This window comes from Brassica napus, chromosome C9 (assembly GCF_020379485.1).
Source record: "Brassica napus cultivar Da-Ae chromosome C9, Da-Ae, whole genome shotgun sequence".
Taxonomy (NCBI): domain Eukaryota; kingdom Viridiplantae; phylum Streptophyta; class Magnoliopsida; order Brassicales; family Brassicaceae; genus Brassica; species Brassica napus.
Genome location: NC_063452.1, coordinates 38210116 through 38282204, shown reverse-complemented (window position 1 = coordinate 38282204; position 72089 = coordinate 38210116). Strand labels below are relative to the sequence as shown.

General features: G+C 36.8%; 2 protein-coding genes and 2 long non-coding RNA genes across 9 annotated transcripts in view; 2 read left to right on the top strand and 2 right to left on the bottom strand.

Moving 5' to 3' along the window:
* The first annotated feature begins 17274 nt into the window (after positions 1–17274).
* On the top strand, positions 17275–22061 carry LOC106406789 (acid phosphatase 1-like). 5 transcript variants are annotated; one of them, XM_048767140.1, is made up of 7 exons: positions 17275–18024; positions 18106–18315; positions 18463–20292; positions 20372–20411; positions 20494–20786; positions 20955–21406; positions 21570–22061. In XM_048767140.1, exons 1-3 carry the CDS (start codon positions 17615–17617, stop codon positions 18638–18640), a joined length of 798 nt encoding a protein of 265 aa, XP_048623097.1. In that variant the 5' UTR covers positions 17275–17614; the 3' UTR covers positions 18641–20292; positions 20372–20411; positions 20494–20786; positions 20955–21406; positions 21570–22061. The 5 variants fall into 5 exon arrangements, with proteins under 5 accessions (XP_048623097.1, XP_048623095.1, XP_048623098.1 ...); XM_048767138.1 differs by lacking the exon at positions 20372–20411 and having other exon boundaries at positions 18463–20371; positions 20955–21054; positions 21161–21406; XM_048767141.1 differs by lacking the exon at positions 20372–20411 and having other exon boundaries at positions 18463–20371; positions 21713–22061.
* Positions 22062–47044: 24983 nt separating this feature from the next.
* On the top strand, positions 47045–52112 carry LOC106406417 (polycomb group protein EMBRYONIC FLOWER 2). Of its 2 annotated transcripts, none has more exons than XM_048767957.1 (22): positions 47045–47276; positions 47367–47457; positions 47631–47778; positions 47945–48000; positions 48083–48197; positions 48300–48459; positions 48556–48606; positions 48809–48939; positions 49153–49215; positions 49298–49419; positions 49615–49679; positions 49781–49833; positions 49948–50001; positions 50083–50142; positions 50486–50532; positions 50613–50713; positions 50797–51019; positions 51123–51171; positions 51250–51333; positions 51413–51492; positions 51635–51724; positions 51824–52112. In XM_048767957.1, exons 2-22 carry the CDS (start codon positions 47420–47422, stop codon positions 51921–51923), a joined length of 1890 nt encoding a protein of 629 aa, XP_048623914.1. In that variant the 5' UTR covers positions 47045–47276; positions 47367–47419; the 3' UTR covers positions 51924–52112. The 2 variants fall into 2 exon arrangements, with proteins under 2 accessions (XP_048623914.1, XP_048623913.1); XM_048767956.1 differs by having other exon boundaries at positions 48800–48939.
* Positions 52113–53407: 1295 nt separating this feature from the next.
* LOC106402930 lies at positions 53408–56094 on the bottom strand. The gene is made up of 5 exons (XR_001280868.3): positions 56000–56094; positions 54474–55904; positions 54176–54295; positions 53899–54051; positions 53408–53694 (listed from the first exon to the last, which is right to left on the bottom strand). It is a non-coding gene; the product is annotated as an uncharacterized LOC106402930 (long non-coding RNA).
* Positions 56095–71564: 15470 nt separating this feature from the next.
* LOC106402968 overlaps positions 71565–72089 on the bottom strand; it is a 1337-nt gene continuing 812 nt past the window's right edge. The window contains exons 3-4 of the long non-coding RNA XR_007328927.1: positions 71974–72089; positions 71565–71889 (exon numbers count right to left, since the gene is read on the bottom strand). The exon at positions 71974–72089 is cut by the window's right edge and continues 139 nt beyond it. This is a non-coding gene — a long non-coding RNA (uncharacterized LOC106402968). The remainder of the gene's footprint in view (positions 71890–71973) is intronic.

Below are 72089 nucleotides of genomic sequence, written 5' to 3'. Positions count from 1 at the left end.
TATAACACTAGAAAACATTATATTAACCTAAAATATATGAAGTGCGTATTCTTTCCTTAAATAAAAGCTACGGAATTACTTAATATGATTTACATATATATGACAATTAATGATTATGAATAATAAAGATTTGATAACAATTTTTGCATCCTTCTTCAGTTTTGTTTAAATTTATATTATTGAAAAAAATTAAACAATCACAATAACCATATAATAAAAATATTAGATTTTTTCTTATATGTTATATTTTGAATTTTTTAAAATGACTTTAAATTACAAAAATGAGAAAACCTTATATTTATATTTTTTTTTAAAACGACTTTAAAATACAAAAATGAGGACACCTTATATGTTATATTTTTCTTATATGTTAGAATTTTCTTATATGTTATATTTTGAATTTTTTTAAAACGACTTTAAATTACAAAAATGTAACTTTTCCTTAAGTAAACGACTAAAAACATTAAAATGACATGTATCAATTCGATGGTTGATTTGAAAGTTTTCAAAACCATATGGAAGATAAAAGTCAAAATAATTTAACTGTGGAAACAATACTGTTCACTTTTTTCAAGAATGTGTTCGATTGAAAAAATAAGGCTTTTATGTCATAATTTGTTTAATGTTCACTAGAGAACATTATATTAACCTAAAATATAAGAAGTGTGTATTCTTTCCTTAAATAAAAGTTACAGAATTACCTAATATGATTTACATATATATGACAATTAATGATTATGAATAATAAAGATTTGATAAAAAAATTTGCATCCTTCTTCATTTTTGTTTAATTTTTAATTTTTTAAAAAAATAAACAATCACATTAACCATATAATATAAAAATATATGTTTTCTTATATGTTATATTTTGAATTTTTTAAAATGATTTTCAATTACAAAAATGAAGAAACCTTATATGTTATATATTTTTTTTTAAACGACTTTAAAATACAAAAATGAGGACACCTTATATGTTATATTTTTCTTATATGTTAGATTTTTCTTATATGTTATATTTTGAATTTTTTAAAACGACTTTAAATTATAAAAATGTAAGTTTTCCTTAAGGATATGACTAAAAACATTAAAATGACATGTATCAGTTCGATGATTGATTTGAAAGCTTTCAAAACCATATGTAAGATAAAAGTCAAAATAATTTAACTGTGAAAACAATACTGTTCACTTTTTCAAGAAAGTGTTTGAAAGGAAAAATAAGATTTTTATGTCATAATTTGTTTAATGTCCACTAGAGAACATTATATTAACCTAAAATATAAGGAGTGTGCATTCTTTCCCTAAATAAAAGCTACAAAATAACCTAATATTATTTACATATATATAGCAATTAATGATTATGAACAATAAAGATTTGATAACAATTTTTGCATCCTTCTTCATTTTTGTTTAATTTTATATTTTTTTAAAAAAATAAACAATCACATTAACCATATAATATAAAAATATATGTTTTCTTATATGTTATATTTTGAATTTTTTAAAATGATTTTCAATTACAAAAATGAAGAAACCTTATATGTTATATATATTTTTTTAAACGACTTTAAATTACAAAAATGAGGACACCTTATATGTTATATTTTTCTTATATGTTAGATTTTTTCTTATGTGTTATATTTTGAATTTTTTAAAACGACTTTAAATTACAAAAATGTAAGTTTTCCTTAAGTATACGACTAAAAACATTAAAATGACACGTATCAATTCGATGGTTGATTTGAAAGCTTTCAAAACCATATGGAATATAAAAATCAAAATAATTCAACTGTGAAAACAATACTGTTCACTTTTTTCAAGAATGTGTTCGATGGAAAAAATAAGGTTTTTATGTCATAATTTGTTTAATGTCCAATCTGATCAACCCATGATGTATTAATTATAGTTTTGTTCCATTATTTTTAGTAAAAAATTGATCCGATCCATCGGAAAGAAATTATATAATAACAACAAAAAATATTTTATATATATAAATAAAATGGTCAAATATATAAAAGAAACTATCGATAATATATACAAATAAACTCACCTGCGCAAGGCGCAGGTCCTATCCTAGTTGTTAAGTATGTTGGTTGGTTTACGTTCGTTGGGTAAGTCAGTTTACTTTAATAACGTGTTGATTCAATATAGGATTTTCATTTGTATAAATAAAGGGAATTTCAGAAAATTCAGAATTTAATTAAATTCTGTTGTGAAACTTAGGATTTAGAACTGTAAGTTTCTGTATTTTATTAATCATAAAGTGTTTCCTTTATATAAGGGATTACAAGATAAATAAAAGGAAAGATTACAAATCATAAACATAAAGGAAAATGGAAATCCTAATCATACAAAGAAAAGAAAATTGAGTTTCTTTTTCTCCTAAACCATGTAGCCGCCTCCCTCTCTCTTTCTAGGGTTGGGCCGTCTCTCTCTAAACCATATAGGCCGGTTATGGACCCGGCCGGTTATGGACATCCATCAGTTGATTTATAACACTCCCCCTTGGATGCCATAACCATACATGGATTGTAATACGCTTAATGTTGCCTCATTAAAACCTTATCAGGAAAACCCAGTGGGACAAAACCATGATGAAAGAAAAAGAGTACAACACGTACTACTCCCCCTGATGTGAACCTCAGTGGAGGTCTTTCAGCCTACGCATCCCAATCTGATGCGTGAGTTTCCTGAACGTGCAAGTCGGGAGTGACTTAGTGAATAGGTCAGCTAAATTGTCGATGGGCCTTACTTGGACGACCAGGACTTCGCCGGCTTTCTGAAGCTTGTGCGTGAAAAAGAACTTAGGTAATATGTGCTTCGTCCTGTCTCCTTTGATGTAGCCGTCCTTGAGCTGAGCAATGCATGCAGCATTGTCCTCATACATCACGGTTGGCTCTTTGTCCTCAGACATCCCGCAATCAGCTCGGACATGTTGGGTCATCGACCTCAACCAAACACACTCGCGGTTGGCCTCATGAATGACCAAGATTTTCGAGTGATTAGATGATGTAGCCGCGATGGTTTGTTTCATGGAACGCCATGAAATGGTCGTACCTCCATGTGTAAAGACATATCATGTCTGTGATCGAGCATGATGTGGATCTGATAGATATCCTGCATCAACAAAGCCAACTAAACCATATTTGTTATGGTTAGTATAATATAGACCCAAGTCTTTCGTTCCTTGCAGGTAACGAAGAACATGTTTAATCCCGTTCCAGTGCCTTTGGATAGGGCAAGAGCTAAACCTAGATAGTAGGTTCACGGCAAAGGCTATATCAGGCCGTGTGTGAGTTGCCAAGTACATTAAAGCTCCTATGGCACTGAGATATGACATTTCTGGACCTAGGACATCTTCATCGTCCATTTTGGGACAAAATGGATCAGTGTCCAGACCGAGAGATCTCACGACCATGGGACTGGTCAGAGGATGGCAATCAGCCATATTAAACCTCTTGAGTAGATTTTCTGTATATGTCATTTGATGCACAAGGATACCATCATTTCTGTACTCAAGTTGTAATCCCAAACATAATTTTGTTTTCCCGAGATCTTTCATCTCGAATTCTTTCTTAAGGTATTCAACCGTTTGGGAAATCTCTCCAGAGGTTCCTATGATATTTTATATCATTAACATATGCTTGTATACTTTAGTTCTCGAGAACCTATTGCATTTGACAACTCAATACCCTCTGGGACTTTTATATATATCTCATTATCCAATGGACCATACAAGTAGGCGGTTTCTACATTCTTTAACCGCAAGTCTATTTTTCTTCTTTTATGGCCAGACTTGTTAAGAATCTAAATGTTTGTTGTATCCATCACATGGGAGTATGTCTCCTCATAAATGATTCCTGGTCTTTGTGGAATCCTTGTGCATATAGCAGTGCCTTATGTCTTGCTTTCTAGCCATGTATCATTTCTTTCACAAAGACTCATTTTGTCCAACTGGTTTCATATCTAGAGGTGTCTGAACTATGGGACGAAAACCTCTCTTTTCTTAATGAACTTAACTCCACGTCCCCTTTCCATTTGATCTAATCTGATTCGTTGAGTGCACTCATGTATGGACGTGGGTTCATGATCCTCATTCATTTCATAATCTCAAGTGCTACACTGAATGCAAATATATCATCAATGTCGACATTCTTTCTCTTGTTCTATTTATGTCCCGGACATGACATAACTTATTGAAGTTTCATTATGACCTTCAGTACCCTGAAGCTTGGCGTCCCAAGCCTCATTGTTAGGCACCTTAGGTACAACCATTTTTTATGGTTTCCTCATCCACGGCCGTGGCTTTTAAGTTTGTCCATCTCAGGATCGACCATGTCTAGGATTCCCTCGTCCACGGATTTATTAGCACCTTTCTTTAATATCCGAGGGATCTTATCTTTGGAACTTATTGGTCTACCACGTTTTCAAACATGCCTTAGACTCAGTAGCAACTTGATTGTGTCCTTCTTGAACATCAATTCTTATTGGTGCATTTGCAGCTGGTATATATGACTTAGTCATTCTATTCAGGTCAGTAACAGAATCTGGCAACTGGTTAAGCTAGCTTTTGTATAATCTTTTGGACTTCTAAATCTCATTCTTGAGTCCGAGGATCTTGCCAAGATATGGATGTTTGATTCCATGATATTTCTTTTACCATTTTACTGCTATCTCCCCCTAATGTTGGAAGTTCGGATTCATTGAAATGTCAATTCGCGTATCTGGCCTTTAAACAAATCACCCGTAGTTGGCTCAAGATACTTTAAAATCGTGGGAATCAAATCCAACATATATCCCCATCCTCCTTTGAGGTGTCATATTTGTTCTCTGTGGTGGAGCAATTGGAACATAAACGGCATAGCCGAATGTCTTTAGATGGGAAATGTCTGGCTCGTGACCCGTAAGCAATTGTAGTGGGGAATATCGGCCGCGTGTCCCCACGCTGAGACCGGAAGTCTCGACCTCATGAGTAATGGTCGAGCTATGAGCTGTATGCGTTTCATAAATGATTCGGCCAAGCCGTTCTGTGTATGTACATGTGCCACGGAGTGTTCCACACTTACCCCCATGGACATATAGTAATCATTAAAGGCTTGGGAAGTGAATTCACCAGTATTACCAAGACGTATAGTCTGGAAATGAGCTCGTAATCAAATTATCTGAGCAAGTAACCTGGCAAATGCCAAGTTTATCATTTCCTTAGTGACTTTAACTGGTGATGGCCTAGAAATGAGTTTCCTTTGGGAACAAGCAACACAAGATATGTGCTTAGGGATGATTTGTTTCTCTTTAAGAGAATGGCCGTTTGAGTTTATAGTGAAATTGTCAATTGCTTCTTTGTTAAAAGTGGCATTGACTTCGATCATACTGACTTTAGCATGGTAAAGGCCAGTAGATAGTGCGGGAATGGATTCTAAAACTTTCTTATTGCCATGGACGATATCAAAGATTTAAAGGGATTTTTTGTTTCCTTCGCCCGTGGTTTCAATATGAAAGCCATTCATTCGAATGTCTTTAAAGCTCAATAGACTTCTCTTAGATTTGGGTGAATACAAGGCATCTGATATCTCAAGATGTGTACCCATAGGCAACAGGATGTTAGCCTGGCCATGACCCTCTATGAGACTAGCTATACCCGCAATGGTGGAGATGTTAGCGTTTTTCAGAGTTAGGTTTATGAAGTATCTTTTGTCTTTTAAGATCGTGTGGCTTAGAGACTTCATTTATAAAAACCATTCATTTATTATTAAGTTTCAAAGAAATGACAACATTGGAAATGAAAACACCAAATCAAAGAACACCAAAATTTAGATTACAAATGTCGAAATCAAACTTCAGTCTTTAAGACAATCTGAAGTTTCATAATCCATAAGATCATATTTTTCATGATCGAAGTCATGTTCAGCATCTTGATAAGTCATATGGGCTTCAGGATTCTTCCCTTTCAAACTCTCTTGATAGAGATCAACTAGATGCTTGGGAGTCCTACAAGTCTTAGCACAATGATTTCCCATTCCACACCTATGACACACTGATTTGCTTGAGTTGGTCGAGTGTTGAGGTTTGAATGAAGATCCACGGCCGCGACCATGACCTCTTCCAAATGAGCCACGGTCACGCCCATGGTCTCTACCATGTTGATTCCCTCGCCCGCGACCAAAGGAGTTTCGGCCACGTCCACGTCCGTTCCACTTTCCTCGACCACGGCCATTATGGCCATTTCCTTGGACGTGATGGGATTCTTTATTGTCCTTTGTCGTGTGTGCTTCAGGTAGTGGAACCGATCCAAGAGGTCTCATCTGACTGTTTCTCATTAGTAATTCATTGTTCTGCTCAGCGAGCAAGAGACAAGAAATAAGATCAGCATAGGTTTTGAAACCTTTCTCACGGTACTGTTGTTGAAACAATACATTGCTTGTGTGGAAAGTGGAAAAGGTTTTCTCAAGCATATCCTGATCCGTAATACTTTCACCACACAGTTTCATTTTAGAAACGATCTTAAACAGTGCAGAGTTATACTCGTCCACAGACTTATAGTCTTGGATCCTGAGATTCGTCCAATCAAACCGAGCTTTTGGTAAGATCACTGTTCTCTGGTGATCATATCTCGATTTCAATTCAGTCCAAAGATCTAGTAGATTCTCAATGGTTAGATATTGATCCTTGAGACTCTCAGCTAGATGATGACGAATGATCAAAATGGCTCTGTAGCGATCCTTTTCATTGGCATTATTGTTCTCGGTGATACATTCACCGAGACCCTTGGATTTTAGGATGATCTTAGAATCAAGCGCCCACTGAAGGTAATTATCTCCAGAGAGATTTAGGGCAGCAAAATCCTGGTTATTGATTTTCGACATCTGAAATCATAGATTAATATATTTTAGATCTTTTAGGAATAGGGTTTAAAGAATAGGGGTTTAAGTTTAAACAATCAATCCATCAAGCCTAACGGCCAAGATCTATGCCTCACAGCCAATCAGCAAGCCGCACGGCCAAGTATGCAATCGGTTTAACTCTTACGCAATTAGTTTAATATGTAATTGCAATCCTAACATGGTTTCTATCAGTTCATACGAGATGCAAACAAAACAAGAAACCTCTCGGCCAAGAAACAGAACAAGCCACACGACTATTTGGTTTGATTCAATACCATTCCTAGAATAAGTTCTAAGTGCAATTGCAATCAATCAATATGATCAGATTATTATGGTATGAATGCAATAAGGCCACACGGCCACGAGTATGATCAAGTCTAGAACAGTTTAACCTAATATGTAGTTTTAGATTTTGATTTAAAATAATCTTAAACTAGGTCATTAGGGTTTTAGTTTAAACAAGCCAAACAATTAGATTCGAGTTTAAACATTCCTAACAATAGTTCTAGGTGATCAAATCAACCAATCAATGTTCAATTTCAAACAATCAAAATCGATTTTCAGAATTAGGGTTTTTAGGTTTTCGATTTGATTAACAAGCAATTTCAAATTCAGGACGATCAATTCAATTTCAATCAATCAATAAGTTTTAATCAATCAATATTTTTTGAATTAGGGTTTAGTGATTTTCAAAAATTTGATCTTTGATCAAAGGGATTTGATTTGAGATTCAAAACCTTTAAGGTTCTGATTTTAATTGATCAATGGATCAATCTCGTTTTTAGGGTTTGGGGATCGAACTTATAGAGCTTCGATTTACTCATCGAACTTTTAGAGCTTCGATTTACTCATCTAGGGTTTTGATCTATTGTCCTATGGCTTTATCTTAGAGATTATATTTTAGGGTTTCATTCTTTACAATCAACCAGATTCGATTCATGTTCTTAGAATTCGAATTACCTTAGGTTAGTAGATTGTAGAAACCGGACCACCAAGAGAGAACCTCGAACTGGACAGCGAGCTGGAACGGACGCGAGCTGGCTGCTTCCTTTCGGGTCGCTAACGGTGCTGAGGTTGCGAGAGGCTGATCGGGGAACGCGAGCTGTTGCAGTCGGGATCGCGAGCGTCTCTGATGTGAACGGGAAGCTGAGGCCGTCTAGGATCAGGAATGCCTTGGGGCTGGAGCTGATCAGGTGGACACGAGCTGGAACGCCTTGCAGGAACAAGAGACGCGATCAGGGATAAGGTTAGATGCGATCGCCGGTAAGGTTTAGGTTTAGGGTTTTATTGATTAGGTTTTAGGCTCAGAGTGTTAGAGTTTCGTGCTGATAACGTGTTGTGAAACTTAGGATTTAGAACTGTAAGTTTCTGTATTTTATTAATCATAAAGTGTTCCCTTTATATAGGGGATTACAAGATAGATAAAAGGAAAGATTACAAATCATAAACATAAAGGAAAAGGGAAATCCTAATCATACAAGGAAAAGGAAATTGAGTTTCCTTTTCTCCTAAACCATGTAGCCGCCTCCCTCTCTCTCTCTAGGGTTGGGCCGTCTCTCTCTCTAAACATATGGGCCGGTTATGGACCGGACCGGTTATGAACATCCATCAATTGATTTATAACAAAATCATAGGTTTTAAATATTTCATTGGCAAAGATTTGTAAATACTATTAAAACAGAAGGGCACCTAAAATATGGATCTTCTGTTTTAATAGTATTGATTGGCAAAGATTTGTAAATACTGTTAAAACAGAAGGGTACCTAAAATATGGGTCTTCTGTTTTAATAGTATTGATGTCTATAACTGTGACTGACTATATTTCGGAAACTGTGTCCATTTCTTTTTAAGTGGGGACATAGTTTAAGAAATAGCTATATTCTTAATTTTTCCACTATATTGCATGTGAATGGTAACACATTATTGCGGACCGCTTCGTAACACATTATTGCGGACCGCTTCGTCCCGCTACAGAACGCCTTCAACATTCATAGCCTATGATTACACTAAATCAATCCTATAAAAAAAATCCAAGGATGATTTTATTAAGAACCAAAGGAGTTGAATGTTAAATTATTGGAAAATTATGTTGTCCACGATTATATATCTCTATAGAACGTTTGGCCATAAGTCTAACTAACTGCAAGGATATCTTCTGCTGAAATTATACAAAGGATGAATAATACATGGTTCAATCTAGATACTAGGTAGCATGTAATTTATTAGAAAATGATGAAAAGATTGAGGTCTTGGAGTCCAATATAACAAAACTTCAAGTCTTTGTTTGAAAAATATAAACACTCTAGAAAATATGCCATCTTATTTGGGAACTGATAACATGCCATGTATCGGTAAGGAAGAACTTGATACGTCGCCATATGCGATGCAGTAATTATTGCTCAAGATATGGATAACCCGAAGAAACTGTTACTCATCCTTCCCACCAGCGCATAGTCTTTATCAACAACTCCATCTAGCCATGATATTTTATGCTAATATGGACTACTTTTTCCGGAGAAAGTACAACATCGAAAAATACAAGATCTTTATCCCTAGTTAATATGGTATATCTGGAAAGTTCAAAATGATTAATTATTTAGAAGGATAGAGATGGATGTTCTGGAACTAGTCTGATATGCAAAAAGCGACTACCAAGCTTGGTTCAATGCAAATGAGACGATACCTTCATCGCTATAAAAAAAATCCTACCGAGGAACCACAAATCTTAAATTTGGGTAATATCTGCGTGGTGGATGGTTCACGGACTTCTACAGCTCAGTTAAGTGGATGTGGATGGATCTGGGTGGACAGCTTGCGGAAGATTCAACGTATGGGGATGAGAAACTTAAGACGGAAAGAAGCTACTTTGCATACAGAATTGAAAATACTACCATGGGCTATGGAAAGCATGTTCCAACGTTCTACATGTCAGAGTTTTGAGACGGATTGCAAGGATTTAATTGCAATGATAAATGACTCTCATGCATCGTCGAGCTTCACAACAGAACTAGAGGTGATATAGATTTTTCAGCTGTGTTTTCTAAACTTTAAGATCTCTCACATCCCAAGAGCGTAGAATGAAATTTTTGATTCTTTTTTTTTGGTGTAATAATTATTGATTATTTATCTAGGACTAGGGGTGGGCAAAAAACCCAAACCAAACCGTGTTCTTTACATAACTCAATTGGTTCATGTTTTATTCAACCCGAATAGTTTGGTTTGGTTTTAAAACGAACCAAACCGATAACCCAATATATTTTTATCTATTAATAAATAATATATATGTGTATATTAACATATTGTGAAATTATTTAGTTAGATTTTTGTTTTCTTTTTTCCCTTAACTTCTATATTTTTTTTAAGTTCCCAAATATAAAGCAAATAATACTATTATATAGACACTCTAATTCTAATCCTAATATGTAATACCTAAAGATTGTAATAAAAACAAAACCTAAAAACTATAAGCATCTAAATTTGTCGCCATCTCTCTCGTTCATCGTAGATTCTCCAATTTCAACTGTCTAAATGTATGATTGTCTAACATAAATTCTCCTAGGATCAATAAAGACTAAAGTAAATGCAAATAATCTATTAGTTAAACAATTTTGGAATGCTTACAAGTTTTCGTTACCAACATATTTCATAACCAAATTGAACTACACCAAAAATCAAACCATAATAAAGTGAACCGAACTAAATCTAAACCAAACCAAACTAAACCGAACCAGACTAAACTCAAACAAAACCAAAGCTAGTTCGAATTTGATTGGGTTGAGTTTTAAAACCCAAATTCACCAAACCAAACCAAACCCAAACTCAAACCCAAACCAAACCCAAAACTAAACCGATATGCCCACCCATAGCTAGAACTTCAAGGTTTTTCATAGTAAATTCTGTTTTATTGGTTGTTTTATCTCGGTTTAGTTATCCAGAATAGAATATAATAGATGTTCGTAGTCGAAAGAGAAAAAAAAGGAATAACTGAAAGAGAAAAAAAGAATAAGAGAAAATAACAAATACTTAAATAACATGATAATATTTATCAGTGGACAACATTATAATTATAAGACGACAATCAAATAACTGTTATGAAAGTCAGAAAAAGCAGCTACCGTTTTCGTTGAAAATATAAAAAGATGTGGGGTCCGCTTCACTATTTGCACAGTGAATTCTCTTCTATATAAACGATTGTTTCGATCATTGTAAACACACCATTCCTTCTCCTTCTAATAACACATCCTCTCTTGTTATCAGTATTATCTTCTCCTACGGGTATGAAATTTTGCCCTTATTTAAATTCTCGAGATACAATAAAATTCCAGTTCCTTTTATAACACGTTATCAGCACGATCACTCTGCGATTCGGTAAAATTTATTTGTATCATTTATACCCTGTTATAATGGTCGGTATACCGCCTCTACTATTATTTATCATGTTATAATGGCCGGAATACCGCCTATATTATTTACTAGTAATTTAATTTATTTATTGGTCGGCCGAGCCGCCTTATATTCTGTTTATTATTTATTGGTTGGCTGAGCCGCCTTATATTTTGTTTATTATTTATTGGTCGGCCGAGCCGCCTTATATTCTGTTTATTATTAATTGTTCGGCCGAGCCGCCGTATAATTTATTTATTACTCTGCATTGATCGGCTGAGCCGTCGCATGATTTGTTGTCATAACATAAATATTTCATTGCCATAATTTTTACTTTTATGAAATTTTATAGATTTGATTGACCGTTTAATACGAAATTTTCAGACTGATTTTTAGTGCACTCGATTTAACCCCAACGGTCACAAAGAAATTTTTTCAAAATTTCCCCTTTCTCCAACGGTCATGAACAGTAATTTTCATCTATAAATACAACTCATTTTCACTCCATTTCTCATCCAAAACATTTCATCTTCTCTCAAAATATTCAAATCGCTCTCCTCCGATTTTTCATTTCAAGAAAGATGATTCGCGCACTTTTGTTTTTATGTGCCATTTTTATTTGTGTTTCTATTTATGGTTTATTCGTTGGAGAATTTACTCCGAGTGAATTTAAGATGAATATCGGTTTAATTTTCTTTACATCGCTTCTCCTTGTAATTGCTTGCATGATTAATGTAAACGGTTCCTTTTAATATTAATAATATTCTAATAATTTTTATTTATGTGCTTTAGAAATTCAAATGGCAAAAATCGAGAAACTTCAGTTTCCGGCATTGGAAGTAACTGGGACAAACTACACGGCATGGGTTACAAACATGGAGCTTCATCTAGATTCCGAGGAAATACTCGGAACAATAAAAGACGGCAATATATCAACCTCTCATGAAAAGGCTAAGGCCGTGATATTTCTGAGAAGGCATCTAGATGAAAATCTTACGCATGATTATGCGAGAACCAAAGATCCCTTAGATCTTTGGAAAGCTCTGAAGGAGAGGTTTGATAACCAAAAGAAAATTACTCTCCCCCATGCACTCGATGAGTGGAAAAATCTACGATTTCAAGATTTTGAAAAAGTGGAAACGTACAATTCCGCTATATTGAGAATAGCGGCGCAATTAGATTATTGCGGTAAGCCTGTCTCGGAAGCAGAAATGCTCGAGAAAACTTACCAAACGTTCCACAAAAATCATTATGTTCTACAAGAACAATATAGAAATTGTGGGTATACGAGGTTCTCTGAACTCGCTGTGGCGCTTATAATAGCGGAGAGAAATAATGAACTCCTCATTAAAAACCACAATGCCCGACCCACGGGAACCAAAGCATTTCCTGAGGTAAATGCAACGGATATAAAAAATCCGGAAAAAGGAAATTATTCCTATCGTGGGCGTGGTCGTGGCCGTGGTCACAATCGTGGTTTTGGTCGTGGTCGTGGTTATCGATTTAACCGCAACCATGAAAGGAGTAACAACCCAAGAGGAAGGGGATCCAACACATGGAATCGATCTGATCGGGTAAAAGGAAAAGAAACCCAAAAAAACCCTACTCATAAAAATGAGAACGTCTGTTACAGATGTGGATCGAAGGGACACTGGTCTCAAGTATGTCGAACTCCTCGGCATCTATGCCAATTGTACCAAGAATCTATTAAAGGCAAGGCAAAGGAAGTAAATCTCAATGAACACCTTGTGGGTACAACATCGACATACCTCGAATCCTCTGACTTTATGGGAGATTTCGACGAGGCCACTCATCAAAATAATTGAAGTGCTTGTACTGATCAAGCTTAATAATGCCTAGTGATGCCATAAAATATTATGTATTTCACTTTCAAAATAATGTTGTATTTCAAAATATCTAATGTATAATTATTGTGTACTTGTTATTGATGCATAATATGTTTACTTATGAAAGTTTATTTTCTTTATTGATATTAACTGTGTGTTACAGAAATGGATAAGAAAGCAAATGGAACAACAACTAAACAAATTGGTAGAGAAGTTTGCATACCAGATAGTGGCACAACGCACACTATACTGAAGGATAAGAGATATTTCTCTACTTTAAAGTCAGTAAAAATGACTATAAACACAATATCAGGTCCTACAGACCTGATCGAAGGAATTGGCAAGGCGAACTTTATGTTGCCTAATGGAACAAAGTTTTCCATAGATAATGCCTTATATTCTCCAAATTCTAAGAGAAATTTGTTGAGTTTCAAAGATATATACCGTCAAGGGTATAACACTCAGTCTGCAACTGAGAATGGAAAGAAGTATTTGTATATAACTTCTGAAAAATCAGGCAAAGGCCTTGTACTGGAAAAATTTCCAGAACTTCCTTCTGGATTGCATCACACTTATATTGATGCTATAGAATCACATCTTGTGATAAAAAGAAATCCAGAAGATGTTACATTATGGCATGATCGCCTTGGTCATCCAGGCACTACAATGATGCGAAAAATCATTGAAAGCTCACATGGTCATTCAATAAAAACCCAAGATATATACCAAAGTAATAAAATGACATGTGATGCGTGTGCTCTTGGGAAATTAATCATAAGACCATCACCAACCAAAGTTGACAAAGAATCACCAAAGTTTTTGGAAAGAATCCAAGGTGATATTTGTGGACCAATACATCCACCGTGTGGACCATTCTACTACTTTATGGTATTAATCGATGCATCGAGTAGATGGTCACATGTTTGTTTGTTATCATCTCGAAATATGGCATTTGCGAGATTTCTAACTCAGATAATCAAATTAAGAGCACAGTTCTCAGATTATCCAATTAAAAGAGTTAGATTAGATAACGCTGGTGAATTCACATCCCAAGCTTTTAATGATTATTGTATGGTATCAGGGATTGAAGTAGAGCATTCTGTTGCTCATGTTCATACACAAAATGGTTTGGCAGAATCATTAATTAAACGGCTGCAACTAATTGCAAGGCCATTGATCATGAGATCAAAACTCCCAACCTCTGTATGGGGACATGCTATTTTGCATGCAGAAGCACTAATTCGGATAAGACCAAGTGCATACCATAGATATTCCCCATTACAGTTAGCATTTGGAAAAGAACCAAATATCTCTCATCTAAAAATCTTTGGTTGTGCGGTTTATATTCCAATAGCACCACCACAACGTACAAAGATGGGACCGCAAAGACGGTTGGGAATATATATTGGCTATGATTCTCCATCAATAATAAGATACCTAGAACCACAAACTGGTGATGTGTTTACGGCACGATTTGCCGATTGTCATTTCAATGAGAAAGAATTCCCAACTCTAGGGGGAGACAATAAACAAGTAGGAAAAGAGATCAAATGGAGTGTACCATCGTTATTACACCTTGATCCTCCTACGAAACAGTCAGAACTAGAAGTTCGACGTATCATGCATTTACAAAATATAGCAAATCAGCTACCTGATGCATTTGCTGATACCAAAATGGTAACTAAATCACATATACCCGCTGCAAATACTCCTGCTCGTATTGAAATACCACAAAATGGTGGAACGGCAGTTGATACACGTGAATCAGGAACACGTTTAAAGCGCGGTAGACCTATTGGTTCAAAGGATAAACTTCCTAGAAAACGTAAGGAATGTGAAAAGCATGATACTCCCAAAATAACAGAAAATATTTTGGACGAAGAAAATTGTGAATCTAATGACAATATAAAGCATCTTGAATCTGAAGGAAATCATGAGATTTCTATCAATTACATCCATAATGGAAAGATATGGAAACGAAATGAGATGGATGATATTGATGACGTTTTCTCATACCTTTTAGCAAAGGAAATAAATGAAGAAAACGAAGATCCAGAACCAAAGTCTGTATATGAATGTCAAAAGAGACATGACTGGATAAAATGGAAAGATGCAATTCAAGTCGAATTAGATTCGCTTAACAAACGAAATGTATTCGGACCTATTGTGCTCACACCCAAAGATGTAAAACCAGTTGGGTACAAATGGGTGTTTGTCCGAAAAAGAAATGAGAAAAACGAGATTACAAGATACAAAGCTCGTCTCGTAGCCCAAGGTTTCTCTCAAAGGCCAGGAATTGATTATGAGGAAACTTATTCTCCTGTCATGGACGCAATCACATTTAGATTCCTGATGAGCCTAGCGGCCAATGAAAATTTAGAAATGCGTCTCATGGATGTCGTTACGGCATATTTATATGGATCATTAGATACTGATATCTATATGAGAATCCCAGATGGATTTAAAATGCCAGAAACGTTAAGTTCCAAACCTAAAGAGTTATGTGCAATAAAATTGCAAAGATCATTATATGGGTTAAAACAATCTGGACGAATGTGGTATAATCGTCTCAGCGAACACTTAACAAAAGAAGGATACACGAATGATCCTATATGCCCTTGTGTTTTCATAAAGAAAACAACATCCGGATTTGTGATAATCGCGGTGTACGTTGATGATCTTAATATTATTGGAACTCAAAACGAAATCCAAAAGGCATCAAACTATCTGAAAGGAGAATTTGAGATGAAAGATCTCGGCCAGACAAAATATTGTCTAGGATTACAAATTGAGCATTCTCAAAAGGGTATATTTGTACACCAGTCTACATATACCAAACGAGTATTGAAACGCTTTAACATGGATAAAGCAACTCCTCTTAGCACCCCGATGGTCGTTAGATCACTTAATGTTGAAAATGATCCGTTTCGACCATCTGAGGAAAATGAAGAAATACTTGGTCCTGAAACTCCATACTTAAGTGCAATTGGAGCTCTTATGTATCTTGCAAATTGTACTCGACCTGACATATCTTTTGCCGTTAATCTTTTAGCGAGATTCAGTTCGTCTCCTACGCGAAGACATTGGAATGGAATTAAACATGTCTTTCGTTACCTTCAAGGAACAACTGATTTAGGCTTGTTTTATCCTAAAAGTTCAAAAGGTCAAATGATTGGTTTTGCAGATGCAGGTTATTTGTCAGATCCACACAAAGCTCGATCCCAGACAGGATATGTTTTTACAATTGGAGGCACCGCCATATCTTGGCGTTCTCAGAAGCAGACACTTGTTGCTACTTCTTCAAATCACGCTGAGATCATTGCACTCCATGAAGCAAGTAGAGAATGTGTATGGCTAAGATCAATAAGCCGACACATCTGTTCAAGCAGTGGGATTGACGAAAATACGGAGCCAACTATTCTATATGAAGATAACGCGGCATGTGTTGCTCAAACGAAGGAAGGATATATCAAAAGCGATAGAACCAAACATATACCTCCGAAGTTCTTCTCATACACTCAAGAGCTCGAGAAGAATAAAGAGATTGAAGTAAGATATGTTCGATCATGCGACAATGCAGCCGACCTCTTCACAAAATCACTCCCTACCTCGGTATTCAGAAAACACATCCATAACATTGAGATGCGCCATCAGAAGGATCTATGATTGTTCATTCGAGGGGGAGCTTACGTAGTTGTACTCTTTTTACCTTACTATGGTTTTTCCCATTGGGTTTTTCTGGAAAGGTTTTTAACGAGGCAACAAAGACGTTAAGCGAGAGTGGATAGTGACACCGGTCCCCAAGGGGGAGTGTTATGAAAGTCAGAAAAAGCAGCTACCGTTTTCGTTGAAAATATAAAAAGATGTGGGGTCCGCTTCACTATTTGCACAGTGAATTTCTCTTCTATATAAACGATCGTTTCGATCATTGTAAACACACCATTCCTTCTCCTTCTAATAACACATCCTCTCTTGTTATCAGTATTATCTTCTCCTACGGGTATAAAATTTTGCCCTTATTTAAATTCCTGCGATACAATAAAATTTCAGTTACTTTTATAACAATAACAAAATTTTGTTGTCGAATAAAAACCACATAGGGTAAAGTAGGGTCCCCACAACTGGTCTTTGATGACGTTTTATTTGTCTTCTAAATTGGCTTTTCACACACGTCACCGGCCACTCCCGTCGTCGTTGCCATTTTCCTTCCTCTGGTTTATAATAGATTCGATTATTTTGTCATATTGAAATAAAATCGAAGGTTTCTTTCTTCTTCCCAACGGTATTCATTCAATTTATCGATTCTTTACATTCCCTTTTCTTTGGATTTCGATTTTGCTCTGATTCCTTTGGCAGATTACTTTATATTCCCTCTTCCATAAAAACCCTTCTTTTGATTCAGATTAGTCAATTCCTCCGAAATTTTCATTTGATTTTCTAAAAGATCCAATTTGATTTTCCGAAAACCCTAAAATTTGTGTGTTTTTGATCGATTCCGATCCTCCGATGAAGAAGATATGCGTGATTTTCCTTGTAGTTTCCTTCTTCTTCTCCTCCGCGTGTTCCGACGAAACTTCTGACCCGTACCTGTTGCCGAAGCCGTCGATTCTCCAGTACCCGTCGGAACACGAGAAAGTCGACGGCGAGGAGGTCAATTTATATTGCACGAGCTGGAGATTCGCGGCGGAGACCAACAATCTCGCGCCGTGGAGCACGATTCCGGCGGAGTGCGCCGATTGCGTGAAGGACTACGTGATGGGTAGAGGTTACGCCATCGATCTGGAGAGAGTCTCTGAAGAGGCTTCGATCTTCGCGAGCAGCGTCGAGTTCTCCGGCGACGGCAAAGATATTTGGGTTTTCGACATCGACGAGACTCTCTTGTCCAATCTTCCCTATTACATTGACCATGGCTTCGGGTACACGTTTTCCCTATTTCTTCCTTCCAATTTTTTGTTATCTCGTTTGGTTTCTCAATCTTGTTAGGTTTCGAATTGCAGGCTTGAGCTATTTGATCACTCGGAGTTTGATAAGTGGGTAGAGAGAGGAGTGGCACCAGCCATAGCACCAGGCTTGAAGCTTTACCAAAGAGTGATTGATTTGGGTTATAAGATTTTCTTGCTTACAGGCAGGAAAGAGACCCACAGGCTTGTCACTGTTGAAAACCTCATCAATGCTGGTTTCCAGAACTGGGACAAGCTTATTCTCAGGTATGTCGGAAACAGGGAGTTTTGATCTATGGCGATTGTTTGAGGAGACTTATCATCATCATCAGTGAGAACATCCTTTTGTTGTTTATTGCCCCATTGCAATCTTTTTGTGTGTACTCTTAGATAATTCTTTCTTTCGCCTTGTAGATCTCCAGATGAACAGCACAAAATGGCGACGCTGTACAAATCTGGGAAGAGGGATGAGATGGTGAAAGAGGGATATAGGATTAGAGGCAATTCAGGTGATCAGTGGAGTGATTTGTTGGGTTCCTCCATTTCTCAACGATCTTTCAAACTCCCAAATCCAATGTATTATATCCCCTGAAGAGTGAAGACAAGAGAGCACCGTGTAGATACCAGAGAGAATGAAAATGTTGTTATTTTGATTGCCTCCCGCTTGTAATTTGTCAGCTATTAAATGTACTAATGACAGAATGCTATGTTTCAGAAACGCTTCTTTCGATAATAATAATGTGGTATAGAGTTGACATAAATCTTACTAACATCCATTTTGTTGTCGACATTGTCTGTAAGACTATGGATTGCTAAGAAACCATCAGTTTTCAAAGTTTTTTTTATCCCTTGTATATGATTTCTTTGGTAGGATAAAAATTGAAAATTTAACAGAAAAGATGGAAGAACTAGAGAATTCTAAACCTCCAAATTTTTCAAAGAAATCTTGATACCTTTTTTTCTTTTCGATATTGTGAAATCTTGATACTTATAGCATTATAACCCAGACATGACTGCATGTTCTTTGAAAAAATATTAGTCGAAAACCCTATTTTTCATGTGGAAGAAGTGACAACTAAACTTGTTCTTTGCAAGTATTATCAAAGCGTTGATATTTTGCTTCACATTTATCAGATATGCAACAACTCAATGGTTTTACAAAATCCTTGATTTCCTCATCTTAGTTACTGTATTCTTCAGGTTCAGAGTGAACTGTGAAGACCTCTCAAAATCAACTTCCAGGGTATAACTCTTGTTTTTCAATAAATGCTGGTTTTTTTTGAGCCATATACTATATACAAAATACATCATTTAGCACAAAGTTTGAGAACAAAAGACCAAATATACTAATTTAAAATAAAACTAGGCTAAGATCTTCGTCTTACCGGAATGAATATTGTATATACAAATATTTTTACACACTGTTATTTATTTATGTTCTTTAATAGATTATGAAATAACAAACATATATTGAATAATTAAAAATTCAGTAACTATTACATATATAATTAAAGTGCCGCAATCACATAAATCAAAATGATCACTGTTATTTATTTACAATCATTTATGGTAAATAAATTCAAAAAAAACCATTTAATCTATTTTATATAATATATAATAAAATTTAAATGGTATTAACATCTCTTTATATATAAAGAAGAGTTTTTTCTCTCCTGGTGCTGCCACCTACGATTCCAGCTAGGAAAGTCGAATCCTGTGAGCATGACACGTGTCCCGCCTCCAAAACGCATCACTTCATTTATTCCAAAAATATGACAGGTTGCGTTATGTGTTTGGGCTTTGTGTTTTCTCATGAAAGGGTTTTTTCTCATGAAAGGGTTTTTTCTCTTCTGGTAATACCACCTAGGATTCCAGCTAGGAAAGTCGAATCATGTGAGCATGACACATCTCCCGCCTCCAAAACGCATCACTTCATTTATTCCAAAAATATGACAGGTTGCGTTATGTGTTTGGGCTTTGTGTTTTCTCATGAAACTCAGCCCAATGTCAAATGACGTAAGCCTCTCCAGCCGTGTTTCTTCAGAATTTAGGGTTCATCACGTTTTTTGTTCTACGCCGTTTGAAAGCTTGAGATGCTGGACTCGACGTGAGGAATCTATTCGATAGGTTTCGATCGCGTCATTTGATCTTCCAGGATGGTGTATAAGACGAATCGTCATGAGGCATCTCTGGTCGAGTTTCATTGGTGTCGTTTCATTTGAGGTTCTTCTCCTCTGAAACTAGGTTTGGGATCCATTGAAGTCTCCATAAACAACCATCTTTACTTCTTCGACTACAACATAAGCTTATTATCTCTCTTCAGGTGATCCTTCTTCCATCAACACATACTCCTCGATTCTAAGGTTATTTCGTTCTTAAATGATTTTGGAATCTCTCTCTCTCTTTGTTTACCTGTTGAATCGATTTAATGATGGTGATTTACAGGAGACATGGCCAAAGCCATAACTGTGAACTCCTTCAGATCTTACTCTGTCCGACAGATCTTCCGAGCATCTCACGGTTTCGGCGATTCTTGCTTGGCTTAACAATAGCGGCAGTGAAGATGGCGGTTCTTGCTTGGCTCAAAGGCGGGGATTGGAGCATGGTGAATCGAGAGTGGTTCGGGCAGGACGAGGTTTGGCTTAAAGCTCCGATGAGGCGATGCTGATAATAGTGACATCCAGTGATTTTGGTTACTTACTCTGAACATTACCAGGATCCTTCTGATGTATCTACAGGTAAAAAACATTGTTTGTAGCATTTATAGGTTTTATTACAGAGGGAAATACAAAAAATTACTTGAATGAAACAAATGCTTGAGCGGTTAAAGATGACATCTCACCCTCGGAAGCATACGTCTGGAATAAGAATTTTGCATCAGCGGTCTTGGTGGTTATATAATGCAGGTTTGTTCAGTGGGCTCAGCGAGCAATCGATACATCACATGTTGAAGCAGCGAGTAATGAGAATGGTATTGGTTTTGTTAAGCTTATGGATGTTACAGTGGTAAGTTTTTCTCTTCGTGTGTTTCTGCTTAGAAAATTAGTGTTAAAAGACTTTTTGAGCTGTTAATGACTAATAGCTATTCGATGATTTACAACATGATTCATAGCGCTGTATAATATAAGCTAGCAGAGATGTCAATTGCTCATTACTCTTGAGTCAGCATTTTGTCTCGAATGGAAAAGGTGGACTCTTGGAGTTCATTGAGAAACGGATCAAGGTGAATGGTCACAAGGTGATTGTTCTTGCTGAAGAAGCAGAGCGAGAATTGATGTGCAAAAGCATGGAATCTAACAGACGCCTCTGATAACAAGCTTCTTAAAGATTTCGCTTTTGGCTACCACAAAGCATCAAGGTAAAAATTAGATTAATACTTTCTCTTATGCCATTTTAGATATACTATATTATGGTTCAATTGTTTGGTTCAAAAGGCAGTAAACACACGAAGCCCTGATTACATATTTTTAGGTCAGTCTATGCTGAATCTATTTGGTTTCCTTCTTATTTCATTTTGTAAGAAAACCAAGTTAAGAAAGAAACGAAGAAAGTTAGGCTGATAATTTGAATCATTCTTGCGATGCCACCAAGTACGAGACAGAGCTGCGTTACGACGCGAATGTTACGGGCATGATAAGTTATACCCACATCGGTGAATTGTCAGGAATATCGGCGTACAAGAGCTGTTTCTGTGCTTTCCGGTTAAAGGAATCAAAGTTGACGTGGCTCTGGTCTTATATACTTCGACATTGTGTTGTTCGCGAGCAATACTCACTCTTCTCTTTGTTCAATACATTGAAAGATTGTGTTGCTGTTCGTGGTGAAAAATCAGGGATTAAGTATTATTAAGATTGCTAGATGAAGTTTGAGTATTGATCTCTCTTTCATATGAATTTCTTTCTAAGTAACTCAGATGTGTTTTAGTATGAAGTTTATGGAAAGTGTGTCCATATGATGATAACTCAGATGTGAAACCAAAGATAATATTATGTATATTTATCTCTTTCAGATCATTTTTCATGCCACATTACTGTATGAATATTAGCTTATTTGTTTGACCAGCCGTACAAAGATACACACGATCTCTGATATAACGTATGTACGTATTATCAATATCACCATACAAAAGGTTTGAAAATGCATTTATATAAATACAAAAAACACATACATCTCGAACCGGAGCTTAATTACAGAAAATGCATATATATATAATTACAGAAAATAAGGTTTATGACAATGGCGTGTATAGTTAGCCACGAGTTCTGCATCAACGATGGCAAGCAAATCAGAGACCAACAATATGGTAATAAGCTATTGCACGTATTTATGTCATACTGGTTAGCGATTTAGAGGTCTTTCGATAGAGAGATTGAACATTGGTTATGTTATTGCAAGAAAAGACAAATTTAAAAACACTAATAAAATATTTCATATGACTTTAATCTGAAAGAGACAAATACAGAATCACAAAAACAACTCAGTCTCTAAAACTACAACATAAATGGCTCACTACATTGATTAAGAATATCTAAAAATTGCTCAACAGATTTAACTGACTGGTCTAATTCAGACACACAAAAACAATCTGTAAGAGAAGAAGTTACTATTGTACCTTTGATGACACCCAAAAACAACAATCCAATGAGATAAAGAAGGAATATTAAAAATTGCAAAAAAGAAGACCAAATTCTTTTGGATGCTCCATTTTAATGTTAATTGATGCGCTATTCAGACACAAACCCATTTCAAGAACCAGTTAACGCTTTCCAAAGATTTAAAAAATGTTACATTAGTATTTATTTAGAGTCTTGGAAGCAGAAAAAAATGACACAACTAAACTCAAATGAAGTAAACCCGAAACAAAATTTAAATTATGAAATAAATACTACAACAAAACGAAAATAACCACTTAACCCCAAAGTATTACGATGAAGAAGAACCAACGAAGAAGGATGCTTTGGACTTATCTACTCTAATATTTTGTTTTGGTGGATGGATGATTTAACACATTTGTGAATATCTAAACTTACACATAGAGGTCAAACAAAATAAGATCAAAGGAGACGCCATGAAAATGTTAAAATTTACAGTTAAAAGTTAATAATTATCAGTATCAATTTTGGTAACGGTTACTTTTAATCCAACAGGATTCTATGAAGTTTTTATTTTCAGAAATTACATAATTATCTAGAAATAATGACAATAAGTAACAGTAGTGTAACAATTTTTAAATCTAAAATAATAGAATTAAAGAATGTTAATCTTACAAATTATATATCATGGAACATAAACAAATGTCAGATCCATTTATAAGTATTTTCAAAAAAAAATTCACATCAAAATTATTTTAAAATTAAGTAAATAGTAATATGATATAGTGTAGTATTTTGTTTTTAAAATAAATATTTAGTTGGATTCTTTTTATCTGACCAAAATATGATTTGTTTTGTTTAAAAATTATTCTTTTGTGATTTTGTAGTGATCTATTACGAAACAATAAATGATACGTATTTTATAAAAAGTAAAAGACAAAATCTGTCACGCAATTTACTTTACTGCAACGATTTTGATTTAATTTACTTAAGTTATGTATAAAGCGATTTCACATAAATAATGTCCTATATAAAATATATAACTGCACTTTTGAAATTAAAAAAAAAAATCATGTCAAAGACTTAACGAATTCACTCGCCGCGCAAAGCGCGGCCCTGCCCTAGTAGATATATAATATATTTTTAATATGACATATCTATTAAATGATGTTTCCTACTCATAATGTTTTATGATCATTTGTATATTTGTATAACAAATATTTTAAAACATTGATAACAAAATTTTCAATATGAGACTTTTAATACTTTTAGTAATTTATAATTATTTTTCAAAATTCAATGTAAATTTTGAAATTAAAATAGTAATTTTTCTAAATTAGTATTTATTTAATCTAAACGGTATAATATATATATAGTATAAATCTCATATATATTAATCCCGGAGCATTGGTTAAATGACAATCTTGAGGAACATGCTTACGTGTCAAGCTGAAAGTGCTTCTCAACCCCTTTTTAATTGGACCGACCTTACTAAGATTATTAAAAAAGTGACATTAAATGAACACTTAATACTTTAGTATAAATCATTAAATTCGAATAAGAAAATAAATAACTATTAAACGCTTTCTTTTAATGTTTGGTCATTTAATATATTAAAAAACATGATTATATTTATGTAAAGGGAAACTGGAAAAGGAAGATGAAGCCCGAGGGATCCCTGCAAATTTTACATATTTGTATATATAATGTTACAAAATCTATTCTCCTTTTTTTTCTTTGCTTTGCCGGCATTCTGATTCTCTCCATTGAAAATCTGAAAGAGAAGGTTTTGTTTTTAGTTAAGCTCATTTGAATTTGTTTTGGGCTTAATAGATTTTAAAAAATCAATAAAATGGGCTGATTAACATTGAATGTAAAATTATATTACGTTTTTATAACGTAAAATCAATTATGATAAGATAAAATAATTAAACTCGATTTTTAAACAACTTCCACCATCAAATTACTAAAATAAAAACAACGAGAAACATTATTTAATATTTCGTGTTCTGTCTATGCTTTATTAAATTTGAACCATGTTCTCATGCATAGAGAAAAGAAAAAAGAAAAAAATGCAAATACATAATTGATTTTAAATTGCAAACATGTCACTATTTTAGGTATTTACCTCCGCGCAAGGTACAGTTTATCACCTAGTATTTTTTAAATGAGACTTCATATTCATATGGTTTTTAATCATTTTCATCTTGTTATAAAAAAATTAAATCATTGATCACAAAATTATCAATGTTGAATTTTCAACAGTTATATTAATTTATTATTTTTTTTTAAATTCAAGAGATAACAAATTTGGAAAAACTAAATTTTTATCATGTGGTTAATGTGATAGTTTAATTATTTTAATAATATAAAATTAAGCACAAATGATAGAAGATAAATAAATTGTTATCAAATTTTTATTATTCAAAATCATTAATTTTCATATATATTTTAATCACAAGTAGTTATGTAGCTTTTGTTTAAGGAAAGAAAGAAGAATATTTTTTTTATGCATTAATAATTAATTATATGATTAGTTTAATGAAAACCATCTTATATAATAAAGTAGTGTTTTCTCTCTCCTGGACGTGCCACATCATTAAATAAGTTACGGAGAGAGCGACACATGTCCTCATTAAACAACTCACAAGTGTTTCTGTTGGGCTGTTATCTCATATCTGGGCTTCAAAAATTGTTGATTCCTGATGGACTGTGCCACTATACAAGACCCAGCCTTTTCCGTAAAACACTCCAATAAAATCCTAATCGTTGATTCTGTTCATCTTCTTGATTGCCAAAAACCGGAACATTTTGTAATTACGCTCAAGCAAAGGGTCATCTTCAACGCAGTCATCAGGCGTTGTCGATCTATCCTTCAATGCTTCCTTATTTACTGCCTTCACCAGAAACTTCAAGTATAAAAAGGTACGCTTGACCCGTGAAATGCATCACTTCTTTCTTCTCCTTCATAAGCTTTCTAAGAAACCTATCTTCGACATGGGCTATTCCTCTGTCTTCCTCGCCGATTCGAAAGCTGGCCTTTGCACCTCCACCGTCGTGGTCCGTTTGCTTAGGTTCTAGGAAGCTAGAAATGTTAATTAAAGCGTCCTAACCCGGACACTTGATCCAGTGAGGTTCCTAGAGTTCGGCCCAGACTTAAGAAGGCCGACCAGTTAGTTTTAAGTCCTTAGTTTTTAAACATTGATCAGTTCGATCAATTTTGTGATTCATTAATTAGAGTCTATATGCGGAAGTATTAGAGTCAATATGTTGTAGGATAAACTGATTTCTTTATTTATGTGACAAAGGATTCGTTTACAATGACAGTTTGCATATATGCTATTATAATGTATAACGATCCTAAACAAGTCTATCAAACCACCCATCCGTCCTTGGCTTCGAATCTTAACGGCTAAGCCAGTTCCTTCCCACGATCACCATCTTGTCCTGAAACCAACAAACTTAAGTATTCCATCGATAACTTAGCGAGCGGTTTCTAAACTTGCATCATATGTCCGGTTCTTTCTAAGTCTAACCCATATGATCCCCTTAATCAAACTTAGACGTATTCAGTCATTTGGCCAGAACGTTCAAGTTCAGTCCGCGGTCTTAATCAATCCGTCTTACAACTGAACCATCCGGATCGGCCATAATCTGATCAAGCCATCTGGCTATGATCTTTGATATATCGGATCAATCACTGGATCACACGATCGGACCGGCTCTAATCCATGATCCATTATCAGGTCCTAAGACCAAGACACTCGATCGTTCATACAGAGGAAAGAAGAAACGATCAAGTAGATTTTGAAGGATGAAACCGGTTTAGGCCGATCGTCCATAGCCCCGTTCGGATCCACCCGATGTGAAAGAAAGAGACGGAAAGCTATGTCCTGTACAGTTTCTCCTCCCGGCCATGGCGATGGCTTATCGAGTCCATACCTTAGACGTGCACTCCGAAGTTACAGTCGCAGTCTGCTTCGCTTTCTCCCCTAGATCCACCATTTTCGGATCAATCTTCAATGTCCTAAGGTCGAATTGCCTTCGCGGCCTGGTTCCGATCAAGGCTTCCTTTGAAAACGCCCAAGTTCTATCTTTCGGTTTTTTCCTTTGCTTTCTGATCGAGTTTTGTGTTTCCTTAGCGAAAATCTGTCCCAAAATCAATCCGCAGTCCTTATATTTATAAGGAACTTGGCCAGAAACGGTTATGGGCGAAAATGCACATTTTGGAAACCGCCTGAGTAGTTATCCATACGCGCCCCTTCGGTCAGAAACCGACTCCAACTGTTTGGCACATTCCCCACACGCGCAAGGCTTAGTCGGACCAGTCCAGCTCCGCACCTGATCCCACCAACTACTCGTAACCACCCTGAACCAGTCCACCTGGCCCAACCGCCGAACACTCCACCCAGCTGAGTTGAGCTACCCGACAGTTGATCCAGCTGGTTGAGCTCAGTCTACTAGCTGATCGAGCTGATCTAGCTTAAGTGAGCTCGTCCAGCTTACAACTCGACCAGTTCTCCAGCTCGCCCAGCTCGTTCCACTCTTCCTTAGCTCGGTCCAGCTCCTTTGCTTCATTTTTCTCCCTTTTCTTGGCTAAGTCCGGATCATTACTCGGACTTAACCCTTTGTTCAGACCATGGAACGCTTGCCTTTGAGTCTTTCGATCGGCTTGCATGTTCCCTCGTCCCATGGCCCATTCCAACGATCCTTAGCAAGGATCGGTGTGATAACCCGCCCTTCGAGATAAGAATGGTCGAGACAGAAGATTGGCCGAACATCAACTTGGTGGTCGAATCGCGGGCGGTAAAGATCGATCGGGAAATTTCGAAGAATGAGGTGGTCGAAGAATTGATCTTGAGTGAACTATGAGTCGAATAAGCTGCTCGACCATAGTTAGAAGATATCTTAGATTGATCAGACGGACGTTTTGGAAGCATAACATTTTTAGAAGCTCGACGGTTCAGAAGCATGACGTTTCTTAACCACGAAGTAATCCTCAAAACTTCGTATCGGTAATATATATTATGTTGGAAACATAATACGTTGGAAGCATGACGGGAATTAATTAGGACGATGGGTCGAAGCACGACGGGAAAACCCGAAATTGGACGAAAACCCTAATTTTGGTATTATGGAAGTTTTCGTTGAAGCCGAAGGAACGGAAAATATTTTTCATAAAGGTCAGAAATATATTGGAGTTTAAGAAAAATATTCAGATCATCAGAACGGGAGCGGAAAAATATTCGGGATTGATCACGGGTCGAAAATTTGCCGGAAATACCGAAATCAGACGAATGGACCGAGAAGCTCGAGGTGGCATGATCTAAGGGATCAGGACGTGGTGTCAACCATTTAAGCTGCTGAGTCAACACAAGAAGGATGTGTAGACGTGCATGGAAGCAGTACATGCAGCCTGACATGTAGAAGCACGAGGTGGATCGACCAAGCACGAGGTGTCTCCCCGCATGCAATCGAAGCAAGCTGATCGACATGTGTGAGATGGTGTGTCGCCTTGCATGAGTTCCAGTCATTCAGCCTGACATCTGAGAGGAGTGTTGGCATCCTGCATGTGTCCTGCCCATGCTGAAAAACATGTGGAGCACGAGGTGTCGCCGCACATGCATCCGAAGCCATGCGAAGCGACACACGGGCTGCCACCAACCTGAAGCTGATTGGTTGCTGTCTCCTATAAATACCCCACGACCCCATATTATTTCAACACATCCAGACCTGTGCAAACAAAGTTAAAAACGTGAGAGAAACGTAGAAAAAGAAAGCAAGTGATTCCGAGCTATTTCGAGAGTTTTAAAGAGTTTTCGAGGTCAGTTCTCTACTGATTTCGAGTCAGCGCCTAGGGAAGGTTCTGTCCAAATAAATTCGTCCAGGCCAGTCAGTTCCTTTGATGATCAAGTGGAAGTGCTGTCCGGAGTTAGTTCAGGTCCACGGGTTCAGATCAGTCGAAGTTATGCTCGATACTCCGCTGGGAAGTCCGAAGAACTGTCCAGGAGCTAAAGGAGGTTCTGTCCGAGTCCAGATCAGTCTGTCGAGGCCTGTCAGTTTCTTCATGGTGAATCCGAGGTTCTTTCCAAGTCGAGATCAGTCCAGTCCAGTCCAGTCCAGTCCAGTCAAGTCGTCCCTTTGGTTTTGGCTAAGTCCTCTCCGATCAACCAGCTGTTTCTCGTTTAGAACACTGTGAGTTGGTTTTGTGTGAATTCCACTTGGAATTTAGGGTAGTTTTGTGAGTTGGTTTGTTTGAGTTCCACTTGGAACTTAGGGAAGATCGAGTCGCATATAGAGTAGAATGATCACGCTGTTGCTTAATAGAGTCCTTAGGGTTATTTATGGAACCAGACTCAGCTTAGCACAGGCTAAGTTGAGATGAATGGAATTAAGACTGAGATAATAACCTGACTAGGACTAAGATGAATCATGTTTTATATTCTTGCGTGTTGATATGGTTGAGTGCAGGTTCCCGTTTTCTTTAAAGATAGTGTCGTAGCGGGAGGCCGAACTATCTAGGTAACGGTTTGATTAAGTAGATTGATTGAGTAGATTTAATTAAATGGTTGCTCGGTTAATTAATCTTGTTGATTGAGATTAAGTCATCTCTTGGTAAGGGAGTGACTAACTGGTTAAGTTGTTTAACGTTGTTGTTTAGGGGATCTTTGGCCATATAGGCCGATCTCCTAGTTGTGATGTTGGTACTACGGGTCCTATGCCATATAGGCCGGACTACGAGTGTAAGGCCCGATCCTGGGTATCTTAATCCAACCGAACCGCGGTCTTACTACAGACTATAAGTCAGTTCGTGTTGTTTAAGTCCGGATTCGAGACCATATTTTTTCTAAGTGTTTAACATTTATTCGAGGTTCATACAATCAAACAACTAATCACAGCGGACTAAAGGCAAATGATTTCATATATATAACTAAGTCAAATGTGGTTCATACATAGTATTCATTCGTTCATCATTCAATGCACACTAGGCTAGAACATAATACTTAAGGTTGCACAATAGGCTACATATATCCAATATTACAAACGACTTGTCTACCACACACACATCCCATCCACGGCTGAGATCCTCACGGTTCCTTGGCTTTTCCACGACTACCTGTGGTATCTGGATCCATCACAAAACACACACAAAACACTTGGTTAGATTTATCATCAACAATAGCAATCAATTGCATGGATGGATCCGATCCTAAACTATCAAACCACACCAGGCCAGAAAATGACCATCTCAAATATACATGGAAAAACTAATTAAAATTCATGTAAACTCATGATAATTCAAGACTTAGAGAATGGCCAAGTCGGATTCCACAGAACCGGTCTCGATCCCACTGATCTCGACACTGATTCACCAAACCGGCCTCAACTGATCATCTCTAAATCAATTCGATTGATTCCATTTAAACCCATGTTAATTCATTATAAATACCCACTAAGAAGAATCAATCATCAGATCCCCTCAAATCCTTCAGGAACTATGGGATCCGATCATACCTTCCAAACCAAGGCCATGGAGGATTTCTCCTAATCGGCCAAGACCAAGGTTCGGCCTTGTTGAGTCTGAACCCACAGACTCGATCAGATTATAGATGAAGTAAGAATAACAAATAGACAAGACAGAAAGGATGCTTCCAACACAACCGTCCCACACATCAGGCCGGTTTAGCCGCGGTGGCGGACAATGAACCATGGAAAGCATCACTGACCTTAGGCGTACGTTCCCCTGGAGGGTTCTCCTTCTCCTGGTCCTTCCCTTGTTCCTTCCGTCGAGTATCCATCCTTGGTCTCCAGTCAGTCTTGATCGGACAGTGCCTTGGTCGTAAATCTCCCCCACGGTCCGATGCTCTCTTCCTTCCTTTATCTCTCTGTCTTGATTTTGGCAGAGTTTTCCCTCTGTCTTCTGATGCCATTTTCGATGGCAGAGGCTTTCTTTTTTATAGAGAAACTCGGTCCCCAACTTCCCATGGCGAACCGGTACGAATGAGAGAGAGAAAGGGCACAACCGCTCCAATTGGCACCTGTTCGTGAATCAGGGGTGAACTGCCCTTTTGGGACACGTCCTAGACATGGAGGGATCATTCCCTTACTCCGTAGGACGTCCTGGTCTGATCGTCCCAATCATGGTCCAATCGATCCAACCTGGCACATACCCAGACCGGGGTTCCGATCCGGTAACCGTCCGGACTGTCCGCACTGGTTTGGACCCGAACACTTCGGTGAGCTGAGATGAGCTTCCCCTTAGCTGTCTCAGCTGACCTAGCTAGTCCTTCAGCTCCAGTGAGCTGAACAACTCCAGGTGAGCTGGTCACATTCTTTACCCAGCTGGATGAGCTTGACCCGGACCACACCCAGCTGTCCGTCTACTCGTCCAACTCTCCTTTACTTCCTTCCTTCTTCTGATGATCAAGTATCCATGTCCTGAATCACTTAACCATCAGTTTGGACCATGATACACCTGGTTTCAGGTCAGATGACATGACTTGGTGCGTCTCCATGTACCATGGTCCATCCGGCGATCCTATCTAGGATCATGGACATGACAAGTCTCCCCCACTAACAATGGATTCGTCCCCGAATCCAAGTTAGAATCCTCGTCATGCGTAAACTGTTTGTACCACTCTGGATACTCAGATTTCATCCTTGCCTCCGTTTCCCAAGTGATAATGTCTTTACCATTGTACTCCCATACCACTTTAATCATGGGAACGGTCTTCTTTCTCATTGCCTTCTCTGATCGATCTACGATCCGAACCGGCCTGGTCTCTAAGGTTAGGTTCGTACACAGATCATCAGGAATCTCAGGCAACACAACCTCCTGATCTGTCAAGCATTTCCGGAGTTGAGACACATGGAATACATTGTGGAAAGCATCCATCTTGGATGGCAAGTCCAACTTGTATGCTACTGCTCCCACTCGTTCAATGATTTTGAACGGACCTAAGTACCTCGGACCTAGTTTCTTTCTTCCAGAAATTCTAGTCCGGCCCTTGAAGGTTATCATCTTGAGATACACAAGATCCCCAACTCCAAATTCCAAGTGTTTCCTACGCTTATCAGCATAGCTCTTTTGGCGATCTTGTGCTGCCTTCATATGGTCCTTGACCATCCGAATCTTCTCTGTAGTTTCCTCAACAATTTCAGGACCCAACATACTACGCTCCCCCACTTGGGTCCAGCATAAAGGTGTCCTGCACGGCCTTCCATACAAGGCTTCATATGGCGACATGCCAATGCTTGTGTGGAAGCTATTGTTGTAAGCAAACTCCACCAAGGGTAGATGCCTCTCCCAAGACTGTCCCCAGTCTAAGATGCATGCCCTTAGCATATCTTCCAACGTCTGGATAGTCCTCTCTGACTGTCCATCCGTTTGGGGGTGATATGCAGTACTCATGTTTACTCTGGTTCCCAAAGCCTTTTGAAAAGCTTGCCAGAAGTAAGATGTGAACCTCGGATCCCTATCTGAGACTATGCTTGCTGGAACACCATGTAACCGCACAATCTCATCCAAGTAGATCCTTACAATCTCATCCACTCCATACTCCTTCCGTATGGGTAGGAAGTGTGCCGACTTAGTCAGACGGTCCACCACAACCCATACTGCATCTTTCTTGTTCCGGGTTGTAGGAAATCCAGTCACAAAATCCATTGTGATGTGATCCCACTTCCATTCCGGAATAGGCAGATTCTGAAGTAAGCCACTGGGAATTTGATGTTCAGCCTTGATGAGTTGACAAGTTGGACACTTAGCCACCCATTCAGCCACATCAGTTTTCATCCTTACCCAATGGTAATATCTCTTCAAATCTCGATACATCTTGTTCAACCCAGGGTGAACAGAGAACTTAGACTTATGAGCTTGTCTCAAAATTTCTTCCTTCAGTTCCTTATCATTAGGAACACTGATCCGGCCATTGACCAAGATGGTACCGTCGCGTGCCGTTTGGTACTCAGTCTTGTCATTGGCTGCAACCGTTTTCAGGTTCTCATCCAAACATTGTGCTTTACGAATCCTGGTAAGGAGATCGGCTTGGTTCACTGCCTCTAACCCCAAGGGTTCTTCCTGACCCGTAAGAGTGTTGAGACGTAGTGACCTTACCATCCCTTCCAGATCATCAGCCTCCCTTTCTGCTGATACCTCAGCCCGTCTACGGCTCAAGGCATCAGCCACCAGGTTAGCCTTACCTGGATGGTAAGCTATGTCCAGATCATAATCTGCAACAAACTCCATCCACCTCCTCTGCCTAAGGTTCAACTCAGGCTGAGTAAAAATATACTTCAGACTTTTATGGTCGGTAAGTATCTGCACCTTTGCTCCATAAAGATAAGATCTCCATATCTTTAAAGCAAAAACCACAGCTGCCATTTCCAGGTCATGGGTCGGATAATTCCCCTCATGCTTTCTCAATTGTCGTGATGCATAGGCTATTACCTTCCCTTGCTGCGTGAGGACACAACCAAGTCCTGTGATCGATGCATCCGTGTATACCACATAAGGCTGATCGGCCTCAGGTAGCACCAATATTGGAGTACTAGTCAGCATGTCCTTCAGTGCTGAGAAACTTTCCTCACACTGGTCCGACCATGCGAATTTCACATCCTTCCCGGTCAGTTGTGTCATGGGCTGAGCTACACTCGAGAACCCCTTTACAAACTTCCGGTAGTACCCAGCCAAACCTAGGAAGCTTCTTACTTCCGTAGCATTCCTGGGTTGTGGCCAATTCCGTATACACTTGATCTTTTCAGGATCAACTGATACACCCTTGTCCGACACTATGTGTCCAAGGAACCCAATGCTCTTCTGCCAAAAACTACACTTGCTTAACTTAGCAAAGAGTTTCTGCTCCCTCAGGCGTTCCAATGCTGCCCGGAGATGCCTTTCATGATCCTCCTTGGTCTTTGAATACACGAGTATATCATCTATAAAGATGATCACAAACTCGTCCAAGTATTCTCGGAACACCCCATTCATCATGTTCATGAAAGCAGCCGGTGCATTGGTCAGTCCGAATGGCATGACCACAAACTCGTAGTGTCCATACCGTGTCCGGAAAGCCGTTTTCTTGATATCACTTGGCTCAATTGGAATCTGATGATATCCAGATGCCAAGTCTATCTTGGAGAACCATTTGGCTCCCCTGAGTTGATCCAACAACTCATCAATCCGAGGCAACGGGTACTTGTTCTTCACAGTCACCCGATTCAGCCCTCGGTAATCAACGCACAACCTGAAGCTTCCATCCTTTTTCTTTACAAAGAGGACTGGTGCTCCCCAAGGTGATACACTAGGGCATATAAAACCCTTATCCAACAACTCCTCCAGTTGTTTCTTTAGCTCGGCCATCTCGGCAGGAGCCATGCGGTATGGACTTTTGGACAATGGGGCCGTCCCTGGTTCTAGTTCTATCTTGAATGGGTCTGCCCTATCAGGGGGAACACCCTGTAGCGACCTGAACACATCCTCAAACTCATTGACCAGCGGTATCCCATCCGGGTCACCACCCCCCACGACCTCCTTAGTGGTGATGGTAGCCAAATAGGCTTCACAACCATCCAACAGCATCCTTTCCGCACGGAGTGCTGATACCACCTTCAATCCAGGAGTCGAACACAATCCTTGGAACCAGACCGGACGACCACACTCTGTTTCAAACTGCACCCTTCCACGATGACAGTTCAGAGTGGCCCGATGCTTCCCAAGCCAGTCCATGCCCAATATCACTTCGTGATTCTCAAGGGGGACTACAATCAGATCTACAGGCATCTCCCTGTCCGTGATCAATACCGGAATGTCCTTTACCAGCCCAAGTGAGTGCATGACCTGACCACCGGCCGCTCTCACTTTGCAAGGATCACTCCCAGTTCCCATATGGAACAAACCTTTACCAATCATTCCTGGACTCACAAAACTATGTGTAGCTCCAGTGTCAAACAATACGTGTGTTTCCACACCCCCAATACTTAAGGTCCCTACACAAGGTCCATTCAAAAGTATCCTAATCCATTCTAGATTCCATACCATGCAATCTACAATTTAAAAAGATCAAGTTTACAGAAACTATTACCAGTAATCGATTGAAATTGTCCAGCCTCATCCGTGTCCTTGCACAGTTCGTACACCCTTGGTGCGGATGACTGGTTCCGGTTCTGGTTCGGCCTGCTTGTCTCTCCACGACCTTGCTCCGGGCCGGATTGATTCTTGGGACAGTCCCTACGGTAGTGTCCCACCTTCCCACATCCGTGACAAGTGGCTGAGCCACTGCTAGAGAGTGGACTTGGACAGTCCCGAGCCGAATGATTCATCTTACCACAGCGGGTGCAAGCTCCCATGGCCTTCCAGCACTCCCCACCATGGCGTCTTCCACACTTAGAGCACTCCGGCTTACCACTTGAGGTTTTACCCTCATCAGCCGAGTCCCTCTTTCTCTTCCGGTCACCACCAGACCCAGTAGTGGTCGTGTGGCTCCGTGACTTCTGCTTTGCTTCCTCAGCAATGTTAGCCTCCAGGATAGCCATCCTTTCCACCAGTTCAGTGACAGTATGGAAGGTACGGACAGAGCAGTAGGTCTTTAGGTCCGCCCTTAGACCTCGGATGAACCTCCGGACCTGAACTGCTTCATCCTCCAACTCCCTTCCCACATACTTCCTTAGCCGGTTGAATTCCTCCTCGTACTCACGAACAGTCTTGCGTCCTTGAGTTAAGTCCAAGAACTTAGACTCCAAACGATCCCATGCCTCAGCAGGGAAGTACTTGTGGTTGAACTCAACCTCAAAGTCCGCAAAACGATCAATGGTGCCGTTGGTCCTCTTGTCCAGGGCCAACCACCAGTTGTGAGCATCCCCTTCTAAGAAGTGGACTGCTATGTCCCTCTTGTACTCTTCAGGACAACGAGTAGAACTGAAGTTGCGTACCAACCTGCTCCTCCACTCATCGGCCTCAATGGGATCCACACTTCCAGCAAAGTGTTTGGTTCCCAACTTTGATATGTGCTCAAGCACCTTAAGGTAATCGACCTTATGTGCTCTCCTTACCGGTGGCTCGATCTCCACCACGTCCGCAGTACGTCTCACCCGCGTACCGGCAGTCCGTGTGGCTACACGGGCAGGAGGGTTAGCCTGACCCACAGACGAGTTCACCAACGGGGTAAAGGTCTGAGTCAAGGCAATCAGCTGATCTCCCATGGCCTTCATGGCATCCAGAACATCCTTTAGGGAAGGTTCAACCACAATGGCCTCGGGTCTGGTTCCGCCACCAACCGTATGGCCAACCTGATCATCATGATCATCAGCATAAGATGACTCCGCATCTTCCTCACGATCCTGCATATCCTGATCCTCAGGAATCTCCACACGTGGTTCATCAGGTAGGATTGGTCCCTGTGGCAGTCCGGTTTCATTGTTCACCAGTCCATCCGTGGTTGGCAACAATGGTGTTGGATTGACTATGTCAGTCACAACTGCTCCGGATCCTCCCGCAGCCTCCTTTCCTCTCCTTGATCTCTTCTTCGTACCCTTAGGATAGACAACACCAACAAGAGGTTAATTCATAACAGAAACTACAAACCTCTACACAATCCAAAGGTTAAACAAAAACAACCAAATCAACAAGGTTAATACCATAGCCTCACCGCGAGTACCAACAGCCGGATGTGTGTGTGCACCATAACCCAACAAATCCTAGAATCAAGCATGCTCTGATACCAACTTGTAAGGCCCGATCCTGGGTATCTTAATCCAACCGAACCGCGGTCTTACTACAGACTATAAGTCAGTTCGTGTTGTTTAAGTCCGGATTCGAGACCATATTTTTTCTAAGTGTTTAACATTTATTCGAGGTTCATACAATCAAACAACTAATCACAGCGGACTAAAGGCAAATGATTTCATATATATAACTAAGTCAAATGTGGTTCATACATAGTATTCATTCGTTCATCATTCAATGCACACTAGGCTAGAACATAATACTTAAGGTTGCACAATAGGCTACATATATCCAATATTACAAACGACTTGTCTACCACACACACATCCCATCCACGGCTGAGATCCTCACGGTTCCTTGGCTTTTCCACGACTACCTGTGGTATCTGGATCCATCACAAAACACACACAAAACACTTGGTTAGATTTATCATCAACAATAGCAATCAATTGCATGGATGGATCCGATCCTAAACTATCAAACCACACCAGGCCAGAAAATGACCATCTCAAATATACATGGAAAAACTAATTAAAATTCATGTAAACTCATGATAATTCAAGACTTAGAGAATGGCCAAGTCGGATTCCACAGAACCGGTCTCGATCCCACTGATCTCGACACTGATTCACCAAACCGGCCTCAACTGATCATCTCTAAATCAATTCGATTGATTCCATTTAAACCCATGTTAATTCATTATAAATACCCACTAAGAAGAATCAATCATCAGATCCCCTCAAATCCTTCAGGAACTATGGATCCGATCATACCTTCCAAACCAAGGCCATGGAGGATTTCTCCTAATCGGCCAAGACCAAGGTTCGGCCTTGTTGAGTCTGAACCCACAGACTCGATCAGATTATAGATGAAGTAAGAATAACAAATAGACAAGACAGAAAGGATGCTTCCAACACAACCGTCCCACACATCAGGCCGGTTTAGCCGCGGTGGCGGACAATGAACCATGGAAAGCATCACTGACCTTAGGCGTACGTTCCCCTGGAGGGTTCTCCTTCTCCTGGTCCTTCCCTTGTTCCTTCCGTCGAGTATCCATCCTTGGTCTCCAGTCAGTCTTGATCGGACAGTGCCTTGGTCGTAAATCTCCCCCACGGTCCGATGCTCTCTTCCTTCCTTTATCTCTCTGTCTCGATTTTGGCAGAGTTTTCCCTCTGTCTTCTGATGCCATTTTCGATGGCAGAGGCTTTCTTTTTTATAGAGAAACTCGGTCCCCAACTTCCCATGGCGAACCGGTACGAATGAGAGAGAGAAAGGGCACAACCGCTCCAATTGGCACCTGTTCGTGAATCAGGGGTGAACTGCCCTTTTGGGACACGTCCTAGACATGGAGGGATCATTCCCTTACTCCGTAGGACGTCCTGGTCTGATCGTCCCAATCATGGTCCAATCGATCCAACCTGGCACATACCCGGACCGGGGTTCCGATCCGGTAACCGTCCGGACTGTCCGCACTGGTTTGGACCCGAACACTTCGGTGAGCTGAGATGAGCTTCCCCTTAGCTGTCTCAGCTGACCTAGCTAGTCCTTCAGCTCCAGTGAGCTGAACAACTCCAGGTGAGCTGGTCACATTCTTTACCCAGCTGGATGAGCTTGACCCGGACCACACCCAGCTGTCCGTCTACTCGTCCAACTCTCCTTTACTTCCTTCCTTCTTCTGATGATCAAGTATCCATGTCCTGAATCACTTAACCATCAGTTTGGACCATGATACACCTGGTTTCAGGTCAGATGACCTGACTTGGTGCGTCTCCATGTACCATGGTCCATCCGGCGATCCTATCTAGGATCATGGACATGACAACGAGTACTAGTAGTTAGTGTCGTAGACTCCTAAGTATTGTTTTGTTTTGGATATGAGTCTTTTCCCTTAGGTCTTTCCTAGGGATAGTTGTGTTGAGTGTATGTGCCGACAGCAGGTACGAAACCCGCCCATGCTAGGCATGTTTTGGGGTGGATTAGTGTTTCCTCGCCCTCGTATTCAGCGGGTTCAAGGAAACCCCTTATTCGCTGGATCGGGAAGACTCAGATAGATGGGGTCATGGCCTATGGCTGAGTGATTACACGACGGTGTAATGTGGCAGTAACCCGAAGGACTGTAGGCTGTCGCGCAGTAACCCGAAGGACTGTAGGCTGTCGCGCAGTAACCCGAAGGACTGTGTGCCGCGGTCGGTTGAAAGTTCTTTCTTCTGGCCTTTGTGGTAGGGAGATAGTATATTGCCGATAGAGAGGAGGAACACGAAGTCACCAGGGCCCAGGTTAGAGTGTTGTGTTAGTGTGTCGTAGAGGGTTATGGAACCCTCGCGTTAATGTAGCACCGACATACGGTGTTACGAGTTAGATCGAGTCATTGGTAGTTACTCATAGTCTTATTATTGTGATTGTGGTTGTGGTTGTTGCTTGTTTGTTTTGCAGGTTCTAACATTAAGTCCTAAGTCGGGTTTAGGTACCAGATTAGGCTTGGTGTGTATTTGGTTAGTGTAGGCCTGACTTTGGCCTATATGTGTTTTAGTGATTGCTTGTGAAGGGTGGTGGATATTAAAGCTATGCGGTATCATTGGTTGGCCGATCATGTTCTTCTCTGATTGTTGGTCGACCGGCTAATGATACTTGTATAGTCTAAGTATCTAACACTACATGAGTACTAAACTCAGGCGTATATATGGTTAACTAGGGATTGGTTGTTGACTTGTCTTAATGCAGGTTCTCGTTACTTGAAGCTAGATCATGGAAGGAGGCCAAGTCTAACTTAGTAACGGTTTGCTTAGCCTTAGCTTTTATTGCATGTTAGGGCTAGATTGATTGTTATTTTGGGTTGTCTGGGTTAGAGTCTAGGTTGCGGGTAGACGCCGCCAGCTCACTGAGTAATACTAGATTACTCATCCAACTCTGTTGTCCTTTTTGCAGGTCGCTTTAGGTAAGGATGATCGGATAGCTTGGTGCTGGACGTTAGGACCGCCGGTGTAGATTTCATGCCTTTTGTAAACGGTATTGTGAATTGTGTTATGTTGACTCGATTTGGCATTAGGCCGGGTCCAGTCTTGAATTATTCAATGTATGAATATTTCTTGAATCAATAAAGAAATTGTTTTAATATGCGCTTCATGAGTACTCTGATATTTGACTAGTTCGGTCTAACACAACGTTAGATCGTAGTACGGGTTGAAAAGCCTTAGGCCTCGATATAACGGAAAACGCTAACTCTTGGCCAGGTTGCAAAGCCTTGTGCCTTGACGCAGCGGGATGAGTTAGTGGATGAACTGGTCTAGGTCGTCGAGTAAATTTTGTGACTTTGACCAGATCATTCCTAGCCCGTCACGTAGCGCTTCCAGACCATGGTGTTGGGTTGGACGGTCAGTCATGTTCTTGTTTGATTGTTGGCTGGCCGGTTGGGTCATTCATCTCTAACCCTGGGTGTTGGACTGTCGATCGGTTATGTTCTTGTTTGATTGTTGGCCGGTTGATCGACCATATCTCTAGGACGGTTCAGGGGTGTTACGGAGGCGGGATCAGAGCATGGTTGCGTACATGCTTCCGGAACTCATGATTTAATCGATTTTTGAATATTTTCTCGAGTCAAAATAAGTCACAAAAGGCATTAGGGAAACCGGTCACGTCCAGCGATATGGTTTGTGGTTTTAGGAATTAGGATTGAGATAACAGAATCTAGAATTGCTAGGTTGCTGGTTAGCATTGCTAGGTTGTTTGATTAGCATTGCGGTTTGGCTGTTGTTAGTATTTGTTGGGTTAGTTTTTGACTAACTTGTGTGTGAGGTATTCTTTTGAGTTGCAACGAGTAAGTGTGTTCATTGATCGGAACTTTAAGGGATGAAAACCTTAAAGTGGAGGGAGTTCGACGCCAAACCCAAACCCAAAGCGAAAGAAGAGAGACAGATTCAGAGAACTGGGATGTGGTATGGACTGGATATATGGTGAGGAACAAGACTTCGTTGGGAAAGGACTTCATCAATAGTTGAGAAGACGAAGATTGAGAAGGATTTGAGGAATCTGGACAAGGATGATATCTATCGAAAGGAAAAGATAGTATCATGGGAAATGAGTGTGTTATGGCAGAGTAAAAACAAGAGGACGATCAGTGATCATTCCAGTGATGAGATATGAAGACGATTGTGGAGGCCTTGAGGAGGACATTCAAGGAACGGTTGTGGACAGCGTAAAGATATATGGAGATGAGTGGAGAATGTCAAGAAGATGAACAATTGCGCAACTAAGACGGATTCTACTAAAGGGGGGGGGGGAGAATGTGATAACCCGCCCTTCGGGATAACAATGGCCGAGACAGAAGATTGGCCGAACATCAACTTGGTGGTCGAATCGCGGGCGGTAAAGATCGATCGGAAAATTTCGAAGAACGAGATGGTCAAAGAATTGATCGTGAGTGAATTATGAGTCGAATAAGCTGTTCGACCATAGCTAGAAGATTTCTTAGATTAATCAGACGGACGTTTTGGAAGCATAACATTTTTAGAAGCTCGACGGTTTAGAAGCATGACGGTTTAGAAGCATGACGATTCTTAACCACGAAGTAATCCTCAAAACTTCGTATCGGTAATATATATTATGTTGGAAACATAATACGTTGGAAGCATGATGGGAATTAAGTAGGACGGGAACCAAGCACGATGGGATCGAAGCACGACGGGAAAACCCGAAATTGGACGAAAACCCTAATTTGAGTATTATGGAAGTTTTCGATGAAGCCGAAGGAACGAGAAATATTTTTCATCAAGGTCAGAAATATATTGGAGTTTATGAAAAATATTCAGACCATCGGAATGGGAGCGGAAAAATATTTGGGATTGATCACGGGTCGAAAATTTGCCGGAAAGACCGAAATCAGACGCATGGACCGAGAAGCTCGAGGTGGCTTGATCTAAGGGATCATGACGTGGTGTCAACCATTTAACCTGCTGAGTGTCAACACAAGAAGGAGGTGTAGACGTGCATGGAATCAGTACATCCAGCCTGACATGTAGAAACACGAGGTGGATCGACCAAGCACGAGGTGTCTTCGCGCATGCAACCGAAGCATGCTGATCGACATGTGTGAGATGGTGTGTCGGCTTGCATGATTTCCAGTCATGCAGCCTGACATCTGGAAGGAGTGGTGGCGTCCTGCATGTGTCCTGCCCATGCTAAAAGACATATGGAGCACGAGGTGTGGCCGCGCATGCGTCCGGAGCCATGCGAAGCGACACACGGGCTGCCACCAACCTGAAACTGATTGGTTGTTGTCTCCTATAAATACCCCACAACCCCAGCTCATTTCAACACATCTTTATTACATCTTATGATGCTAGCATAACTTTTAATTTTGATGTTGTTGTCGTACATGAGTATGTGTGAATATGATAAATATGTGTTTGTATGTATAAGACAAAATATATAAATAATTAAACAGAATTTTTCTATTAAAAAAATAGTTGTATAAAAGTCTAAAAGAAATAGAATAAATAATTTCCTTTTTTTAAGTCTAAATAAAATAAAAACCTAAAAGTATCTTATTTTTCATATAATTAACTAACTTTACTTTTTAATAATTTTGTGTTAAAAAATATAAACCAAAATTAATTTTAAATATTTCACCTGATATAATTGTGATATGTGTCAATTAAAAAAATTAGATTGTGAATGTGTCAATAAAAACTTCCATTATGTGAAAATAATTTCTTCTTTTCCTAAAATCTTAAATAAAAGAAATTTCTAAAAGAAAATTCTTTTCTAATCTTAACCAATTAAGAATTTTTCCTTTTTTTAAATCGTGACCAGAGAGAATTGTAAAATTTTATTTAATAGAAATTTTTACTTTAATTAACAAGAAAAATTGTAAAAATATTAATGATATTGAAAAAATGAATTTTGAAAATTGAAACTTTTAAAAATAGTTAATATTAACTGGAAATAGTTTGATAGAAATTTTATTTTTTTAAATCCTTGAAAAAATATAATTGTAAAAGATTATGTAATATTAATTTACTTTTATAAAATCATACAAAACTGTTAAAGAATATTTGATAGTTGTTTTACTTTTTTATAAAAAAAATTCTTACCAAAAAAAATGTGTATAATATTTTTAAATCCTGACCAAAACAGAATTGTAAAAATTTATTTGATAATATTTTGAAGAGAGTGTTTGATGATGAACATGATACTAAAAAGTATTTAATTGACAAACGAAGTGTAAAATTAGTATTAATACGAATCGTAAAAATAACAATTTTAAAAATATTTATTAATAAGTAAAAATAATTATTTGATAGCAATATATTTTTTCTGAAATTCTAAAAAGATAATAATTGTAATAGGTTATATGACAATAATTTATCTTTTCTAAAATCTTAAACAAAATTGTAAAAGAGTATTTAATATTATTTTTTATTTTTTAATTGTAAATAAAAAGGAGATTTATAAAATAGAATGTTTTCTTTTAAAAAAAAAATCCTAGCAAAATAAAATTTTAAAGACTTATTTAATAAAACATTAAATTAGTACATAAGAACATATATAATGTTGTTATTGATTCGATTGGTGTATTTAACTTTCATTTTTTTTTATTTTTCATTTCTTATTTCAGATTGTGTTTAGTTTAAATGTTTATGTATAGTATTTTCTTTAATCTTTAGTATAAAGTTTATATATTGTAAACTATAAAACCTATACTAAAGAGTGCATGTGATTCTGACTAGTTTACGAACAAAACCCGTTGCAACGCAACGAGCTCATATATTGTAAACTATAAAACCTATACTAAAGAGTGCATGTGATTCTGACTAGTTTACGAACTCTAAATATGAAACCATAAAGTGTGTCAAATGTTTAAGCGGACTGAGTATTGTTTCATCAGAGTAGCAGATAGAAAACGATAGGAAATAGGAAAACCTAGAATCCACAAATAAATCTAATAAATCACTTTATTAAATCAGTTTATTAAAGATATCTTTTGGAATGTGGTTTTCCATTAATCTATAAAATCCATCAAACCACATACTATCTTGGACAATTAATGAATCCACTCGCTGGGCGAAGCGTGACCCACCCTAGTAATATATGTTTAGAGAAACCAACATACTTTTTTAAAGATTTTAAGAATCATTTTAGTGATGATACGTGACATAATTGCGATTTTTTTTAAATCCTCATATTATTAAAAGATAAGCATTTTTTAAAAGTAACCTTAAATTGGTAATTTATTTATAACCATGCCATTTACTGACATGTGGCTTCTTCTTGCTATTGGTAAAACTAATATGAATTGCATTGTATATTTTAAATTAAAAATGTTAAAACAACCTTTTGTAATGACGACGTTACTCTAACTCTAAATTAGTGGTGAAAATAAGTACTGAAAACGTAAGTTATATCACTACCGTTCATGAGCCTACTAAGAAGATACCTGCAAAAACAAAAAAAAAAATTGAACATGAGAACTATAACTCAAAGTAGTTATAATTAATTTTGAAATTGAGAACATAACTCAAAGTGATGATGTACCACACGGTTTCTTCTCTTGGTTCAGACCCACTGTTAGCACACGTTATTAAATTATATTTTAACAGTAACACATTCTAATCACTTAAACCGAATGTTAGCACAAGTTTTCTTTGATTCAAATTAGTATATATCCGGTTAATGTCATATGCAGAGGATGTTTTTGCATTATATTTGAGAATATGAACACTTTCAACACAATAGAAGTGTCCATAAAATTATTTTCTATAAATCGAGCAAAAACAGAGTTATAAATCAGTGTTTCTTTTCCAAATTATAATATTTCATATTTCATGGACATGTCTTTGCATTATATTAGAGAATATGAACACACTCAATGGGCAGGGGCGAAGCCAGAATTTTGTTATGTTGGATGCACTAATATTAAATAATTTTCAAACATATAATATTAAATTAAAATATAATATAATATTGAAATAAAATGTAATAAAATATTGATACTAAGACAATATCTTATAAAGAAATTTTACATTGATTGATCATTGCTTGAAATCAGGTATCACTTCTTAGTTTGTGATATTTTCAAGCAATTTTTTGATAAATCAAATGAGATGATCACTTTGAATGATTTCACATTCGTTTGGGTAGGGTAGCTTCCACTAATTTGGTTGCAAAAAAAAAACATTTTTCATGATTTGCACCAGTAACACGTAAATTCAAAACCAATTCCAAAAGCTTACAAACTAAAACATATTAATTAATTAAATAACTAATATTACTTTTTTATCGCCTATAAAAAATACAATTTATGAAAAGTCAAATGTATACTATTATTTGAGAAATGATTTTGATTATTATTCATGTTCTCTATGATTTTAGATAATCCTCAAGACATTATTCGAGAATTGATTTGCTTATGTGGCATCACCATCACTATATACACTCTTACAAAAAAAGATGACATAACTTTGAGAAATTATGACATCACACCATTAAAGTAAATTTCTTTTACAAAAAAAATATTTTTGTCAATATTTTTGAAATACAATTAAGATATAAAATTATCTATGATTAAATATTAATCAGGCAAAAACATTTGCATAAAAATATTTTATAAAATATTTCTAATATGCGAGTGTTTTAAAATTTCAACACAAATATTAATAAATATTTTGATGGAAAAACTTTGTCTTGTATAAATAATTTGATGTTTCATTAAATTTTTTTGAAAACATAAATAAAATTTATCATACTGATTTTTGAGTAATAATATATAAATTAATAAGTATTCATAAGAAAATTATGGTCACAAGTGAGAGTAAACCACCTAGTTAAATAATATTTGTCTGGGTTCGTAGAATTACGGATATCCGAATTTTTCGATTAGAATCGAAACAAATTGAATCAAATCAAATTTTACGGATATTTTGCCCACATATATAAATTTTTTTAAACATTATTTTGCCAGCCATATTACCCACAGTTTGATCGATTTCATGAGAAAGATTGTTTGATATCGTAGTAATAAAATTCTTAGCGTGGGATAAAGTTGGTATATGATTCAGACAGACAATGGTTACACAATTTTCTTGAAGGAAGAAAGAAAAACTTTGAATTTATATTTTGGGGTTTTAGTATTTAAGCCCCACTACTAAAGATGAATCATAAAATAAAATCTCAAGTAAAAATCTTATGAAATAAATCCTCAACTTTAATTTTGTTAGCATATGTAACCCTCCGTCTATAAAACCGTGACGGAGGATGACATACGTTAACGGTTGACAAGTTGAGGGTTTATAATGTTGAAAACTTAGTTGAAGGGATTTTTTACGATTCAAAAATAGTTGAGGGTATGAAATGTTTAAAAATCTTTATTATCATTTATACATTGTTTTAGATTGATATAATCCTTTAAAACTAATTTATAAATTTTAATACATTACTTTGTAACTATTTTATAAAGCTTCATAAATATTTTAATACTTTTATATATGATTAATACGGTTTCACAATAATTTTATAAGTTTTTATAATTTCTACTATTTTTTAGGATAAAATAATCTAACATTATTTTGATACTACTAAAATATAAAGTAATACAATAAATAAAAAATAATATATATATTATTTTATAGATCAAGAAAACAAAAATATAATGTTTTTTCGGAAATTAATGAGAATAAAAATAATCATGCATTATTTTTGGTGGATAGAGAGAAAATATGAACCAGAAGACGGAAATCATGAAAATATGAAAAAAAAGTTTCATGCCTTAAATAGAAAGATTGATTTTATGGATAAATTATCCTCGACACTACTTAAGACTTAATATAGCTTAGAAACTTTAACTTATTTGATATTTGACAATGAAGATAAATACACACAAATTTTCTTATATCACTATATACTGTCAAATATCAAATAATTTAATATTTTGAAATTATATTAAGTTATAAGTAGTGTTAAAAATTATTAATTTAGGAGGATGTATAAATTAATTTTGTAATAAATTAATGTATTACAATTTATAAATTATTTTTAAAGGTTTATAAATCAATCTAAAACAATGTATATATGATAATAAATATTTTAAATATTTAATGACTTTTAGTGATAAAACCCCTCAACTATTTTTGAACCGTAAAATAACCCATCAACTAAGTTTTCAACATTGTAAACCCTCAACTTATAAACCGTTAACGTATGTCACCTTCTGTAATTTTTTAGACGGAAAGTAACTTATGTTAACGAAATTATAGTTGAGGGTTAATTTTACATGATTTTTAGTTGAGGGTTTTTTCACGATTCATTTTAGTTGAAGGATTTAATTACTAAAAACCCTTATATTTTTGGGCGATTCTCTCAAATAGCCATTTTTAAGTTTTTGTCACAAAAATAGTTTTCAAGAAAAAAAAAAACCAAAATAGCCATTTTTTATTTTGAAAATTTTAATATTTATTTTTTAATATTTGAAACCCTATCCCGAAAACTCTACCCCTTAACTATAAACCCTAAGTCTAAATTAATTAACTCTAAAATAAAAAAGTATTTTTATCCTTCAATAAAACTTGTTTTAGTCATTTTCTTCATTGAAAGCTATTTTGTGAAAATAAACTAAAAAATTATTCAAGGGAATATCTCTGTATTTTTTTAAAAAAAACTTTGAATTTATGTGTACTTATTTGTCTTTTTTTTTTTTTGGGGTTGTTACACGTATTTGTCTTTATTGCCCCCAAATCACTCGTCTCAAGAGTTGTTGTCGTCCAAGATATTTCTCAAAATTAGGGTTTTTTTTTGTTTCTCTGTGTGTGTTCACTGTTTCATCTCTATTTCTTAATCTTCACCTTCGCTTTCAATTCGATCTGCTCAAAGTCGAAGATTTTCTTCTAGATTTCGGTAGATATCATTTTGCTGGATTCTGAAAGGTCGCTGTTCTGTTTGAAGCTAATCGTTTGGAACTGATAATCAAATCTGATGGCTGGTTTTGATGAATGGCCCTTTTTTTCTCTTGGCAGGCTGAAGGTGAAGAGGCATTATTTGGTGTCTGTGATGATCTCGTAGGGCGATTATGCCAGGCATTCCTCTCGTCTCTCCTGAAGCCTCTTCGTATGTTCTCTTTCACTCTCGCTTCCCATTATAGATTAAAAGCTTAAAGCTTTACTCTTTTTTTTTTTTTTTTTTTTCTTGTTGAAAGAGTGGATATTGCTTTTGGATTCTTTAGTATGACAGTGAGTTGAAGCACCTTTGTATACATTGAGCTTCCTTTTTTGGATTCGCAGTTGTTCAAGAAGCACAGATTCGATGTGCCATGAAGACTCCCGTGTTCTTATGTCTGAAGAGGAGGAGATTGCTGCTGAAGAGAGCTTGGTTGCGTATTGCAAGCCTGTGGAACTCTACAACATTCTTCAGCGCCGTGCTATTAGGAATGTATGTCTTTCTCTTAACTCTTTACCTTTCCCTTGAGTTATCTCAATTATCATCAGCTCAGCTGGCATTGGTTTACTTTTTGACATAGTAAATTATTCCCATGATGGCTGTGGCATATGCCTTCCATCCTAAGTTCCTAACCATCTCTCTCCTCTCTTCCGTGTAGCCCTTGTTTCTCCAGAGATGTTTACATTATAAGATTGAAGCTAAACATAAAAGGAGGTAATAGTATTGTTTTCTTCTTCTTCAGTAGTTTTTGTCTAGTTATTAGACTAGTGGTAATCAGTATTTTACTGTGGTGCAGAATACAAATGACTGTGTTCCTTTCGGGCACTATAGATGCTGGAGTACAAACTCAAAAGCTCTTCCCTCTCTATATCCTGTTGGCAAGACTCGTTTCTCCTAAGCCTGTTGCAGAGGTATGCTTTTGAACCTCGCACAGAATTGGATTCATCTTTATCTGATGTCAATTTTAACTTAACATTTCGTCTTTAACACTTCTTTTTTTCTTCAAATTGTAGTATTCTGCAGTATATAAGTTTAGCCGAGCATGCATTCTTACTGGCGTCGTGGGGGTTGATGGAGTTAGTCAAGCACAAGCCAACTTTCTTCTCCCTGATATGAATAAACTCGCATTGGAGGCCAAATCAGGCTCACTCGCTATCTTATTTATCAGCTTTGGTGAGTGAGATTGATCCATGTGTACAAATTATTTTGATGACTTCCATATATGTAGAGTATCCAGATAAACGGATAAAATTATTTTCTTACTTGTAGCTGGTGCGCAAAATTCTCAATTTGGCATTGATTCAGGCAAGATCCATTCAGGTATTTCCATTTCTCATTGATGATACCTTTATGAAGCAAAGCTGCATTTTTTTTCTCCATATCACAGTGTGGAATTGTAGAAACCTAAGTCTGATTGATGACAAAATGAATCAGGATGTTGTGATTGTAGTATTAGAGTTTTCTTTTTCTGATTCAGTCTACATGAAAGTTTTTTTAAAATATTTTCTGGCAGGAAATGTAGGAGGACATTGCCTATGGAGCAAAGTATCTCTGCAATCGCTCTATTCGTTGTGGCAGAAATCTCCAAACATGGACTTGGGACAGAAAGTAGACACAGTCTCTCTTGTTGAAATGCAGCCTTGCTTCATAAAGGTAATACTCCCTAAATCGTTTTTAGTAGACTCTTTTAGTAGGTAAATGCTCTTCCCTTTTCGACAAATCGTTGGTCCCTCTAGTGAAATGGTGACTCTGGATTTAACTTCTTTCATGTAACTTAAAATCGTAAAATTGAAAGTAACTGCTGGTATAACTTGTCCATTTCATTTGAATGAAAACGTTACTGGTATAACTTGTCCATTTCTGCAGTTAAAGTCTATGAATGAGGAAAAGTGTGTCTCAATTCAGGTTCCTAGCAATCCCCTCACCTCGGTAACTCCGCACACTTTGCTGTACATCCATCCGTTATCCTGAAGAATATTATTTTATAGTTACTTATAATTCTTGTTTGAAGAGTTCACCGCAACAAGTGCAAGTCACCATATCCGGAGAAGAGGTTGGGGCAACAGAAAAATCTCCTTATAGTTCATTTTCATATGATGACATCTCTTCCCCTTCAATGCTGGAAATTATCAGGTTTACTTCAGTTTAGTCTACAATCCGGTTTCAGCTTTCTTGCCTCATTTCATTTCTTTTCTTATAACTGTATTAACTTTGTTGACCTGTCTGGTCTGCTTCCTTAGTTTTCTTTAATTGCAAGTGTTACCTACGACATATAGTGTCCATCTCTTCGTGTTGACTCTAAACCACTCTGCTACATTCATTGCCTAGGTTGAGAACACGGAATGTAGTTTTCAATTACAGATACTATAATAACAAACTGCAGAGGACCGAAGGTAATTTTTAACAATCGCTAACATATGAAAGTAAATAACATTTTAATCATCATTCTTGTTGCAAATAACATTTTGGATTTTGCTTGCTTTGTATCATGCAGTAACTGAAGACTTCTCTTGTCCATTCTGCTTAGTAAAATGTGCCAGTTTGAAGGTGGACTTTAATGTCAATTTCATTCGTACCTCTCAGTCAAAGAAACAGCTGTTTTTACTAATCTTTATAGTGACGCAATCTTTTTCTTTTTATTTGTTCCCAATCATGTTGTAGGGCCTGAAATATCATTTGCCATCAACCCATGATCTCTTCAATTTCGAGTTTTGGGTTTGTAACTTAATAACTCAGTTAGTCATTATTGCTCAATTTTTTTGTAGCCACTACTAATCTGCTCGACTTGGGTTTTAGGTGAGTGAAGAATATCAGGCTGTAAATGTGTCTCTCAAGAGTGAGACAATGATCTCCGAGGTTAGAGCATCTCTTATTTGTTCGCTTTTTTGTCCATTAGTTTTTTCCGTTGTAGGTCTTTTCGGCTGTGACAATTTCATTTTCCAATCTAACAAGTTCTTGGAGTGGTTAAATAGCATAACTGGAATATCTTATTGTTAATTGTCACACTATGATTCTCTGCTATCGTTCTCAATGACATGGAGAGATTAACATCAAAATGACATCGCTGTGGCCTTTAAATTTTGTGGCCATCAAAATTGGACTGTAGAATAGAGTCCTGAATTATATTGGAGTGCAACCTTTGTTGATCACTCTTAACGCAGTTTGCTAAATGTTAATGTTCACAAATTTTTGTTCTTAGATTAATGAGAATGGCGTTGACCCGAAGCAGCAAACATTCTTTTTCTCGTAAGTAATCTGGCCTATTATGCTGTCTTTACTTATCTCACTAGCATTGGGCTCTGAAAATTCTACAATATATATGACAGGTCAAAGAAAGGCAGACGTAGAAGGCAAAAGAGTCAAGTACGGAGCTCAAGGCAGGGGCATCATCTTGGACTAGGCTGCGAGGTGCTAGATAAGACTAATGGTATGTCATTGATTGTAATGAATCTTACTGGCTTCTTTCTCCATCATGCCATGAAAGCCTGTCGTTTTAATGTTTATTTTCAGATGCTCATTCGGTTAGATGTGAGAAGAGCCGAATAACTCCTGGAAAGCACTGCGAAAGAATTGGGGTTGCTGAGTCTTCTGGTCAAAGAGTTCCTCCTGGCACGAGTCCTGCAGACGTGCAATCATGTGGTGATCCAGATTCTGTGCAGTCGATCGCTGGAAGTACGATGTTGCAATTTGCAAAAACGAGGAAGCTTTCTATTGAACGGTCGGAATTAAGGAAGTATGTTTGATTTTCTGTCCTAGTTATATTACCACTAATACTAGTTGCTTGCTCATCCCAAATTATGTGGCTGAGTTTTTCATTTTTTTTAAATCTCCTTTAGCCGTAGCCTCCTTCAGAAGAGAGAGTTCTTTCACTCTCATCGAGCTCAGGTGATCTATTTCTTCTTTATCTCTCTTGCTTATGAAGATTGCAACTGATTTTGATTTCTACTGTGTGCGCTATTGCAGCCCATGGCTCTAGAACAAGTACTTTCTGACAGAGATAGTGAAGATGAAGTTGATGATGATGTGGCAGATTTTGAAGATAGAAGGGTATGTTTTAGAATGTATCTACCAAACTATAGAACTATTTTTTATCCAATAGTTTGAAATTTTTCTTTTTTTCTTTCAGATGCTCGACGATTTCGTTGATGTGACTAAGGATGAGAAGCGGATGATGCACATGTGGAACTCGTTTGTGAGGAAGCAGCGGTATGTCTTATCTCTTTTTTCAGAACATATGATGTTCATTCTTACTGCAAACAAATTCAGAGGCGCATGTGTAGTTGGTGGATATTCCTGCATTAGTTCTCTGTTAAACATTACATTGACACTGGATTTTGACCTTTTGCAGAGTATTAGCAGATGGTCACATTCCATGGGCATGTGAAGCGTTTTCAAGATTGCACGGATCCATCATGGTTCGACTCCCACATTTGATCTGGTAATTCAACTCTCATTTCCTGCATGGCTTGATTTGACACGTCTTTCATAGAAGGAAGTGTTTTCTTTTTGTTGTTGATAAAGGTGAGAACTTGTGTAGGTGCTGGAGAATGTTTATGGTTAAACTGTGGAACCATGGCCTTCTTGACGCCAGAACCATGAACAACTGTAATGTCTTTCTCGAACAGCTCCCAAATTGAAGACCCAGGAACACTATTTAAGTAGAAGAAAAGTGTAAACATTAAAATGTGAGAGAATAAGAGTTTTGTGTCTGATTTTTAACCACTTTTGGTCCTTTGATCAGGGATCGTTTTGGCTGTACACTCCGGTGTTATTAATTTTCATTTTCTTATCAAGGATTATATTAATTTACATTATTTAGTTTTTCATTTTATGTGTTATTTGTTCTGATTTTTTTTATTTAGGAGTTACATTAACTTGCAATATTTAGTTTTTCGTTTGGGGTGTTATTAATTTACATTTTTAATCAGGATTTATATTACTATGAAGTATTTCTTCTTTCCGTTTTGGGTTTTCTTAGTTTCCATTTTTTTATTCTAGAGTTACTAATTTTGCCTTACATAATAGATTTGGCAATGTAACTTTTGTCATAAAGATTATTTAACGGATATGTGGTAATAACTATTCAGTTAAATCATATAAAAGGGCCATCAGTATTTTACAAAGGGAAGGCTCTCTCGAACGATGATCGAGGCTTTGGTTAAACTCTTGAAGGAGCAGGAAGATCCTCTTGATTTTATGATCGTTTTACCATTCATCGTGACCATCATCGTGTTTATAGTTTCGTCCTTCCCTTACAAGAAACATATTCGAGATTGGCAACTTAATGAATTCAAAGTTGCTGCGTCAGATCACAAAGTTCTTCTTTTCTTGTTCTACTTCCTCTGTGGCGCATCAACACCTAACGACAATTGCGCTCAGAACCAAACCAACCCGGGCCTTGTTGTGTTGAGGTTTCTAATCAAAAGTGGCTGGGGCATGGTTTCTTTTGTGCTCTTTTCGAAGATTTGTGTTATTTTACGTTCAAAACCCTTGGAATCGACCATCAAGACAAAATCTGATGAGCGATGATGGATCTTGTAGCATGAATTCTTTTATTTATTAGGATTTTCTTCTATTTAATTACTATTCGTTCTTAATTTCTTCTTTGTTTTAATTAGAGGCTTTTACTAACCCATTCTCCTTTATTCAGTTGGATCCTTTATACCATTGATAAAGTCGTCCCTTAGATTATGTCTTCTTAGCAAATAATACGACGAACTTATTAGGTAGAGGCCAAAATTATGTCGGATTGAAAGTTACATCTTGTTAAGGACTTTTAGACCATCTCCATTGGTTAGAACCCATTCTAATGATTAATTTAATTGTAAATTTTGTACTTTATGAAATTTAGAACCTCTTAGTAAGGTAATTAAATTTGCGAAGGTCCAATGGTAGAACCCCTTTGAAATTTTTAAAAATTATATTTTTTTTTAATTTTAGAAATTGAATTATTATTGGATTTCATAAAATTTAAACAAATATGACATAAAAACATATTAAAATAGAAATACAAATTTATAATTAGAAGAAGAAGAAGCCATTTAGAGGATGTTAAGAAAGCAATATGGTAAGAGAGAAGCACAATGTGGTCGAAAATTTGGTGAATGTGAAGAAAGCAATATGGTAAGAGAAACAAAATCTTTAAACTGCGGAAAAAAATAAGAGAGAAGCACAATGTGGTTGTTCTTAGCTTATAGTCATAGTTTTAACTTATAAAGAAAACGTGGAAACACATCTAAGAATTGGCCATACATCTACCTATGAATAGACAACAAAAGAGAGACAAAAGAGTCTCACCATTTTGTTTGAATCTGTATCTCCAACACACAAATGCTGCAAGCACTAAGATTATAAACACGCAGAGGTTGATACCGCTAGCAACAATGATCTTGATTCGCTTGCTTCTAGCTGAGAGAGACACCAAAAACTAAACTGTAAATCATATTGCTAATACAATGTAAAAAAGAAAACAAGAATGTCTTTAAGACCTACGTAACTCAGAACGTACAATGTAAAGATACTTTAAGAATGTTTTGATATAACAGAAGCCACATCCAAGTCAACAACAACAGAATCATAACAACTAGCTAGTCTTTTAGCCATAACGAGTACCTTAGCAAACCCTTCAGCGGTTCAGTCTGAGTACCAAAGAAGATAGAGACTCTACTCATCCCAGATCCCAAATCCACATCCTCGTCCTTAGCCACAAGCGACTTGGTGATCACCAAAGGCTTCAGCTCCTGGCTCTGATCCAACGTCATTTTCCTCCATACCAACACCACGAAAGTTAATAACATTGACTCTAAACAAGATCCTAACTTTCTCAACTGTCGCAAAACACCATTGACTTTCCAATGGTAGTCACTATGATATCTTAAAAGGAACTTACTTTTAGCAAATTTGCGTTTGAGAAAGGGCTTTTGCTTCATGTTCTTCTTCTCAACAGTCTGAAGATTCTTCTTGGCAAATTTTCTAGCTTTCTTCCCGAGCTTACCTATCTGAAAGCAAACTGTGCGATTACACGGGATATAACGATTCAGTTACCGAGAAGATAAATTCGAGTTCCGAATCTAAACTAAAGTTTCGGACTTTACAATATACGATTAGGTTTTAACGCACAAGACATCTTCTTCAAAAAGACAGACAGAGAGAGAGAAGGAGAGATTGTTGAGAGTGATAAGGCAGACCTCCTTCACGGTGGATTTCATGGACGGATTTGGAGGAGCACATAGCAGCCATCGCGGATCGACGAAGAGATTTCTCAGAAAAAAAAAACATCGAAGAGAGAGAAGGATAAATTTTTAACCCTTTTTGTCTAAAAGGAAATAGCCAATATCAAAAGAACAATTCTTAAACTGCTATATTAAGCACCAGTTCTCTTTTTTTCATCTCCTTTTTGATTTATTTTTTTTTTTTTTTTTTAAGAGCCTCCTTTAATAACCTCCATGGAGGTGCTCTTACATCATTTATTTAACATAAACATTCCTTTTTTGGAGAAATTTTGTTAGATAAAAATGGAAATCGCATCTTTATGTATATGTTGAATCAGAGAGAACTCTTATCTATATTTGACCTAGAATAAGGAAATAAATATGTATTCAAAAATGAAATTAAAAACATACCAGATAAAGAGGTTAAAGATAAGGATTTTTGTGAAATATTCAGTCATATTGCATATGAAAAATCGTTCAGGATGTGGTCTCGCCCGAATTAGATTACCCTAGCGTTGTTGCATTTGATGAGAGGGTCTGATGAGGACATCAGTTTTGACTTGAAGCCCTCGCCCAACCAAAAGAACCGAAGAAAACGGTCATGGAGAACAAACTCAACCAAAAGGAACCATAAACGGAGCAACAACTCGATATTCATCGACCAAGAAACCAAAAATAATCACTTTGATCGAAGGAGATTAGCCCAAAGTTGGTCTTATAAAAAAGATGGCCCATAACTTATCTATTTGCTCACCATGAAGCTACAAAGGCCTAAACCTGACCAGAACCCTCTAAATATGATATGCTCTAGTTCCACAAACACTTGGCTTATCCGTAGGAGCCTCTTTGCTATCCATACTAGCTATGGATATTCGGTTCTCGATTTGGTTCCAGTTTTGTTCTTTCGGTTCTTCGATTTTTTGGTTCTAGATTTTTATGATCCATTTAGAAACCATCCTATTTTCAGTTTGGATCTGTTCGGTTAATTTGTTTCTTGGATCGGTTCAAGTATTGATAGTGGAAAACTGGCAAAAACCAAAACAGTTTCAGTTTCTATTTGCTTCCTATTTGGTTCAGTTTGTAGTATAATAAGCAAACCGAAATCCAAAAAAAAACTGGAAAACCAAAAAAACGAATGACTTTTTACATTTTTCCGATAAAAAAACAAAAAAGTAACCAAAAGAACCAAAATTTTTAACATAACCAAAAATCGTAGAAAAAAACATGAAAACATAAACATCCAAAGAATTGTACAAGCATTATCATTCAAGCAAATTACAAGCAAACAAAAGTTTCAACTTTCAAACATACGTCTCATTCTCACAATCTGATAACAAACATAATCTGATACCAAAATTCAAACTCCAGTCCAAACTCTATCTCCAATCTCGAAAGCTTTGAATAAGGCTTCATATGTAAGAGAAGACTCGTAAGAAATATAATTCTATAAAATTAAACAAATCATGTTTTTCAATTCAATGGCTTAGAAATGAAAGCATTACCAAAGTCATTCACAAGGAGCAGTCTTCAATCTTCTCAATTCCTCATGTCTGATGTGTCTCACCGCTCTCACCTCTTACACAAAACACAATACTAAAAATTTGAAATAGTTATTTAGATAAAATGGAAGTCAAACTGAAAAAAAAACAAAGTTATCTTGTTCAAGTTCATCTTGTGATTCAATAAATGAAAGCATTTATTGTATACTAAAGACTCCTTTCTCATTTAACTGATACTCACACTTCAGCCACTTTTCGATGCACATCAATACCTCAATCATGTAGTGTGTCAAGAAATTTCTACTAGGTTCTAAGATGTGCCCACTTGTGCTAAATGCAGAGAAAAAAGCGACATAAGATACTTGCATTGCAAGTACATCCCTTGCCATCTCTGACAAAATAGGGAACTGAGGCCTATTGCCTCTCCACCATCCAAAGATATCATATTCTGTTCGAAAATTTTTTGTTTGATAAAAACGGAAATCTCATCTTTATATATCTTGAATCAAAGAGATAACTTTGATCTATATTTGACCTAGAATAATGAAATAAATATGTGATCCAAAATGGAATAAAAAACATACCAGACAAAGAGGTTAAAGATAAGTATTCTTGTGAAGTATTTAGTCACATTGCATATGAAAAATATTTGATCCTCTTCAGTTGAGATGTGAATCTTATTTATGACATACATAGTTCAGGATGTGGTCTTGCGCGAGTTAGATTACCCTAGCCTTGTGGCATTTGATGGGAGGGTCTGATGAGAACATCAGTTTTGACTTGAAGCCCTCACCAAACCAAAACAACCCAAGAAGACAGTCATGGAGAAAAAACTAAAACAAAAGGAACCAGAAATGGAGCAACATCTCAATATTCAACGGCCAAGTAACCAAAATAATCACTTTGATCGAAGGAGATTGGCCCAGAATTGGTCTTATAAAAAAGATGGCCCATAACCTATCTATTTTCCACATGTGTAGATACCAAGGCCCAAACATGACCCGAACCCTCTAAAGATGATCTGGTCTAGTTCCACAAACACTTCGCTTATCCATAGTGATGTGCCCCAGCCCATGGATCAGTACATTGAGCCAACTCAGTATGGAGATCAGGACATTCTGAATAATTCAACTGAGGTTCGCCCATCCCGACCATACCAGACAGACCGACCGTGCAGTGTACCGGATCAACCCGCGTACGTCCGGAAAGGAGCTTTGGCTGGAACCACGACCAGACGACCGAACTTACCGTACCAGAGCTCGTCTTTCTCGACCATCTCGACATTCTAAGGACAATAGTCGAGCCAGACTTAGCTTGGGTCGTGAAGAACCCAAAGACAGACATACTTTCCCACCCGGCGGACCATCTAGACAATCCCGCATGTGTCCTTATCTTTACCATGTGCATGAATCTGGTTCGATGAACCTTGACAGTAGCCGAAGGGTCATCCTTGACCAATCTGCACGGAAGACTGAGTCTTTGACTCATTAATAATATTCTAGTCAATGTTTCTATTTTCTATGTCTTGTTTTCCCACAATTTCTTTATTTCTCTTTGACTAGAACTTCTATAAATATTTAAACTCTTTTATGAATAAAATCAGTCTAAGTTTGAGTTATATTTTGTTTCTTCTTTTTTCCGAGTGAGAGAGAGAGAGTTCTTTAGCTAGTTCATTGGTGTGAACCGGCTTGTTGATTTGGTGGTCAGCCAATTCATCTCTGTGTGTTGTTTGGTGGTTAGCCAACACATTCATTCTTTCTTAGGTGGTTAGCCTTAGATCGTGGGTATATCAAGAGCCATTCTGCATCTCTTGATGATCCTTTCAATCCATTTTAGTTCCAGAAGTGTCATTTTCCTTCTCGGATCATATCCAACACCCAGCTAAAGTGATCCTCCAATTCAGGACGTATCAAGTGGTATCAGAGCCACTCTTCTGGTATCTTCTGAATCATTCCATCTTCTTATCTTCCATTTCTTCATAAACACTTCTTCTTCTACCTTTCTTGAATCCGGGCCTCTCATTACCATCCACTATATAAAAAAAGAGATCTACGATATATATATAAAAAAAAAGTTCAAAATTTTGATTTGTGGATTGGTGGTGGAAGAGAAAGCATGCTGGCTGAGGAGAAATCCAGCCTTTGAGGTGGTTAAAACGGATTCCAAACCGTTTTGTTTGCATGGATTTTTCTATCTTGAGAAAATTCCCTTTTGTTTGCATGGATTTGTCCATTGGGATTCCTTGATTTGCTCTCTTAGAACCTTGAGTAGAAGCTTGTGTGTAATCACCAAAGATCTGAGAGAAACACTTGTTTGGGTGAGGATCAAACACTTGAGAGAGTGAAGATTTTTATCTGGTAATCTTTTGTGTTGAGAATTTTCAGGATAAGATGTTAGGTCTTCTCAAGGAGAGTAGCCAAGAGAAATACCAAGGACATGCTAATTTTCATTCTTCATCTCAAAACTTGTTGAATGTTTTTGATGAGTTTGTTACTGTGCAGGAAAGACCAACCCTTAAAAGACCACATAAGGTGCCAAACCGGAGGTGGAAAGAGCAGTCCAAGTCGTCCAAAGGAGAAGCTGATCCAAAGAGGCGTTTTCTTCAGTTTGATGTCCAAGAGATCTGTGACAACTCTGAGAAGGAAATGATGAAAATCCTCAAGGACGTCAACAAGATCCAAAAGAAGAGCACATCCACACGAGCACCTGTAGCTGAGCCATCATTTTTCATCAGTGAAAAACCCAAAGGTAAATCTGAAAATAACCTTGAAGATCTAAAAGATTTTCAGATTCTTTACCAATTTTTGATAAGTATGATGAAGAGCTGATGGAAATTTGGATCACTTGTGAGGATGAATGTGATCTTCCTTCTCCAAAACCTGATCTTATGATTGATATTGATAATGAAGAGACTAATGGACTAACCTGTTTTGAACCTGTTATGCTCTAGAAAATCGTTTGATTCATTTGTCTTCAAAGAAAATAGCTTTAGTCTGAGTACTTATGGACATGAACTGATCACTGGAATTTTGTTTGCATCCTCATATGCTTTGGACGATTTTATGGTTAGCACATTGTTGGAACAGAATTCACATAGAGCTGCACATTGTTGGAACATAATTCACATAGAGCTGAAACCAATTTCTGTGGTGATTCTGTTTTGAAACCTGTCCATTCTTATTCTGAATCTGATCTTGAACTAAAACTTTTGTGTTCTGAATCTGATCAAGTTAGGCACGGTTTGGAAATGTTCCATGGTAGTTCATGCCTTGAAAAGATTCTGATTTACAACACCTTCTTTGATAAACATGCTGAGTCTTGGATAAGAAATTCTCAGTTTGAACTTAATCTTTTGTGTTCTAAATCTGAGAAACTTGTGCATGTTTTGAATTTGTTCTTTAGGAAATGTGCTATCACGTGCCCTGACACCATTCTGGTGTACAACACTTACTTTGATAGGCTTCATGATGATCTGAAACGTGTGTTACATGTTCTAGGGAAAGAAACTTTGGTTTCTGATCTGAACAAGTACTTGTCTTGCACATATGATCCTGGTATTTTAATGTTTGTTTTGAGTGTCCAGGATAAACATGATCAGTCTCTAAAAGGTGTCAGGAACAGAAGCAGAGATCGTGCTTATCAGTTTGAGATTTGGAGAGGCATGTACTCGAGGAAACCAACTTCAAAACTCCAAGGAAGTTTATGTCCAAAATTTTCTTTCTCTGAATTTTACATGATTTTAAAATTCTTTTTGTCTGATTCATTTCCTTTTGATTCAGGTAATATTGATTTGAGGTCAAATCCTTTTCAAGAGGGAGGGAATGATGTGCCATTGGGTAGCGCACCGGCAAAACAGACATGCATGGCTTGATCATGGGAAGCAGTAAAGATATATGTTCATTGTTTGACTCATATCTTCCAAACCACGAGGCTTCTATGCATGAAATAACTTGGAGAATGTTCTCAACTCAATTACAAAGCTCCTCAAAGAAGAATCAGATCAAACGGAGTTCATATGTGACAGTTATGCCATTTACAAATCAAGAGATCTTCAGTTCTCGCGAATTCAGACCACCCGAGAAGCTGTAAATGGCTAACCTTCTTTCTGATGAACCAACGACCAATTAAATCATGCCAAAGGTGATTATCCATGTTCTAAATGTCCAAGAAAGCCAAAAATATTCAAAAATAGACTTGTTTGGGCTAAATGGAGAAATCGATCAAATATTGGCTAAGGGAAAAGATGGATTTTGACCAGGCCTCAAAGGGACATTGTCTTGGCCCATATCAGGAGCATATTCTTCATTTTTCAAAGTCCTGGTCGTGGCTATATTAAGAGGCAATCCAAGTTTCAGTCAAAGACTTTATTTAGTCAAGTTTTTGTTTTCGGTCTTTTATGTCTTGTTTTTAGCACATTCTTCTTTGGATCTCTACAACTTGTAATCCTATAAATAAGACCTAAGAGCCACGAAATAAAAGAGATTTTTTCCCCTTTGTTTTGAGTTGAAACTCTTTGTTCTTTGTAGAACTTTTTTTTTGTTTCTTGGTGAGTCATATCCATGTAAACATTCCTCAAAATCGTTGGACTTGTGAGTCATATCAAGCAACGACTAGAGACCCTTCTTTTGGTGGACTTGTGAGTCATATCAAGCACCAACTGAAGTCGGGAATATCGGAGGCCTTCCGCAACCTTTGTGTGACCCTTCAATCCACCAGTTCTCCATCCGGAGTTCATATCCAAACAGAACCAGTAGAATGATCCTTTCCCAGGGTCGTTCAAGTGGTATCAGAGCCACTTTGGCTGGTTTGTTTTCATTTCATCGTTTCATCTTCTCATCTCTCCACAAATTTCTTTTATTATTTCTTGCTGGATCCGGACTGTACCTTTACTCCCTTGTGATCGCCTAAAAACGATTAAAAAAAAAGAGTAAACGTTTTTGGCTTGAATCACTTCTGAAGAGAAATCCAGGGGGAGTGGTGGAAGAGAAACCCTGCTGGCTGAAGAGAAACCCAGCCTTATGACATTTAAGGCGGATCCACATAAAAATCTTTTCATCTTTCTTTCTCTCTTTACCCTTAAAAATTGTTTTGGGTTTTGATTGTTAAATTTTGACTGCCTATCATCCTTTGAACCAGTGAAAAGAACTCTGAGTGATCACCTAAAAATCGTGAGCTAAACACTTTGAGAGTGTGAAGATTTTTATTTGCTAACTCTTTTGTTAAGTATTTTTCAGGATGTTTAGACTTCACAAGAAATCAAATCAGGCTTCAAAACCACCACAAGACGTTTTTTATCCTTTGAAAACTGTGTTTGAAAAAGAGCAATTGATTTTTGGAGATAAGAAACAGTTTGCCTCTAATGGGTTTGATTTTGTGCAGAAACAAAGAAACCAAAGGAATAAACAAAACATGTTAGATGATGATGAGAAGAGGGCCAGAAATGGTGATCGTCCCTTCACCAAAGCCAAGAGAAGCAATTGTGATATGCTTGATCAGAAGCAACTGTGATATGCTTGATCAGAACGAGTTTCAAACTTATGCTAGTTTGGAGAAGATGTTGCATAAGACAATTTTCGCTATTCAGCAACTCAAAAAGAAGGGGAATACCAGCACTTCTTCTGCACCAAAACAGCAATGTAATTTCTCTTCTCTTTCAAATTCCAATTTGAAAACTAATGTGTTGTCTTTTGATAAAAGCAAAGGTGTGAAAACCACAAGCAAAGCTCATTCTACCAGGTGTTTCAAATGTCATAGGATCGATCATTATGCTAACAAGTGTCAAAACCAGAAAACGTTGGTGACTTTGGAGAGTGACAATGTTGAAACCGAGCCAGACAAGGAAGGATTTTCAGACTTGTTGCCAACTTTCGATGACTATGCACATCAGCCAATGGCAGGTAGTTATGAATTGATTTTTCCGCTTGAAAAGGATTCTAAAAAAGTTTTGAACAAGAATGAATTTTCTGGTCCTTTGAATGATTTTGATATGGGCGCATATGACCTTGGTCTTGGAAGATTTGTGTCAATGCAGGATGGGACAGATAAAGAACAAAACCGCGGTCATCAAGCAAACCAAGAAGGACCTTCTTCCATTCACATGCCGAACCAAACTCAAGGTGAGCAATGTTCTCATTATGATTCTTTTGCTTATAATCCTTTACCCTTTTCCTTTTAATGTTACAGATTTGAGGACAATTCAGGACGTATCACATAGGAGCCTCTTTGCTATCAAAACTAGTCCCAGATATTCGATTCTCGGTTGGGTTAATTATTTGGTTCTAGATGTTTAGGATCAATTTAGAAACCATACTATTTATAGTTCCGATCTTATTTCTGTTTTTGGATCGGTTCGGGTATTAATAATGTGAAACTTTCACAAACAGAACACGCCGCCTAACTCTCCTGGATAGAAAGTCTTTCGATACAAAAGTCATAGTATATCATGTTGCATAATAACATCATGAGACATTCCTTATGATCTATGACGTTTTTAATGCCTAGACTACCAGAACTTCATCAGTGTAAGAAGATCAGATTCAAATAAAGATACCTTATGAGAAAGCCTTACTCCACCTGAGACGAGAACTCTAAGTTCCCACTGATTCATTTCAGCAGAATCTCCATGTGTTACAATCAACACAAATCTGCACAAACCATGAATCTTTGATGTTGACGTCTTTTCAAGAGCTTACACTTTTTATAACAAGATTCATGTTCTTTCCAGTACAGACTCAAGCTCACAAGAATACACACTTCCTTGCATTGCCTCTAAAAATAGCAAGGAAGTTGAGTGTTACCCCTTCTGATTTCACAGAACATTTTCAGACTGCAACTAGAGCACAATCTCATTGCATTTCCATCTGAAAACACTAACTTTGTAGCTTCACGTTCACTAGTGACCAGCCAATTGTAGGTTCTTACAAAGATCTGATAGGTTGCCCACAAAGATAAATCTTCAGTAGAAACCCCTTTTGAAACTCAAAACCACTGAAATTTCCATGTATGTATATGTCTTGACTGAACAGAAAAACATATCTTGCTGCATGACCATTCTGCAACTTATTGTAGAATGAAAACCCGAATACTTTTATCAATAACCCTGAACCTCCTCAAACAACTCCAAATGCTAAAGAAAACCTGAAACCCTGTCCAGCCAAACACCAATAGTAGACCAGAAACTGAAACCGTAATCTTTCTCTGCTGAACTTGACCGTGATACCACTTGTTTAGAATAAATTGTTACTTAACCGGTTTATTCTCACTTGACTAAATGACCTTAGTACTCTTGTTGTTGTTTGAGCTAGTTAAAGACACAAAAAAATTGTTAACCCAGTTCTCTTTACAGGTAGGGAGAGGACGGCACTGTCAACGATTCACTAGTATCAAGTGTATACAAGAGCTTTCTTACTCAACAACCTATGTGTTTCTCTATTCACCTAGAGAAAGCACATCAATAAGCTAAAGAGTTAGGCTAACTGAACCTTTGTGTATAGGAGAAGAAATAGTCATACACTCTTGACCAAATCTCTCTTTGTTTCTCTTCAACCTTCTGTGCAATGAGTGTTAGGGGGCAAAAACTAAAGTTAGGAAGTTTATATAGTATCTCCAGAAACCCTTGGACTGACGCCAAAACACTTTAATTTCATTTCTAGCCCAAAAAACCAAGCTAGGTAAAATTGGACCCGCACAGTACGAAATCGATCGATCAATTAAACCGGATTGATCGCTTGCTGAGCACTTCATGTTTTGACACTTGCTCGCTTTGACTCCCATGTTGAATTTGCCTTGGATTTGGTCAACACCACATCCCGAGACTCACCAAGCGATGACTTCACCATTGCTTCAATCGGTCGCTTTGTCTCTACCGTGACAATGCATTTGATTAGTCACCACCATTATCCCGAGACCACAAAGTGCTCGCTCCACTTTTCCCAAACGACCACTTCATCTTCCTCGTATTATTATGTAGACCAAATGCACAAAACCAACACCATCTTAACCAACTAAAAATGGTACCTGCAATAATCAGACAAAATAATAGCGATTCACTTCAGATTAGCAACCTAGATTGCTCAAATAGTAATTTTTCTTTTACCAAGTGCTCAAATAGTACTAAGGGACGAAAGTAAACTGCCACCATGGTTGAGAGAAAAATTCCCTTACTTCACCACATGATGGCTACACTATAGTTATGCCAGACAGCTCGAAATTCTTTGGGGGCGTGTATTTAAGCGTTCCTCGATATAAGGTATTCTCATTTCTCACGCTTGCTTGAACAATGGTTACTGTTGAGAGAAAATCTCACATCAAAAACAAAGTCACTGGAGATCTACGATTAAACAAGTGAAATAACTTACCAACGGGGGAAGCAGTGGCGTATCCACATAGGAAGTAGGGGTGTCAGTTAAATTGATAGAATTTTAGTTGTAGTGTAATTATGATGTTGTTTGCTAACATGGTTGGTCCAAAAATCTTATTTGACACCCCAAAAACATGGGATATTCTTTCTTACACCCAGTTTTCATTTTTTTTGTTTTTGACCTTAAAGCTTAAGCACGTTTTAGTTTTTGTCATAACCTTAAATTTTAAGCCCATGTTTATCTTTATCATTTTACTGAGTTATACACTTAATTTATATTTGCTTTAGTTTTTGCCTGTATCAAATTTTACTCTAAATTTCTACTTTCGTTACAAAAAAATCAATAATACTATTTTATTAAGGGTGAATTTGCTGAATACACATAATTGGCAAAATAATGAAGAATATGTCCATGCTACAGTAATATGGGACAGATGGGACAATTTGCGTACAAACGTGACAGAAATCTCTTTCCAGCCGCGTGCGCGTGATGTTGACATTCCAAAGCGAAAGTTGTCATACTATACTACATACCATATAATATAGTCACACAAATGATTGAATCAGTTACGAGATTGGGTTTCATCCATTACTAAACTATACCATACATGGTTACAATATAATATATAATACTCCACACAAACACATAAGTTTTTTTTTTTTGTGTATGCTGACAATGCTTTACCAATTTGGAGGAGGGGGTCAAAGTAAATGAAAAAACTTAGAAGTGTTAACGTACATAACAACCATACTAGGAATCAAGTTTAGTTTTGTCATAAAGGTGCAGCCACGAAACAAAGTTTATAGGATAGAGAAAAGCATTATGTGGGAAAAAATAAAAGAAACATCATTGGTTAATACATAAAACTAATGTAGATAAATGAAGATGGCATAAAATAGTTCATTGCATGAGTACGTCCAAATTGACGCTGGAGAAAGCTGCAACCGCACATGTCTATGCTGCGACGCCAAGGAAGGCTTCTGTCAGGGTGTCTAACCGATTAAGTTGCACTGTCGCATTGATTTTCAGGAGAACAACCATCACAACACACACTAAACCTGTAAAAGCTCACAAGTAACACATGTAAGTGAAAGAGACATATTATACTACATACCTTGTAGTATAGTCAGACGAAGGAGTTAACTAGATGCAAGGTTAGATTTCATATATTGCGTGTAACTATGCCATTGCACGGTTATAACTTAGAGCTGTGCTATCTATTGCAGGCTAAGCATAGAGACAATACTTCAATAGCATGCAAATATACACAAATGAATATACCATCGCTATATTTCAATAGAAAAACACTAGTAAATATATTTGGTTATATACTATATATGTATCTCTTATAGTCTAGTCTTATCAGGTACAACATAGAGTTGTTCTTCCAGCCCAGAAACTTCGGTGGCCAAAAATGCGGCAAATACAGAGGCAAATATGTGAACTTTGTTTGTTCAGGATCCAAATAGAATTTCATAACATTAATTTCGAATAACCAACAACTGTCTGACCATACCATTTCTCTTTGAAGATTGTTCCAACCGGATCTGCAAAAGAAACATTGTTTTGGATTAATTTCCTAATAATCCATGGTGGCGAAACAGAGTCGATGGATCCTTATGCTATACAATCAAACAAAACATACCTTGATTCTTTGCTTGGAGGAGGAGGAGGAAGAAGAGGAAGAGGAGGCGCGGAGATGATGTAACAATACATGTTGCTTTGTACTATTCTATGTTTATCAAATGGAATTGTACAATGCAATGTGTATTGTTCATCTTCTTCAATAGTTCTACGCATCATCTGCTTTTTAATCCACATATATCAAAAAGTAGTAAAATTGTAAATCCAAAAGATGTGAAAAAGTGACCTGAAACAGTTGCTGGATCAGATGATTAAACGACATGCAAAATATCACTTTCAAGAATTTCGTATAACTTTTAAATGATCATGAAATAAAAGATGGTCACGATTAATATAAATTTTGGAAAATAAAAAATAGTTTCAGAAGAATGAGATTAACAATGAAAGTGAGAGTGAGATGAAACAGTGGAATGAAGGGTAGTTTATGTCTTTATACATATTATACAAAGAATATCATATCCAAAGAATTGTTTTGGTTATAAACTTAATTTTTGGTGTTGCTATGTATATACAATCCAATTTCCCTTTTATTAATATGATAAGTAATAATATATTTTAATAATTGGTTATTTCTTAAAGTATTATATTTTATATGATTGTAGATATTTACGTAATTTATATTTTGATTTAATAATCTCCAAAAGAGTTTTATTGTTTTTTATTTGATTTCCTCCACTAATTTTAAGTTATTTTTCTTTTTAATTAATTATTATAAAGTGACAATTAAATTTTTAGTTGATGTATTATTGTGAAATATATATATGTACCTATACTTTTAATTATCTATTTTCTTTAAAAAACTTTTAAATTATATTTTAAAATTTTATAATAAATAAATAATTATTTTTATGACACAGTAAAAATATTAGCCGGGTCCGCCACCGGTGGAGGAAGAAGTGAGAAGTGTATAGAGAGACTCACAACAAAGCGCAAGAAAAAAACCACATGACAACACTGGCTATTTACATAACCAAACCACATGACAACACTGGCTATATACATAACCAAAGTTGCATTAGTACATATCAAGGGATAGCGAATAAAATAAATGTTAGGAAATATAAACAAATACCCATCGTGATTTCCCACAAACGTATATACCGTCTTTCTTGCTGTATGACAAGTTAATTGCTCACATAAGATAGTTTGAAATGAAAAGCAAGATAGATGATTACACTTTGAAAAGTAAAAGGGGGCAGTAATTGTCTTTCTTATTGTATGAGTTTTTGAGTGCTCTAATGAAAATCTAACAAGCTTTAATATCTGTGATGTTTTTTTTTGAGAAATGGCATAAGAATCAGATCATCAAAGAATAACATTTGTGATGCTTGTTAAACTGGTATTAGTTCTTATTTGAAGTAGTTTCATTTATATGTCTGTTTAATCTTTTGAATTCCTTCAATATATAACAACATCTAATCTTATCACAAAATGTTCAGGTATAATTCAAATTAGTATTGATTTGTATATATATTAATTAAACATATATTTTAGTTTTGAATGATTAATCTATTATATATTAAATACTTTTAAATGATCATATATAATGATAAACACCGTTATGTGTTATGTAATATTACTATACAAACATAATTTGATGGGATGACTGTAGAACCTATACTTTTAAATGATCATATATGTTATGTAATAAACCTCTGTAGAACCTAAACCCTACGTAATCCTCCCCCAGACTACTAAGATCATTACTAAACCCCGTGAATATATAAATTGCTTCATATTAACCCCTAATAATTTTTAACGCTGCTCAATTAAACCTCTGTAATCAAACGCGATTATATAGAGTTAATATTATTAAAATTATATACTTAATTAAAATTAAGATAAAAAGAAACGTTAACAAAAAAAGATAAAAAGAAACTATGAAGAACTTGAACTCTAAGATAATCAACTAGATTCTTACATGTGCCATGTGCAACTTTTTAAACCTTTTTCTTTTCAATTTAATTTTTAGGGATTAAAGTTCTTAGTGATAATAATATGTTAAAAATATTTTCTGATTTAACTATATACATATTGTAGTTTTGTAATGTCAAATATATTAAATGTGTGAATATATGAAGAGTACTTTTTGATAAAAGTTACAAATATCTATTCACTGTTTTGTTATTTTATAATATGTGCTGCATGGTTATAATTTTAAAATAACTATAATATTTTACTTTTACAAGAATAGTTATTGTAAACATTATAAGATGTGTGTTTTTTGGCATTAGGATAATAATAATTATGTGTATAAAATTTTACGGATTAATTAAAATATAATTTATTTATTTTAGTTAACCAAAGAGAATTATGTCAACTGTCGATTTCAAAATTTCTTTAATGCGTGTTGAGTTTTTTATGGAGGCGATGAATTTTTCTCCTGGTAGGGGTTGAAAGAAGAGCGAGATGGCTTTGCTGGAGTATGATGAAGAGAGAGCTCGTGGAGTTTAGCAATTTGTGCTGCTGCAGGGACAGTAGTCACGTTGAATTGTCGAACATGGATGGTGAGGTGTTGGTTCATGTTGGTTAAGAAGATGCTCAGCGCTTGTTCTGGAGGAAGTGTGAGCCTTGTTATAGCGCAATCGAACTTTTCCAGATATATGTCAATGGAATTGTTTGCTTGTTTAAGACTGACTAACTCCGAGAGAGGATCGTCACAAAGCTCGCTGAAGCGTTCAGATATGGCGTTAACATATTCTGGCCATAACGGGAATATGTTGTAGCGATTTTCTATGTAGGCGTGATGCCATTGAAGAGATTTGTCTGTCATATGAAGAGAGGCGAGACGAACCTTCAATTCTGGTAGAGTACTATCAAACGAGAAGAACTGTTCGCAACGGTAAATCCATTCTCGAAGTACTGATCCATCAAACATCGGGAATCCAATCTTTGTTAGCCGTGACGAAATACTGTTATGGAGAGGTGGGTTAGGGTTTTGATCGAGATTGAATTGACTTGTTTTTTCTCTACATGTACTCTGCTCTCCGAGGGCTCGATCTGGTGGGTAAGGTTCGTTAGATTTTTCTGCAGATGTTTGACCGGAAGATCCTTCATGTTGCCTGGTAGGTGGTGGAGTATTAGCAAAATATTTTTCCATCGTCGCTTTAACCTCTGCGATTTCTCCTCCTAATTCTTTTCGAATTCCTTCGGTTTGTTGTGTTTGTGATAGACGTAGATCCTCGATTTTTTTGTTCATCTAGTTCATCATGGTGGTTTGTTTGGTGTCCATAGCTTGGTTCTAAAGGATTGATATGCTATGATACCACTGAGATGGGAAACTTGATAGGATAGATCCCAAACTAGAAATCCTACTATGGATTCGAAGAATGGGTAAACAAAGACATAGAAGATGATCACCTCAAAAGTCTGAGTTCGTAAGCGTCATTCTTTAATGAGCTCTTGCTAGGTTATTGAGAGATTAGTAAGATTGAGGAAAATAGGTTTATTGATTGATTGAGAATAAAGCTTGCCGTAAGCTACAATATATAGTAAAATCAAAGAGAATATTAAACTAACTAGTAAACTGTAAAAGAGATAAAGCCAAGCATATTAAGGAAAACTAACAATTAGATAACGATAACTATGATATGTGACTTATCAAGGTAAATTTTCTATAATCTAAATATATAATTTGATATCAAATCTAATAAAAAAATTAAATTCTAAATATTATATAATATTTTGATTCTGTATACCCATTTTAAATTTCATGTAAATGTTATTAATAAATGATATCATGTAAGAGGGTTAATTTAATTGATAGTGAGAGAGGGCATATAAATGAGAAAGATTTTATGATCATTTGATCAATATAATGTCAGAGAGTACACATACGTGCAGTTAAATTGCTTAACACTCGGCATGTGGGTTAACAACTCAAATCGAATTCAGATCTGGAGTTCGAATCTCAGACTATGCAATTTCTTGCAGATTAAAAGAAATTCAGGTTTCAAGTCCCGGAGAGAGCGATTTATTAAACAATTATGCAGATTACGGAAGAAAGACTTACAAATGATCTTTAACATGGTGCAAGTAAATCTGGTCAGGCGTGGATCTTCATAGGACAGTTCAGGTGATGCAGTTAGGCGTATGTCCTCATATGGCAGGTAGTATTGTCGGTTGTCGAATCGTATATGTAATCTTTTTCATATCATAATTGTAATATCATAATAAATCAGCGTTAAAAAAAATAACTCAAATCGAATGGACTTGATATGTAATATATATATTATCACATACTATTATTCTATATTTAATATCCTTGAAGAATTTTTTTTCTCATCTCGTAGATTAAAAGAAGGTTCAGCAAGGTTACAACCATGGAGAAACTACAACAAAGCCCGAGAAGGATGCATGAGACACAGCCCGAGAGAGATATATAGGTGACAAAGGTAGGAAATACATACCTTTCCGGATACATGATACTAAACAAGAGAAATAAAAACAACAACAACATACTAACCAATGCGAGTTTCATCCATGAAACTTAAACTTTCAGCTGACACTGCAAATAGAACTACGGCAAGCCAACTTTGAAAGAAAGGAGAGAGCAGTCCCCAACCGAAGTGTCAAAAGTACCAGACAAAACACTGCTGGAGAAAGGATAAGATGATCTCTTGCTTAACCCTCATCCCAATGTAATCGGAGACCCGGCGAAGCCACAAGTTCAATACATCGTCCTACCACAAGTTCAATACATCGTCCTACCACAAGCTACTCTACAAACCCAAACAGTGGGGGAAGCAGGACACCTCTAAGAAACTACAAATACCACTTCACAACCAGCAGGCACAAAGAAGTAACCCAAAGAACAGCGCCGCGCCCTATAGCACCGGGAAGAAACCAGCAACGGGAGGAAGAAACACAAACACAAATAGAGCCACAATGGAGAAGACTCCCTTCCTAAATTTCATACAGAAACAACCCGATAGGAATCTGAACTTATTAAGGGGAGGCAAACGGCCATAGTAGCATTTTATATTAAGTCTTAAATTGTATTTAATTTATATATTCAAAACTATAAACTTCACATTTTCTAATAAGAATTACTAATATCAATTTATAGAATAAATTTTAATAAGTACATACATGATAAACATAATCCATATATAATAATAGCATTTAATAAACGATTGCTATTGTTATATTTTTACAGATACCATATTTTATATAACTGACAATTATATACTTTACAAATATATATAGTTGTTTACTAATCGAATTCATGTTTGTACATATGTGACCTACTAATAGTATAAGAGCATCTTTATCCTACGTACTCATTAAGGGTCTCTTAATTGTTTTTAATAGTATTTAAGGAATAAAGTTGATTAAGAGACTTACTTAAGAAACTTGAGATTTTTATGTCTTCATTGCAAATATCTTATTTTGGGGTTCTTAAAAATAAAATAATATTACATTTTTTTCTTAAAATTGAAAATTTTGTTATTAAATAAAACATAGTAAAATATAACATTTTAAACATATATTTTTTTTAAAAAACATGAAAACAAAATAGGGAAAGAAAAAAGTATTGACAAATGTAATAACTAGCTATAGCCTATAAGCAAAGTGATCAACTATCTGATAATCAAAGATATAATCAAAGGTTTCTTTTACTATATATCTGCGATTATTTCAACAAATTATACTTCCATGGTTGAAAGAAAAAGTATGGTAAGTGATCTCAAGTGTACCTGGTTGTAGCATTTGAGGCTGCATAAGCTAGGGATGGTGCTGAGGATGAACAAACACAATCCTTTCTTTGTATAGACCATTCTTACCATCTTTCTCAATCATAGACAGAAACTGCCTTGTCCCTCCACCAACCCCGAAATAGTACTTCTTAGCAGCCATGTACACTGCTCCATCATGATAGGCCAAGCACTGCAAAAAGAATCAAGAATCAAACCTTCAATGAATCTTTAAGAATGGTCATATCTAGGAGACTAAGATAAGACGAGAGTGTACCCTTTTAATCAGTTCATAGAGACGTTTCTGAGCAGAGATGGAATAAAGTGTCTCAGCCATTAGAATGATGTCATAACCACCCTTCTTATCAGTCTCACCATCATTAACTAGTGGAA

Excerpts from the sequence above, each read along its gene's own strand:
- LOC106406417 (XM_048767956.1), top strand. The coding sequence starts at position 47,420 with ATGCCAGGCATTCCTCTCGTCTCTCCTGAAGCCTCTTC. Across the intron at positions 49,420-49,614 it reads TCAATGCTGGAAATTATCAG|GTTGAGAACACGGAATGTAG; the intron begins GTTTACTTCAGT and ends TTCATTGCCTAG. Across the intron at positions 50,002-50,082 it reads TCTTCAATTTCGAGTTTTGG|GTGAGTGAAGAATATCAGGC; the intron begins GTTTGTAACTTA and ends CTTGGGTTTTAG.
- LOC106406789 (XM_048767140.1), top strand. The coding sequence starts at position 17,615 with ATGAAGAAGATATGCGTGATTTTCCTTGTAGTTTCCTTCTTCTTCTCC. Across the intron at positions 18,025-18,105 it reads TACATTGACCATGGCTTCGG|GCTTGAGCTATTTGATCACT; the intron begins GTACACGTTTTC and ends TTCGAATTGCAG. Across the intron at positions 18,316-18,462 it reads TGGGACAAGCTTATTCTCAG|ATCTCCAGATGAACAGCACA; the intron begins GTATGTCGGAAA and ends TTCGCCTTGTAG.